Source organism: Gossypium hirsutum, chromosome A03, assembly GCF_007990345.1.
Source record: "Gossypium hirsutum isolate 1008001.06 chromosome A03, Gossypium_hirsutum_v2.1, whole genome shotgun sequence".
Classification (NCBI taxonomy): domain Eukaryota; kingdom Viridiplantae; phylum Streptophyta; class Magnoliopsida; order Malvales; family Malvaceae; genus Gossypium; species Gossypium hirsutum.
This window is the reverse complement of record NC_053426.1, coordinates 25,097,768-25,169,856: the sequence shown is the minus strand read 5'-3', so window position 1 is coordinate 25,169,856 and position 72,089 is coordinate 25,097,768. Positions and strand designations below refer to the sequence as shown.

The following is a 72,089-nucleotide window of genomic DNA, read 5'->3' as shown; positions in this document are numbered from 1 at the left end:
CATTGTAGGTGTGTTCGTTTTGTTTTACGATTCTTTTCCCTTTATGCCAAATTCTGTCATAGGTGTTGAATTGTTTTCCTTTCATCGGGTTGTTCTTTTGGTATTACCTTTCTTGGAGCCGATTGTAGCATAGAGCCTTCGGGGTTTGACAAGTTTCTTTCCTCGATTTCTTTTCTTGACCGAACTTCTCCACCCTCTCCCTCTCTCTTTTGTTTTGCTTAACCAAATACCCTTTTTGGTCTCTTCTCATCTTTTTTTCCTTCTCTCAACTGCGTTTTCCCTCATTGTGCTTTGGCCGAATATCACTTGCCTTCTCTCTCTACTCATTCGGTTTTCATTGCTAGTTGATTGCACTTTTTCTTTTTTGGAGCCGAATCTCTCTACACTTGTGTAAGGTAACTGATTTTGTTGTTTAGGTTGTTGAATCCATGGCTTAGTTAGGGTTCACGACTATTCTTTCCCCTCTTTCTCTCTTTGTCGAAATAAGCTCCCTCCCTAACACTATCTTTTATCCACCGTTTCTGATAGAGGTGTGACTGTTCTTCGTGGGACTCAATCCTAGAGTGTGCCTTTGTAGGCCAGATACCTATAAGTGGTGGTAAGTTTTCGTTCATTTGGTTCTAATCATTTTCATTAACGGTTTTATATAACAAGGTGGTAATGCTATACAGATTTTGTCAAGTTTTGGAAGGTAGCTTCGATCAGCGGTTTAAGAGAAAAACCGTTTGCTATTCATGGTAGGCAGCCATTACCATTTTGAGAATTAGGTGCTATGTGAGGATGTTAACTTTATCGATTAAAGGACTAACGTGGGGTTATGATTGAATCTAGGTTTGGCGTCATAGAGATCTGCTAACTTTTTCACAAACAAGTGTGTAATCACGCTGCAAAGTTGTTAATAGGCAAAAGCTAGAAAGCATGTTCATATACGCTACACGAGTGTGCGCTCGCTCGTATGGTGATTCAAATGCATAAACACGTGGCTCATGGGTTTAGGCTGTTTTGGGCCAAAATGGGCCGTTTGGGCCCACGAGCTCGGGAAACCACACTGTTGTGTGAAGATAATTGGGCTAGCTGTGTAGTTTACATGGCCAACGCCATTATTTGGGCTTATTGGGCCACACGAGCGTATGGGCCCACATGGGTCGTATTATGAACTTTGGGCCCATTTCATTATTTGACTGTTAAGGTCGCATGGGTCGCCTAAGACGACTGTGGGCCTACTAATGGGTCGGTAGGTACACTTAGATCCCTATTCTAATGAAATGACTGATATACCTCTAGAGGTAAAATGACTGATATACTCCTATGCTATATTTGACTGTATTCGAGCATGAGATTTTGCATACACGTATATATTATGACATGACATGTTGTATGGGGGTGGGTTGATATATTTGGAAGAAGTGTACTATACTGGCAGCTTCCTTGCATATACTATTTAGTGCCACAACCGGTGCTATATTCTAGAGTGTAGGGATGGGTGGGTCTATTTTATCCCCACATGGAGTGTATGGTTGGACAGAGTGGAGTGTAGAGGATGGATGGGTAGGATTTCTATTTGCATTTCTGATACTGTATTGAATTGGGCTAAGGCCTACATTGATACTGTTACCGTAATGGGCTAAGGCCCACACTGATATTGCTACTGATAAGGGCTTAGGCCCAAAATGTTTACACTGCATGATTTACTATTTGATAAATAGGGATTACACACTAAGTTTTCATAAACTCACTCTTCTACTTATCTGTGCAAGTAATCCTTAGGCGAGTCGGTGCTGCGTGGGACTCGGATATGGGCACACCACTGTTTATGGTTTTTTTTTTTTTGTTTTTGATTTCTAGCAAAGGTAGTTTTATTTGGGTAAATTTTATGTAATAAGGCCATTTTAAGTTTTTATTTTTATTTAGGGATTTATTTAAATTGACTTAAATCTGTTAGCAGTAGGACTCGGGCTTTCAAACGGTAAATGATTTTCAACTACCATACAACGTAACTTGTTTTAAATGCTTCTACAACGAACAATGATTTTAAGTGTAATACTGATTTTGTGTGAAACATGTTTTGCTAGACAAACTTGTAACTTAACAAATGAATAAATTAAGTTAGCATCTCATAAAGATCACAAATGAGGTTTTACACACAAATGGGCTTTCCTAATAGAACTACGCTTTTTGAAAATCACTCCAATGTGACATTACAAATTTAGCCATAACGTCTAGACCAGGTTTGGGGTGTTACATTTAGTGGTATCAGAGCCAGGTTACAAAACTTGGTTGTGGATTTGGGTTTTTCTAAAGACGTAAATTTTCAAAGGAACTGTTTCAAATAGTAGAAAAGAATTTTTGAAGTGATTCTCCTGAATATGTGGTCTACCGAGTCTCCGGCGCCGATCTTGTAAGTTCTCTAAAACTATTATTTAATTGAAATACTTAGATTACCATAGAGAATAGACTGTACTGAAACTTTTATTAGGGTAACTTAAAACTATAGTAAGACTGCAAACTGCGAAAACAAAAACTTTGAATTTATGATACTATTTCTCATAAAATATTCGTTAATAAACACTGGAACTGTAAAACTGATGCATAAAACTATTAATACAGATAATTCACAAATCGATAATGAGCACCAGAGGTACTCGTGGAAGGGGTACAAGAGGCTGCGACGGAGGCCGTGGAGGTGCTCGGGCTGGGTCTTCGGATCGAGCCATATGCCTAACATTGAGGCAAGAGAGACACCGGTTTCACCTATGACTGAGACCGGGTCACACGATCTGGTGGTTGGGGACGACGTATTATCCCAAGCTAGGCTACAAATTCTAAAAAGGGTCGCTAGACCCAATACCGGTACTGTGGGCCGTTCGTCGGTAACGAAACGGCTCAGGTGTAATGGGGTTGAGATCTTTAGGGGTATCGTTGGAGTTGCCCCTAATGTGGCTGAATATTAGATGACCTCGACTGCACCCTAGAGCATAAACTAAAAGGTGCAGTGTCGTTGTTGAGAGATAAAGCCTATCAGTGGTGGCTTACTGTGAAAGAGGGTACTCAGCCCGATCGATTGACTTAGGAGATTTTCAAGAATGCATTCCAAGGGAAATATGTGGACATTAGCTATGTGGATACCCACAGGAGGGAGTTTCTAAATCTGAGCTAGGGGGATAAGTCTATGGCTGAATATGAGGCAAAATTTTTGCGATTAAGCTGCTATGCTCGAGCCATGGTGGTAACTGAGTATGAGCGCTTCGTGCATCTTGAGGACATCCTCGGAGATGATTTACGAGTTCTGATGGCTCCACAGAGGGAGTGAGATTTTGCTGTGTTAGTAGAAAAGGCGAAGATCGCAGAGGATGTGAAACGCGTTGAACGCCAGAATCACGAATCAGATAGGGGAAGCAACAAAAGGGTTTGAGAGCCCTCAAGTTGAACTTTGAGGCCTAAGAAAAATGCAGATTTGATGGGCTAGTCAGAGTTGGGCCCCCTGTTGCTACTTTTGGGTTACAGCCATGTACTATTTGTGGGAAATGCTATCAGGGCGAATGTTGGTGATAAATCGTAATTTATACATATTTCTATCCCATGCTTAGCACACTTTATGGATGATTTTTCCTTAAAATTAGTGAATTCAATGCTCCTAATGCCTTAATTTCATGTTTTATACTTAGGTGAGCATAGGAGAGTGAAAGGAACGAGAAACGGGCCAAAAATAGAGAAAATGGGCCAACGTACGAAATCAACACGGCCTGGACTTCCTCACACGGGCAGACCACACGACTGTGTCTCTTTGGCAAGGTCAAAGCACGATTTAAACAGGTAGATCACACACCCGTGCCCATTTAATAGCCTTGACCACGGCCTTAAGCAATCGCAAACGGGCGTGTCCCTGCTGAGTCCAAATTTAGTCCAATTCGGAAAAGGCCAATTTTGAGGGCTCTTAGGCATTCCAAAGCCTATTTAAACACCTGAGGAGGAACTTAGATGGGGAGATGCACTGGAGGAAGCAAGGAATTGCTCAAGGAAAGCCGATCGATCTATCTCAAAAGTTGGATTCACCATCAAGACTGAAGATCTCCCTTCAAATTCCCTTAGGAGTTTTGGGTTTTCTTATGTTTTGTTATTTTTATTCTTTTGAGATGTTTTCTTTCATTAGTATGAACTAAAACCCCTAAATACCTAAGGGGAATGAAACCTAAGAAGGATCTTGGTATTATTATATGAATTGTCTGATAAATATTTGACTTGTTCTTAATTATGTGTTCTTAATTCTTGTTTTTATATTCTAGGATATTGATTCAAGTTAAGCTCTTATTTAGAGGAGGAATAGACCCTGTCTAACAGTAAATTTGTCATAATTAAGCGGAGTTGGTTGTCCGCCTAGAGATAGGGTGACAAGATTTTTTTGGATTAGGGTGAAACCTACTAAGGGGATCCATAGATCGAGTTAATGCAACCCTAGGGCGTTAATTTGAAAGAGATTTCAATTATTTAATCTACGGTTAGACGTTATTAGTCGAGAGAGAGATAATAATATAACTTAGGGATCTTTACGGAATAAGTTGAATGAATAAATCGTCTGAGTTAGAGTCAAATAACAAGTGAAGTCTAGGTGGATTTTTCTTAGGTATTGTCTTAATCAATCGAATTTTCTAAAAAGTATTTTCCCCAAATTTCTTTTCTGTGATTTCTTAGTTTAATTAATTAGTTAGATAAACAAAACCCTTTTATTTTTTAGGCTAGATAATGGAAAGAAAGTTGATACTAGTACTTTTAGTTCCTTTGGGTTCGATAATATGGTCTTGCTAAAGCTATACTACTATTCGATAAGTACACTTGCCTTCATCGTGATAATAGTTAGTTTCAAGAATGATTCATTATAAATATTTAAAACCTGTCACGAATATCACGTACCAAGTTTTTGGCACCGTTGTCGGGGAACTAAGATATTAGGAACACTCGATTTTTATTACTGTAGCCATTTACTTTTACTTTATTTTTAATTTTTATTACTAATTCTTCTTTTTCCTTTTTTCTATCACGTTCTTGTAGTTTATGACTAGAAGAAACCCGTCAAGACCATTAGTTTTTGATAGTGATATCGATCGCACAGTTCACAGAAACCAAAGAGAAATAAGGCGAAGCTTAAGATACACAGGGAACGAGCAAGAGGACGATATTCAAACCACAACCAAGGAGATGGCTGAAAATCAGGAAAACCTAATACTTCCTGCGATTATTGTTAATCCAGTAAATCAGAATCCTGCTCAGGAACTGAATCGAGCATTGTTAAACTCTCTGTAGCTGCAAATACTTATGAACTGAAACCTAACACAATTCAAATGATACAACAATTTGTTCAGTTTGATGGTTTGCAGGACGAAGACCCCAACGTGCACTTAGCAAACATTTTAGAACTATGTGATACATTTAAAATTAATGGCGTTTCTGATGACGCCATTCTCCTTCGGTTATTCCCTTTTTCTTTGAGAAACAAAGCTAAACAGTGGTTGAATTTGTTACCACGGGGGTCAATCAGTACTTGGGAACAGATGATCGAAAAGTTTTTACTAAAATATTTTCTACCAGCTAAAACGGAGAAATTATGTAATGATATCTCTTCTTTTGTATAGATGGATTTAGAAACACTCTACGATGCATGGGAGGGATATAAAGACCTTTTGCGAAGATGCCCTCACCATGGGTTACCACTTTGGCTACAGGTTCAAACTTTTCATAATGGCCTGAATCGTTCGACTTGACAATAGTTGACGCAACTGCTGGCGGAACCATCAATAATAAAACACCTGAAGATGCCTATGAATTTATAAAGGAGATGTAACTGAATAACTATCAGTGGCAAGTCATGAGGACAAAGCCAACGAAAACAACCGGTGTTTATAACGTCGATTTGGTCAACATGCTCTCTAATCATGTAGAACTCTTGAATAAGAAAATTGATGGTTTTCTTAGTTCTTCACAGGTTCACCCAGTAATGCAGTGCGAAGCAAATGGAGGTGGATCGAGCAATTCAGAATACCCACCTTATGGCCACAACATGGAGAACGAGCAGTTAAATTACATGGGTAATAATCCTCGATCTCAAAAAAATCCTTATAGCAATACTTACAATGCAGGTTCGAGGAATCACCTAAATTTTTCATGGGGAGGCCAAGGAAATCAGAAACCACCACCCCCTCTAGGCTTTCAGCAACCACCATACGCACCTTGAAGAAATGCTAACCAAATTTATCTCAGTGTCTGAGACTCATTTTTAGAATAACCAGACGGCACTCAAAAATTAACAAGCATCAATCCAAGGGCTCGAAACTCAGATTGGATAGCTTGCCAAGTTGATTTCCGAATGACCACAAGGTAGCCTGCCAAGCAACACTGAATTTAACCCAAGGGAGCAACTCAACGCAATTTCCATTCAAGATGAGGAAGGGTTAGTTGCAAAACCAAGGCTAGAACCGGTGGTAACGAAGTAAGAATGAGGTAAGCCAAAATGAACAAAAAGTGGTAAGTATAGAATATAAACCTCGTGTGCCATGCCCTAATGCGACAAGGAAAGACCACTCAGATGAACAATTTGGTAAATTCCTTAAACTTTTAAAGAAACTACATATTAACCTACCGTTTATTGAAGCACTTTCACAGATGCCGAACGCAGTCAAAATTTTAAAGACGCTTCTAGAAAATAAACAAAGGTTAGATGAAAGGTCGCATGTGGAGCTGAACGCGGTTTGCTCAGCCATTCATCAGAATAAGCTACCCAACAAACTAAAAGATCCAGGGAGTTTTATGATTCCTTGTTTAATTGGTAGTTTAGATGTTAATAAAGCGTTGGCTGATCTAGGGGCTAGTATCAATATTATGCCTTACAAATTGTTTAAGAAACTAGGTTTAGAGAAACTCAAACAAACAAGGATGAGCATTCAATTAGTAGATAAAACTGTCAGATTTCCTAAGGGTATCATTGAAGACGTACTCGTTAAAATTGACAAATTTATATTCCCAGTTGATTTTGTTGTTTTAGACATAGAAGAGAACATTAATGTTCCTTTAATTTTGGGAAGACCCCTTTTAGTAACTACTAGAACAATTATTGATGTTGGCACAGGTGAACTCACACTTCGTGTAGGAGACGAAACAATCACCCTTAAAACTCGCAATCCGAACAACACATTGAAAATTGAAGGTGATTGTACAAATTGTTCTACTAAGACTGATCATGCAGTGCAACCTATTTTGTAGGAAATAAGTTCGAAGGACACACATCAGCAATGTTCAATCCACAACAAAGAATCTACACATGAAGAACGAATGTTACAAATCGAGGAGTTAGATGAATGGCTGACATTTAAACCTAGAAAACACGATAAACCAAAACATGCCAGAACGAGCTTAATGCCTCACCAAATCAACATAAGGTTGGAGATAAAGTTTCATTAGATGCCGCAGATCCTCACATTGACATTACCCAACCGAATGAAGAAATTCCTTTTATGGTACTTAGTATTTTCCCATTTGGTACAGTCGAGGTAAGTCATCCAAAATTTGACACCTTTAAAGTAAACAATACCCGCCTAAAACCTTATTTTGATGGGATTCATAGCAGGAATGAGCAGTATAAACTCCTTGAACCACTATGGCCATTCACCAGAGAGGTAAGTTGAGCTTAGACTATAAATAAGCGCTTATCGGGAGATAACCCGAGCACTAATAATAATTTCTTTAATTTTTAGTTTTAACATCTAACATACTAACTGACTCATGGAACGCAGGCTTTCTAAGCACACAAGGCCAGGCACACAGGCGTGCCTTAGGCCGTGTGAAAACAGGGCGAAATTTTCCCCAACACGGGATGCGATAAGTCACCACGGCCGTGCGTTAGGACCATGGGCAAATCTGCCAAAACAACATGGGCATGAGACACGCCCATGTCATAGAATCGTGGTTGAACCTGAGAAAATAGCACGGGCATTTGCCACGCCCGTGTCTAAAACCCGTGGTCGAACCTGTCAGATTAACACAGGCGTGGGCCTACATACACAGGCGTGGGAGAAGTGAATGAAGGCAGACACGGCCGTGCGACACAGCTGTGTGCACCCACACGCCCAAGGAACACGGGCGTGGGCCAAATGTCAGACGCGCCCAAATTCAAAATTCGCGAATCACACGGGCAAAAAATTGGGGAACACGGGCGTGCCTTACGACCGTGTGCCCCAATTTCTCTAAAAATACGTATTATTTATTTTGTTTTATTTTTATCTCTATATTTTGAAATTATTTTTTTATTTCCTTTTAATACTATTTTATCCTGAATTTTTGAAATTTTTATTCTTTGGCTATTTCACCACGAGTAATTATACTTCAGTATACCTCTTAAAGAGTTCCTGATTTGATCACAGTCAGAAAGAGTTCCAAAGCTCATCTTCGCATAGGAACTAAAAACTCCCTCGGGAAAGGTTCTCCACGACTGTTATGTCCTGATCGACCACGACCATAGCTACCACTAGATATAATATTCTTTTGGTGCAGGACTTATGGACTAATGAACCTCTACCACCACCGGAGTATCCTCCTCCACTCTCACGCCGATTATCCTCCAAAACTCCAGTTCAAGGAATTCATTCATCATTTAGAAAGTTTAACTTCCCTCCCTATCTTATTATTATAAATCTATCTTTTTCATTATATCTATCTTTGTACATTGAGGGCAATGTACATCTTATGTCTGGGGGGTCTTTTATATCATCATTAGAAATCCCTGAATTGTGTCTTATTCTCATGTAAATCATTTATATCACTATTAGAATGAATTTTTAATTAATTTATCATTTTTATTGATATGTCTTGAATTAAAACATAGGCATTTATGCATTGAGTGTTTAAACCTTAAGACATTAGGGAATCAAGCATAATAAGTTGATTTTTGAAGAATTAAAAACTTTTAGGTTGTTTTTCCCAAGTTTAGGTATTATCTTAAGTTGAAATTCATAGGTTTAAACATCAAAAAGCCATAATTTTTGTGAGATTTTGGGCCTTTAGAGCATCTATCATTTCTCTCATGCTCACTTTTATTGTTGCTTTGAGTGCGTCAGTATTGAATCGTTATTCTAGAACTTGCTTGATTATGCATGTCAAGACCACACCATTTGAGTGGATATGTCAAAATGATAAAGTCACTTAGGTTTAACCCACTCACTCCACAAAAGCCTACCTTCATAATTAACCCTTAGTGTACCCCTTTGAGCCTAACAAGCCATTAATTGATTTACCCTCAATATTAACCCATAAACCATTATTGTTGAAATCCCCTAATTTGATCCATATTTTTGTTGAGATTTGATTTGAACTAATTGCTTAGCTATGTTTTGTTCTTTTATGTAGCTGACTTGTTCCAAAAAAAAATTCATACTTACATATTAGTAGTAATTCGGTATTGTTGAGCTGCAGTATCTAAATTCCATCTTTTGAGAAGAAGCTCACTTGTACTCAAGTGATGTTTAATTACTTTTTCTAGTTAGGCAAATTTTCAATTCAATTATGACTTTCAAAGGTTGTGTAATAGTTTAGAATGATGGAATAAAATGTTAATTGAGAAAAATTAGCTTAATAGATGGGCTAATTGAGCAAGGACTGAATTGCATGACCTATGAAATTTAGAGGAAAAATGGTAATAAACATCTTGAACTAAAACAGTTTTGGACAGCAGTAGTAGGTTAACTTTGAAAAATCACCATAAATTGTAAAAATCAAATTAGAGGATGAAAAAAATATTGAATTAAAGCTTATTGAGTCTAGTTCCTCATAGAAGAAACGGTGTAAGCAATTGAAATGTAAATTATGAGATATAATGAATTTTCTGAGATAAGGTCAGAATGAAAATCACCAAAAATTGGAGAAAAGTTTTTTGAGGCTTAAATTTATATGCTTAGAATCCTTAATGAGTCTATTTTCAATAGAAATCAATGGGAACATTATTCGAGTTCTATACTTTGATATAATTAATTTTTAGTGAAGAGAGGTCAGAACTGTTGGATAGTGAAAGATGGGAAAATTAAATGAATAAACTATACTAATTGGCTAAACCAAAAATTCTGAAAATTTTATGGTGGAATGATATGTGAGTCTAGTTTCAGGTAAATTTTACGATTTTTAATTTGGAGCTCTGTAGCTCGAATTATAAATAATTGAGTGACTATGACTCGTGTGAACAGCTTGATGTGAGCATTAATAAGAAAATTGTGAAATACTATACATTAAGTATGTGTAATGGAGAGGAGGAGGAGGAAAATAAATGATATATGTTTATAAGAAAATAGTATGAGAATGATACATATCATGACATGTATATATATAACTAGTTTCAATATGATGCTTGTTGGGTATGAAGTTGGATTGAAATGTCTCAAGCAAGTATTTTATTCTGCGCATAAAAAATGTGGTATTTTATGAAGATATGATCTAGCTTTAACTATGAATGCTTGATGATTAAGCTTAAAATATTTGGTAAGATGATAATCATGGTATAAAAGTATAAGTGGTACCATAATAGACAAGGTAAAATGAGTATGAGAGATACATGTATGATGACATACAAATACTATGTTTGTAGTTTAATTAAGAATGTTTAATCATTAAATGAATACCATGTTATATGCTTTTTATTTTGTATGAGTGTGTAAGATATTAAGGTTGACCAAGGCTTGGAAAACAACTTAGGTATTGACCACACAGGCAGAGACACGGCCGTGTATCTCAGCCGTGTATGGAACACGACTTTAGGACACGGGCGTGCGATGTGGCCGTGTGCCCCTAAATTGATGATGATGTCATAAACAGAAAGCTCCACGGACAAGGGACACGGGCGTGTCCCAAGCCACAAGGGCTGTGGAATCCACACGGCCTCATCACACGGGCATGTGGGTACTGTTCACAAGTAAAATTTTTAAAAAAATTAAGCGAATAATTTTATGAGAAATCGGTTAAGTTCTGACTTGATTTTAATGTTCATGTTGGGCTTCGAGGGCCTAAATAAAGGTCATTATATGTATATATGATCTCAAAAAGTGAATAGTAATGTTTCGATTAATCTGTAAATGTTCTGTATGTACTGGTAACACTCTGTAACCCTATTTCGGCGACGGATACGGGTTAGGGGTGTTACATTGATTGAATAAATCGTCTGATTTGGAGCCAGAATAACAAGTAAAGTCTAGGTGGATTTTTCCTTAGGTATTGTCTTCATTCAATCGATTTTCCCAAAAGCAATTCCTCAATTCTTTTCTCTGTGAGTTCTTAGTTTAGATAATTAGTTAATTAAAATAAAACCTCTTTATTCTTAGGCTAGATAATAAAAAGACAGTCATTACTAGTACTTTTATTTCCTTTGGGTTTGACAATCAGGTCTTGCTAAAACTATACTACTGTTCGATAGGTACACTTGCCTACATCGCGATAATAGTTAGTTCAAGAATGAGTAATTGTAAATATTTAAAACCTATCATGAAACCTCGCGATCAAATGTCAATCACTTACTCACGAAATTAGTAACCTCGTGCTTAAGTCCTGGCCACCAGTACAGCTCACAAAGATATCAATATAACTTATTCCCGCTAGGATGCATAGCACACGGACTACTATGTGCTTCTTACAGTATAGGTTGCCTCAAATCAGAATCCCTCAGTACACAAACTCTCCCATGGAAACATAGTACTTCCTCACTATTTAGCCCAAAATCCGCAGTCTCTCCACTCTCAACTAATCAGAAACGAGGAACCAATGACTTATCCAACAACTGCTTCTCCTTAATTTGATTAGTCCAGGTCAGTCTCACTTGAAGCTCAGCCAACAAGTTACCATCATCAAACAGGCTGAGACTAGAAAACATTGCTTTCAAATCAGATACAACCTTACGGCTCAGTGCATCAGCTACTACGTTAGCCTTACCAGGGTGGTACTCAATTGAACAATCATAATCCTTAAGCAATTCTATCCACCTTCATTGCCTAAGGTTTAACTCCTTCAGAGTAAGGAGGTACTTGAGGCTATTATGATCTGTGTAAATAATAGACTTCTCACCATATAAGTAATGCCTCCAAATCTTTAGTGTGAAAACCACCACAGCTAACTCCAAGTCGTGAGTGGGGTAATTCGCCTCGTGAGGCTTAAGCTGACGAGATATGTAAGCAACCACCTTACCCTCTTGTATCAACACACAACCCAATCCAATGTGCGACGCATCACTGTAGATAGTGAATCCCTTCCCAGACTCTGGTTGTTTTAAAACAATGGCCTCAGTCAGAACTTTCTTCAATTTCTCAAAACTCTCTTGCTACTTATCAGTCCAATTAAACTGTACCCCTTTACGCAGTAACTTAGTCAGAGTTGCAGCAATCAGTGAAAACCCCTCAACAAAACGTCTGTAATACCCAGCTAGACCCAGAAAGCTTCAAATCTCAGATACCGTCTTTGTGGTTTCCAATCTAATACGGCTTCAATTTTTCGAGGATCAACCCTAATTCCCTCGACAGACACCACGTGACCCAGAAATGTCACTTCTCGAAGCCAGAACTCACACTTGCTAAACTTTGTGTAAAGCTGCTTTTCCCTCAGAATTTGTAAAATAATTCGAAGATGTGCATCATGATCCACCTCGGTTCTTGAATACACTAGGATGTCATCTATAAACACAACTACAAACTGATCCAGATAAGGTTGGAATACTCAGTTCATTAAATCCATAAAAGTAGCTGGTGCATTCGCCAACCCAAATGGCATCACTAGAAACTCGTAGTGACCATAACGAGTCCTAAATGTAGTCTTATACACATCAGCCTCCTTAACCTTTAGCTGATGGTACCCAGATCAAAGATCTATCGTGGAGAAAACCGAAGCTCTTCGTAGCTAGTCAAACAGATCATCTATGCTCGGTAAAGATACTTGTTCTTGATAGTCAATTTGTTCAGTTGATGATAATGGATGCACATGCGCATGGATCCATCCTTCTTCTTCACGAATAACACTGGTGCTCCCTATGGGGACACACTCAGTCGAATGAATCATCGGTCCAGTAGCTCTTGAATTTGAGCCTTTAACTCCACCAGCTCCTTTGGTGCTATTGTATAAAAGGCAATGGACACTGGAGCTGTTCCAAGTAGGAGCTCAATACCAAATTCGACCTCACGGTTTGGAGGTAACCCAGGAAGGCCTTCAGGAAATACATCTGAAAACTCCTTAACAATTCTGACATCTCCAACAAAAAGACCTTTAGAATCAGAAATGCTGACATAAGTTAAAAACATCTCGCAACCCTTGTGAACCAGTTTCACGGCCCTTAACGCTGAAATTACGTTAGACAGATAATCTCTTCGCTCCCCTATCATAGTCACCTCCTCATTCTCAGTAGGCTTTAACACCATACGCTTAGTAGCGCAATCCAATTTCGTACGGTGTTTCACTAGCCAATCCATGCCCAATATAATATCGAATTCCCCAAATGAAAGTTCCATCAAATCTGTCAGAAAGACAACCCCTTGGACCTCTAGGGGCACGTCTCTGAACAACTTATTCACTCTAACTGACTGTCACAGCGGACTCAACACAGTAATCTCACTAACAATATTTTTAAACTGAATACCCAGCGTCCCAGACACAGTGCATGCAACATACGAGTGTGTAGACGCAATATCAATTAATGCAGTGTATGGTACATTATAAATCAGGAACGTACCAGTTATGATGTCAGGGGCGTCAGCATTCTCTCAGCGATGAACAGCATAGACCAACGCTGGTTGTCTTACCTCAGTGTTACCAGCACTTCTACCCGGTACTCCACGACCTTGTCCCAAACCATTTCCATCCCTAGCCTGTCCATGGCCTCTCGGTGGCTGCTGACCAGCTCTCCCTGGCTGAACATTGCGCTGACCTGCAGCTTGCATCTGAACAGGCCTTTGAGTACAGTTTTTAAACTGATGATCCATGGACCCACACGGGATGCACACCTCAATTCGTTTCCAACACTCACCCTGGTGAGCTCTCCCACAGTCAGCGCAACGCTATGGTCTTACAGCAATAATAGGAACCGCTTGGACTGGCCCATCAAATCTGGCCCTCTTTATAGGCCTTCCAGAAGAACCTGAGGGTCTAAAATTCCTGTTATTTCTTCCCCTATCTTTCTCGTGGTTTTGGCGCTTAGAGCGCTTCACATCCTCAGCAATTTTTTCTTTCTCAACAAGGGCAGCAAAGTCTCGCTCCCTATGCGGAGCTATTAGCACACGTAACTCATCTTAGAGGCCATCCTCGAACCGCACACAGCGTTCGTACTCAGTTGCGACTATCCCGCAAGCATACCAACTCAATCATAGAAACTCTACCTCTTACTCTGCCATAGTCTTATTCCTCTAGGTCAAGTTCAAAAATTCTTTCCTTCGGGTGTCCACATAACTTACTCCCACATACTTCCCTGAAAAGACCGCTTTGAAGAAATCCCATGTCAAACGGTTGACCTGCGTACCCTCTCACAGTAAGCCTCCATTGGTAGGCCCTATCTCAAAGTAAAGACACTGCTCCTTTTAATTTTTGTTCTACAGTACGGTTAAGGTCATCCATTATTCACTCAGTAGCCTCCAACCAATACTCTGCTACATTTGGGGCTACACCAGAACAGCCCTGAAGATTTCCGCTATATTAGACCGGAGTCACTCAAAAATTGACCCTCAGCCTACTGATCCAGTACTCGCTCCAGCAACCTTTTCAAGAACATGTAGCATTGCTTAGGATAGAGCATCATCCCAACAGCTCGGTCATGAGACCTTGTATCAGCTACTGGTGAGGCTGGTGCCTCCCTAGCAGGCATGTGACCCGATGCTGAAGACCCAACTCTAGCACTTTCTCGGCCTCTACTGCGACCTCATGTACCCCTTCCGTGAGTACCTCTTGTGCTTATTTCGATAGCAAATTATCTGTTTAAAAGTCTTATGTTTCAGTTTATAATTTCAGTAATTATTAACAATGTGTTATGAATGACAGTAATTAGGGTTAATTTCAGCAAAACATAATCTTACTATAGTTTTCAGTCTTCTATAGTCTCAGTTTACTCTAACTAAAGAGTTTCACTGTAGTCCTACTACCTATAGTAGTCCTTCAGTAATACATTTTAGTCTATTACAATAAATAGTGTCAGAATACTTATACATTTGGTACCAGAGACTCGGTGTTCCACATTTCCAATCACAACGTTTAAAATTCAAAATTTTAAAAACCTATTCCACAGTCGAGTTTTTCAACCTGGCTCTGATATCATTAAATGTAACACCCCAAACCTGACCTAGATGTTATGGCCGAATTTGGTGTGTTACATCGAAGTGTTTTCTGGGAATTGATCTTTTCGGTAAAAAAATCCATTTCTAAATTTAAAACCTTTTATTATTATTTAACAAAAGTTCTCGTCAAAATGTTTACCTTATTAACCATCAATGTTATATTAAATTGATTTAAAAAGACGGAAGCTTTTTAAGTCGATGAAGCTTAAAACACGTGTTTTAAAAATCAGTAATTGTTTGAAAAACTCGTATCTACCTAGACTAACAGTTCAAAAATATGTAATCCAAAGCCCAATTAAAAATCAAAACCCACAAATAGCCTTATTACATAAGTAAAACCCAAATATAAAATCATTAAATAAATAAAGTCATAAGTAAATCATTCGCGATCGTGTGGCCACCTCCGAGTCCCTCGCAGCTCCAAATCGTCTATGGCTAGAGAATACCTATACAATTAAAAGAAACAGTGAGTTTGCAAAAACTCAGTGTGTAATCCCCCAAACAGTCAGAAAGTAAACGGTACATGCAGAATAGTCTAGGCCGTAGCCCTATTTAGTAACTGAACAGTCCGGGCTTTAGCCTTATATAGTAACAGTGTGGGTCTTAGCCCAATTCAGTCTCAGTACAGTGCAGTCATATAACCCACCTTAATCCAACCGACACACCTCCCGTACCAACCAACACACCATGTGGGGATTAAATCCACCTACCCATCCAACACACCAATATCGCAGTGAAGTTGCTAACAGTAACGCGGTGAAGTTGCTAATAACAGTAAACATGGCACAGCCACCAGAGCAGTAATTACGTGGCAAAGCCACTAATACAATACTTTCTCCAAATCCAAAACCTAACCACATGCAGTGTGTCGTGTCATAAATATTACGTGCATGTGGTATGTCATACTCAAACCAGTCATATAAATGTTATACACACATCAATTAACCTACCACTAGAGGTATAATGGTTGTTTCGTCGGTTAGGGATAAAATTGTAATTTTACACCTCAAGGGTATTTCGGTCCTTTAACTAATTTTAGGGTCTTGGTACAGATATCGACCCTTCAAAAGGTCTACAATCATCTCTAATGACTCAGAGAACCCATTTGGCCAAAACAGTGTAAATGGGCCCAAAGTCCATTACTTGGCCCAAGTGGGCCCACATGCTCGTGTGGCCCATTTCTCCCAAATTCAGTTGCGACTATGCGATCACCATAGCCCACTCCATTATTTTTCACTTACTGTAAATTTTATCCGTGTGGGGCCCATAAGCCCATTTGTCCCATCTCGGCCCAACGAGGCACATAACGGCCCAAGCCCACAAGAACGCTTATGGCGGCCTTTACAGTCTGTCGCCCATGATTTGTGGGCTTAGTTTACGACATGAGCATTCGAACGCTCGTGAGGTCTCAAATGTTGAAGTTTCGGCTTTTCAGCTTTTCGGCTTTTGCCGATTCACAGTAACATAGTGGTGTGAATACACACTTTTATCCAACGTTTTGATAGTAGCAAAATTGGGTGTACGGTTACACACCTTTTTGTAAAACCTAGCTAAGATCCACGCTCTCCGAACCTATAATGAACCAAGATACACATATCAGGTTTACAACCAATAGGGTTAATAATCAGTTTTACCCCCAAATCGACAACCCTTGCTCACCTTGGTTGAGAAAATACCGCTACTCCTCTACAATAATTGGCTAGAACCGATCACCCTTCCTTGTTGATTAACTGCGATAAATGAGTCATCTATTAGTCACGACTGCCTGACCCAAGGGTTGATGTAACACCCCAAACCCGACCTAGACGTTATGGCTGAATCTGGCGTGTCACATTGAAGTGTTTTTCGAAAACCTTGTTTTCATTGAAAACCCTTCTTTAAAATAAAAACCTTGAGTAAAATACCAGCTTGTACTTGGTGCTTTCAAAGTGAGGTGTATTTAAAAAAAAAACTTATTCCTTCTTATATGGTAATAATTACTTTGTAAAATCTCTATTCAGTTGCGGAAGCTTTATTTAAAATAGATGATCTATGAAAACTTGTTATTTAAAAATTAAGTTGCAGAAACGTAGTATTTAAAAATAGTTATGGTTTAGGAAAACCATGTTCTACTTCTAACAAATATAAAGCATAAAAATAATAATCCTAACTTGAAATAATAACCAGAGGGAAGGCCTTATTACACCCCAAATCAAAAATAATAGTTTAAAATCAAAATATTAAAAATTACGTAAAAGACTAAGTCTAAACTTTTTGCTAGTTGGCCACCTCCGAGTCCCTCCATCCGTCAAACTGCCTACTGAGGATCACCTAAAAAATTTAAAAGGAGGGGGTGAGTTTCGAAAACTCAGTGTGTACAACCCTTAATGAGTATAAAGCAATCATTAGTCATTTTGGGCTTGAGCCCAATTCAATAACGGTGGTCTTTGGGCCTTAGCCTATATTAGCCTCAGTTGGGCCGAAGCCCACATCGCAATAATATCACAATAATATCATACATGTAATGCTGTGCAACCCACCCCAATATTCCAACTGCTACACACCAACTCCGTCCCCCGGTACACATCATGTTGGGATATAAATATCGACCCACCCATTCAATACACATCAATGGTAGCCCGATTGCCATACTACGTTCATTACAGCAAGCTGCTAATCACATATTGGGCTTGATAGCCATCGGTGCATCCACGGTTGTCAAACAACCATGTGATCCTCATATACTTCCTCCGTTCCATAATTCCCAATGCAACCTAAACAGAATATCGTATGTATGTAGTAAATATACATGTAACATCCATAAGTCTTACATTCAACACTTAGGGGTATTTTAGTCATTCTCACCCTTAGGGGCATTTTGGTAATTTTACAAGTCGAGGGTATTTCAATAATTGTACAGGTCGAGGGTATTTCAGTAATTGTATAGGTCCAGGGTATTTCGGTAATTTCACAAATTAGGGGTATTTTGGTAATTTTACAAGTCGAGGGTATTCAGTAATTTTGTAAACCAATGGTGTTTTAGTAATTTTGTAAATCAGGGGTATTTTTGTAATTTTTCTTTATTACAGGTTTTAACTTACCTTGGCCCGTTAACAAATCCCTGTTGGCTAAGATGAACGGATACTATGCACCAGGTAGTATTCCAGAGAAGAGGAGGTGAGTCATTGAGACCGCTTAAGTACCAAGCTCTCCCTAGATCCTATCCTAGACATGCATATACTCATTGCCACACATTAACCTTATGACTTGTCCATGGTCACACTTAATTAATTAATTAAGTTTTATGATTGTTTAAGCAGTTATCATATACTAGGCCCAAAACCCCTTACAAAGCCCAAACAAGTCTAAATATATGCATATGGCCCATTCGGCCCAAATCACATTCATATGGCCCATGTAGCCTAAATCAATTCCAAGCCATGTAACCAATATGACTTGTTCATCACTTATTATCAAATCAACAAATTCGCTTATCTTGGGCCATGGCCTGTCGGGCCCATTTAGCCCATTCTGGCCCAGATGGCCTAAGTATGACCCAGATCCATGAGATCGCTTATGGGGCCTCTTCCAACGTATCGATTTCCCCCTTATGAGTGTTCGCGTACTCACAAGACTATCGTAGCAAGACTTCTGACTTTTCGACATTTCAGCTTTTCGGCATTTCAGGATTTGTTGATCTAGCGTGTATGTAGTGTATGTACACACTTTTGGCTTTATATCAAGCTAACATAGGGTAGAAGTACACACCTTATCACCTGGAGTACTACACACCTTATCACCTGGAGTACTAAGTATTCATAATCGCCCGAACCTATATTCAACATTATACTCCATTAGTCACATCCCATTAAATAAAAATAAATCCACTACTTACCGAAGAACAACCTATACTTAACTTGACTAGATTGATCAGATGTGATCTTCCTACGTAACTCAAAATCTGATGTAGTCCCCCTTCTGCATCCAGGCGAAAAGTCCCTAACGACTGACACCTTGCGTCACTTAAACTTGGGAGCCTCTATCCCAACCTCTCTGTTAGAACCCCCTTTTTCCATCAACTATAACTCAGCCAGCGATCACACTCTTGAATGAGAGGGAGAAAGAGAAATAAATGGAGAAATAATAGGTTAACAAAAGTAATGGTATTGGAAAGGATAAAGAAAAATTAGCTTTTAAGAGTGTAGGAACGAAAGAACTTAGAAATATTTAACAAAAGCTGAAGAAGATCTAATTCACTTACCGATCACGAGGTCGCTTGCCGACAAGAAATCAACCCCCAAAGTGTATGAATCGACTTTTAAATGAAAAAGAATCAATTGGCTAAGGGAAGAGGTTGATTCGATTAAAATAGGGAAGAAAAGATCAAGAGTTTGGCTTAAAGAAAAGTAGAGGTGAAGGGTTTGAGATTACTCAGGTATTTGCAAAAAAAAAAACAAAACAAAAGAGTCAAGAGGTTGAAAGAAATTTCCCTCAAGAATATGCGACTGAAGCACAGAAAACAACAAATGCCCTTACTTTCCCATACGGCACACATATATATACTAAAAAATAAATAAAATACAAACCTACACTCCCTAATCGACTTAAACTCGTCAAGCTAAATTCCCTTTAATTTCTCCAATTTTATCACCATCATATCCACACTTAATCCTCATCCTTCTTTCCACCGTAACCTTGATTTTAGCCAACAATTCCAATTTGAATTGCATTCAAATTGTTTCCACCGAATGGTAATCCTCCCTTGCGTTGAGCAGCAAAATTGAATTTCCTTTTGCGCATGAAACCACTCGAACTCCAGCCCTCCAACTTCCCCAACATGCTGCTGGCCACTGCACAGCCACCTATCTTGTGCTACCATTCGGTCAGTTAACTATAAGGCTTATATGCCTAAGCCTCAGTTTCCTTAAAGAATAAATTTTAAAACTTTTCCAGGCCCGAGATTCGAACATGCCACCTCTCAGATCTATAGCATGCTTCTCGCCACTGCCCCCCAGGCGCTCTTGCGCCATATTCCATCCCTAACTATTTTTAAGATCCTAAAAATATTTGCTACCATTTAGATTCGAACCCCCAATCTCTTGGTTGCGCTATACGTCCCTTGTCACCACAACACCTACCTTATTTGTGTTATTTCTCCTCCCCAATTAATTATAAAGTCTTTTTGCCTGCTCCAGGTTGTTTTAAAAAAAAACCCACCACAACTTTCGTAATAACCCAAATTAGGGCCTAATCGGAATAGTGGTTTCGTGACCACAAATTCGAGATAGAAATAATTATTTTATAATTATTTTGAGGTTTATGATATGATTGCATGATTGTGTGAAAATTTCGTGATGAAATTCTATGCATAAACTGCTTAAGTTGAGATTAGGGACTAAATCGAATAATTTGCAAAACTTGCATTCTAGAAGTTTTTTTGTATGGAATTGCTTTGGAATATTAATGAGGAGGTCTTAAATAGAAATTTGACCAATTTCTAAGTCTATGGCCAAAAATTGGACATGGATGGAATTTTTGGAAAGTTTAGTAGTAAGGGCATTTTGGTCATTTAGTTATTAAAATGAATTAAAAACAAAATTAAAAGCCAATTTTTGTCCATCATCTTCATTAGGCCGAAATCTCAAGGGTTCTCCCTAGCTAGGGTTTTTCAAGCTTTCAAGCTCCATAGTAAGTGATTCTGATCCCCGTTTTTAATGTTCTTTACGTTTTTGGAATCCCGGTAGCTCGATTTAGCTTATGTTAGCAATAATTCGACCTAGGGTTCATATTTGGAAAAATACCCATAGGTGAAATTTGTGTATTTTGGTGTTTTATGCTAGAATATGAGGTTTTAAATTATGTTGACAACTTGTGCTACTCGGTTTTAAGTGAAAACGAGTAAAAGGGCTTAATCGATAAAAATACCTAATAGTCATAAGTGCATGTTAGAGTGTGAAATTGATGCTGTCATAGAAGGATAAAATGATCAGCATGTCATAAAACATAAGAATAAGGGCTGAAATTAAATTCCCAAGCTTAGGGGCAAAATCGTAATTTTGTAAAAGTTAGGGGCAAAACCATAATTTTTCCATAATGTGATTTTTGGATTGAAATAAATAGTATGAGTGTTAAATGAACTAAATGTGTTTTTATAGATCAAGAAAAACATGGAATCGATCATGATCGGGGAAAAGAAAAGCTTTCGGACTAAATTATAACATTTCTAAAGTTTGCACCGAGGTAAGTTCGTGCATGAATAATTTATCAATTTTTTTATGTTATTTTATGTTGTTATCATATGAATTGGTGGCTGTACATAGAACGATTAAATGATGGAGATTTGCAAATTTAATTAGATTGTGAATAAGTGTTAACAGTGAAAAAGGAAAGATTTTCCCTGTTGAACCTTCGAAACAGGAACAATACGAATGACCCATTGTGAGTACACGTGTGTAGTACTAAGTGCAGGCTACTACATGTACCATACTGTTAAGTCGCATGTGTAGTACTGAGTGCAGGCTACTATGCGTATTCAATGACTTCGATCACATGTGTATTACTAAGTGCAGGCTACTACGTGTATCAGATGGTGAGGTAACGTGTGTAGTACTAAGTGCAAGCTACTATGTGTACCGGATTGTTGGTCGTATGTATAACTAATTGCAGCTACTATGCGTATCAGATAGCTTCAGCTATAAGTGTGGAAGGTGGAAATATGTGTAAACAATGGTATATTTGTTATTTTTCCGTTGAGTTCAATGGGAAAATCGATAAAGTGGTAATATATGAAAAGTTAGGAGCTATATGCTCGATAATTGAGTGAATTCTAGTATAACAAAAAGGACTAGGTGGAATTATGCAAGAGTGAATGTTAGAAATAAAACAGTGTTGGACAGCAGCAGTTACATGATTTTAAAAATTTACCAAAAATCGTGAAAGTTGAATAAAAATGGAAATGATATATGAAAATAAAGCTTAATGAGTCTATTTCCACATAAAAGAAGCAGGGGAAGCAAAAGAATTCTATATTGTGTGATATTTGAATTCTTGTGAAATAGGGTCTGAATGAATTTGAGATCCCCTATTCTAAATTTATAAATTCACCATAAATTTTAAAAAAATTATTAAGAGTCATACTTTATATGCATGGATTCATTATTGAGTATATTTTTAAGAGAAACAAACGGAATGGTGGTTGGAATTCTGTACAGGGAGAAATTTGGTTCGTAGTGAACAGGGGTCAGATTAGTCATACCTTGAAACAGGGGAGACTTTAACTGATAAACTGTACTAATTGGCTTGACCAAAAATTCTAGAAACAAATTAGTAAGTATATATATGAGTCTAGTTTCAGGTAAAATTTGCAGAATTTAATTTCGAGCCTTGTAGCTCAAGATATGATTTTTTTAATACCAGGACTCCAGAAAACAACCTGTCCTGAATATGTGATTATATACTAGTATGATTGTTTTACTTTGATAAATTGTATATATCAATTTCGTACTTACTTACTAAGCTATATGCTTATCTTCTTTTCTTTTTCTTATCTTATAGACTTACTAAGCCAGGTCTGGATTTGGAGATCGTCGGAGACCCATCCACACTATCAATACTTTTTGGTACTTTGTAAACACTATTTTGGAATTATGGCATGTATAGAGGGCTGAATCATTTTGTTATATGTTATAATTAATTTGGTTTAAAATATTACTTTTCAAATTTTGATAATTTACTTGTATTTATGTATATCTGTTAATGTTATCTATTTTTGTTCAAGCTAGAAGAATTAATTATGTAAGGTCAGGTAAATGTGTGAATTCATGTTTTCGTGATTTGTAATATTCAGTACCTTGTTCCGGCTTAGAACATGGGTATGAGGTGTTACATTTTTGGTATCAGAGCCAAGGTTTAGACGGTTCTCGAATTTACGTACTGTGTGTGGAAGTCTATCTATACATGCTATAATTATATTATGATAGTGTGATGACTCCTGACAATTTAAATCGTGTTTTTATATAGTAAATGGATCCCGGCCGAGCTGTAGCTGATGATGTAGAAAGTAATGTGTCGGCTCCTACACAAGGGACTGCGCCAGTTGAGAGTAGGCATGAGACACATAATCAGGGAGATGGGGCCCGGGAAGCCTTTCTCCGTATGATGAGTAATTGGTATACATAATTTGTTCGGGCAAATCTGAACGTTCAGCCTCCTGCACCCCTTCCTATTCCTCAACCAATTCCCGTAGTTCCTCAAGGTGCCGAAATGACAAGATTGAGCAAACCCCCAGTTGATAAAATTTGAAAACAATGGGCTGAAGAATTTAGTGCTAATATAGATGATGATTCCGAGAAAGTAGAGTTTTGGCTTGAAAATTCTATCAGTGTATTCGATGAGCTTTCTTGCACTCCCGAAGAATGTTTGAAATGTGCTATATCTTTACTAAGGGATTTGACATATCATTGGTGAAAGACACTGGTATCTGTGGTTCCGAAATGAAGGGTTACATGGGATTTCTTCCAAGAGGAGTTTAGAAAGAAGTATATAAGCCATCGGTTCATTGATCAAAAACGGAAAGAGTTCCTTGAGCTGAAACAAGGTAAATTGTCTGTGGCAGAATATGAACGTGAATTTGTCAGACTCAGCAATAATGCCCAGGAGTGTGTGTCCACCGAAGCTATTATGTGTAAGAGGTTCGAGGATGGGCTAAATGAATACATCAAGCTACTAGTTGGGATTTTAGATTTGAAAGAGTTTGTGGTATTGGTCAAGCTTGAAAAGCTAAAGAACTGAGTAACGAGAAGAGAAAAGCTGCGAATGAAGCTAGAGACGCAAGAAAGAGGCCAATGAGTAAGTCATTTCAATCTCAGTCAAAGAAGTCTAAAGAAATGAATCCTCGGTTGACTGTTTCAACTGGACATTCGTATCGGGATCGTGGGAGATCATATTCAGGTTCTAAAGCTCAAGCTACTTTAATGGCGAGTGTAGGTAATGTGAGATCTAATAGACCTGAGTGTCAGCACTGTGGTAAACAACATTTCAGGGAGTGTTGGACAATTATCCGGGCTTGTTTCAAATGTGGTTCCCGAGAACATTATATTAAGGATTGTCCAAAAAGGGTTGAAGAAGACAAATTTCAAAATGCCAGACAGACTAGTGCTGCTAATAGAGGTAGACCTCCGAGAAATACTGGAAGTGGAGCTAGCAGTCGAAGTGTGACAATGGAATCAACTGGGAGACCAGAAGCTAGAGTACCTGCTAGAGCTTATGCCATACGTGCTCGGGAAGAGGCGTCATCTCCTGGTGTGATTACTGGTACATTTTCTCTTTATGATACTATTGTTATTGCATTGATTGATCCCGGATCTACTCATTCTTATGTTTGTGTGAATTTGGTATCTAGTAAGAGCTTGCCTGTAGAATCTACTGAATTTGTGATTAAAGTGTCAAACCTTTTAGGCAAATATGTGTTAGTAGATAAGGTTTGCAAAAATTTCCCTTTGATGATTCAAGGTTACTGTTTTCTGGCTAATCTAATGTTACTACCATTTGACGAGTTTGATGTCATTTTGGGTATGGATTGGTTGATATTACATGATGCCAGAATAAATTGCAAACAGAAAACTCTTGAGTTGAAATGTGAAAATGGTGAAATTCTTCGGGTAGAAACAAATGAATCAAATAAATTGCCTATGGTGATTTCGTACATGTCTGCTCAACGATATATGCGAAAAGGGTGTGAAACTTATCTTGCTTATGTATTAAATACTAAAATGTCTGAGTCGAAGCTTGAATCAGTACCGGTAGTCTACAAATTCCTGGATGTATTTCCAGAAGAATTGCCGGGGTTGCCTCCGATCAGAGAGCTAGAGTTTGCTATTGATTTATTACCTGGAACTGCACAAATTTCGATCGCTCATATAGAATGGCTCCGACTGAATTGAAAGAATTAAAAGCTCAGTTGCAAGAGTTAACAGATAAGGGGTTTGTGAGACCGAGTTTCTCTCCCTGGGGTGCCCCCGTGTTGTTTGTAAAGAAAAAAGATGGATCTATGAGACTTTGTATTGACTATTGACAACTCAACAAGGTGACGATAAAGAACAGGTATCTGTTACCGAGAATCAATGATTTATTTGACCAGTTAAAAGGGGCGACAGTGTTTTCAAAGATTGATTTGAGATCCTGTTACTATCAACTGAGAGTTAAAAAGTCGGATATGCCAAAAACCGCTTTCAGAACGAGGTATGGACTACAAATTTCTTGTGATGCCCTTCTGTTTAACCAATGCTCCGGCTATCTTTATGAATTTGATGAATCAAATCTTTCGGCCATAGTTGGATAGGTTTGTGGTTGTGTTCATAGATGATATCCTGATTTATTCTCGAAACGAGTCCGAGCATGCTAAACATTTAAAAATGGTATTACAGATTCTAAGAGAAAAGAAATTGTTTGCTAAATTCAGTAAAAGTTAATTTTGGCTTCATGAAGTCAGATTTTTGGGACATGTAGTTTCGGGTGATGGTATTCGGGTCGATCAGAGCAAATTTTTGGCAATTGTTAATTGGAAACCGCTAAAAGATGTATCTGAGGTTAGAAGCTTTTTGGGCTTAGCTAGATATTATCGATGCTTTGTCAAGGGATTTTCAATGATTGCCTCTCCTATGACTAAGCTGTTGCAAAAGAATGTTAAATTTGATTGGACAGAAGAGTGGCAACAAAGTTTTGAGAAGTTGAAAGAGCGGTTGACCAAAGCACCAGTGTTAGTGCAACCCGAGTCGGGGAAAGAATTTGTGATCTATAGTGACGCATCATCAATTGGTCTTGGTTGTGTTTTAATGCAAGAAGGTGAAGTAGTAGCTTATGCCTCAAGACAGTTGAAACCGCATGAGAAAAATTACCCGACGCATGATTTAGAGTTGGCCGCCATTGTCTTTGCTTTGAAGATTTGGCGTCATTATTTATACGGTGAGAAATGCTGAATCTTTACTGATCACAAAAGCTTGAAATATTTGATGAATCAAAAAGATTTGAATTTACGACAACGGAGATGGCTTGAATTATTAAAGGATTATGAATTAATAATTGATTATCATCCCGAGAAAGCGAATGTAGTCGCAGATGCCTTAAGTAGAAAATCTTTGTTTGCTTTGAGAGCCAAGGGTACAGATTTGGCTATGTCTGATGATGGATTGATTTTGGCCGAGTTAAGAGTTAGGCCGCTATTTCTTCAGCAAATTTGTGAAGCTCAGAAGAATGATAGGGAATTGCGAGCCAAGCGAGCTTAGTGTGAATTGGATTGTAACTCAGACTTTCGAATCGGACCAGAGGGTTGCTTAATGTTCCGTGATCAAGTATGTGTACCGAAAGATGCTGAGTTGATTCAGAAGATTTTACATGAGGCACACAATGGTTGTTTACAAGTTCATCCTGGTATTACGAGAATGTACAACGACTTGAAGAAAATATATTGGTGGAACGGTATGAAGAGAGATATCTTTGAGTTTGTATCAAAATGCTTGATTTGACAACAAGTGAAAGCTGAACACCAGGTACCTTCAGGTTTACTTCAACCAGTGATGATTCCTGAGTGGAAATGGGACAGAATTACGACGAATTTTGTGACAGGGTTGCCTCTGACTCCAAAAAAGAAAAATGCAGTCTGGGTTGTGGTTGATAGATTAACAAAATCGACTCACTTTATACCAGTACGTACCGACGACTCCCTTGATAAGTTGGCTGAATTATATATTTTTGAAATTGTGAAATTACACGGTGTACCTCTGTCTATTATTTCGAATAGAGATCCGAGATTTACTTCGAGGTTTTAGAAAAAGTTGCAAGCTTTGGGTACAAAATTGAATTTTAGTACCGCATTTCATCCACAAACTGACGGTCAATCCAAAAGAGTAATTGAGGTACTCGAGGATATGCTCCGATATTGTGTTTTAGAATTTCAGGGCAGTTGGGAGAAATATTTACCTTTGGTCGAATTTGCCTACAACAACAGTTTTCAATCAAGCATACAGATGGCACCGTACGAAGCATTGTATGGTCGCAAGTGTCGGACTCCTTTGTATTGGATCGAGCTCAGTGAGAAACAGATTCACGGAGTTGACTTGATTAGAGAATCTGAAGAAAAAGTAAAAGTGATTCGTGATTGTCTGAAAGCTGCTTCAGATCGACAAAAGTCATATGCAGATTTGAAGAGAAAAGAGATCGAGTTCCAAGTGGGCGATAAAGTTTTTCTAAAGGTATCTCCGTGGAATAAAATTTTAAGGTTTGGCCGAAAAGGCAAGTTGAGTCCGCATTTCATTGGGCCTTATAAGGTTATTGAAAGAGTTGGACCAGTGGCTTATCGGCTAGCCTTGCCAACCGAGTTGGAAAAGATTCATAATGTGTTTCATGTGTTGATGCCGCGACGTTACCGTTCTGATCCTTCACATGTGATTCCTCTGACAGAAATTAAAATTCGACTGGATATGACCTATGAGGAGGAACCAATAAAGATTTTGGCTCGGGAAATTAAACAGTTGAGAAATAAAAGTATAGCCTTAGTGAAAGTATTGTGGCACAGACATGGAATAGAAGAGGCTACGTGGGGACCTGAGGAAATTATGAGAAACCAATACCCAAATCTATTTACCGGTAAGATATTCGAGGAAGAAAATCCTTAAAGGGGAGGAGTTGTAATATCCCGAATTAGGGCCTAATCAAAATAGTGGTTTCGTGACCACAAATCCGGCATAGAAATAATTATTTTTTAATTATTTTGAGGTTTATGATATGATTGCATGATTGTGTGAAAATTTTGTGATGAAATTCTATGCATAAAGTGCTTAAGTTGAGATTAGGGACTAAATCGAATAATTTGCAAAACTTGCATTGTAGAAGTTTTTAGTATGAAATTGCTTTGGAATATTAATGAGGAGGTATTGAATAGCAATTTGACCAATTTCAAAGTCTATGGACAAAAATTGGACATGGATGGAATTTTTAGAAAGTTTAGTAGTAAGGGCATTTTGGTCATTTAGTTATTAAAATGAATTAAAAACAAAATTAAAAGCCAATTTTTGTCCATCATCTTCATTAGGCCGAAATTTCAAGGGTTCTCCATAGCTAGGTTTTGTTTCAAGCTTTCAAGCTCCATAGTAAGTGATTCCAAGCCCCGTTTTTAATGTTCTTTATGTTTTTGGAATCCCGGTAGCTTGATTTAGCTTATGTTAGCAATAATTCGACCTAGGGTTCATATTTGGAAAAATACCCATAGGTGAAATTTGTGTATTTTGGTGTTTTATGCTAGAATATGAGGTTTTAAATTATGTTAGACAACTTGTGCTACTCGGTTTTAAGTGAAAACGAGTAAAATGGCTTAATCGGTAAAAATACCTAATAGTCATAAGTGCATGTTAGAGTCTGAATTTGATGCTGTCATAGAAGGGAAAAATGATCAGCATGTCATAAAACATAAGAATAAGGGCTGAAATTAAATTCCTGAGCCTAGGGGAAAAATCATAATTTTGTAAAAGTTAGGGGAAAAAACATAATTTTTCCATAATGTGATTTTTGGATTGAAATAAATAGTATGAGTGTTAAATGAACGAAATGTGTTTTCATAGATCAAGAAAGACGTGGAATCGATCGTGATCGGGGAAAAGAAAAGCTTTCGGACTAAATTATAACATTTCTAAAGTTTGCATCGAGGTAAGTTCGTACATGAATAATTTATCGATTTTTTTCATGTTATTTTATGTTGTTGTCATATGAATTGGTGGCTGTCCATAGAATGATTAAATGATGGAGATTTGCAAATTTAATTAGATTGTGAATAAGTGTTAATAGTGAAAAAGGAAAGATTTTCCCGGTTGAACCTTCGGAACAGGAACAATACGAATGACCCATTGTGAGTACACGTGTGTAGTACTAAGTGTAGGCTACTACATGTACCATACTGTTAAGTCGCATGTGTAGTACTAAGTGCAGGCTACTATACATATTCAATGACTTCGATCACGTGTGTAGTACTAAGTGCAGGCTACTACGTGTATCAGATGGTCAGGTCACGTGTGTAGTACTAAGTGCAGGCTACTACGTGTACCGGATTGTTGGTCGCATGTGTAGTACTAAGTGCAGGCTACTATGCGTATCAGATAGCTTCGGCTATAAGTGTGGAAGGGGAAATATGTGTAAACAATGGTATATTTGTTATTTTCCGTTGAGTTCAATGGGAAAAATTGATAAAGTGGTAATATATGAAAAGTTAGGAGCTATGTGCTCGATAATTGAGTGAATTATAGTATAACAAAAAGGACTAGGTGGAATTATGCAAGAGTGAATGCTAGAAATAAAACAATGTTGGACAGCAGCAGTTACATAATTTTAAAAATTTACCAAAAATCGTGGAAGTTGAATAAAAATCCAAATGATATATGAAAATAAATCTTAATGAGTCTATTTCCACATAAAAGAAGCAGGGGAAGCAAAAGAATTCTATATTGTGTGATATTTGAATTCTTGTGAAATAGGGTCTGAATGAATTTGAGATCCCCTGTTCTGACTTTATAAATTCACCATAAATTGTAAAACAATTATTAAGAGTCATACTTTATATGCATGGATTCATTATTGAGTATGTTTTTAATAGAAACAAACGGAATGGTTGTTGGAATTCTGTACAGGGAGAAATTTGGTTCGTGGTACACAGGGGTCAGAGTAGTCATACCCTGAAATATGGGAGATTTTAACTAATAAAATGTACTAATTGGCCCGACCAAAAATTCTAGAAACAAATTAGTAAGTATACATATGAGTCTAGTTTCAGGAAAAATTTACGAAATTGAATTTCGAGTCTTGTAGCTCCAGATATGATTTTTTTAAAACTGGGACTCCAGAAAACAGCCTGTCCTGAATATGTGATTATATACTAGTATGATTGTTTTACTTTGATAAATTGTATATATCAATTTCGTACTTACTTACTAAGCTATATGCTTATCTTTTTTTCTTTTTCTTATCTTATAGAGTTACTAAGCCAGCTCGGGATTTGGAGATCGTCGGAGACCCATCCACACTATCAATACTTTTTGGTACTTTGTAAACCCTATTTTGGAATTATGGCATGTATAGAGGGCTGAATCATTTTGTTATATGTTATAATTATTTTGTTTAAAATATTACTTTTCAAAATTTGATAATTTACTTGTATTTATGTATATCTGTTAATGTTATCTATTTTTGTTCAAGCTAGAAGGATTAATTATGTAAGGTCAGGTAAATGTGTGAATTCATATTTTCGTGATTTGTAATATTCCGTACCTTGTTCCAGCTTAGAACGTGGGTTTGAGGTGTTACAACTTTTGCTCGTGCCGCGACTTGAACCTAGCACCTCTCTTTACTCCTAATGCCATCATACCACTGGGCCAGGAGCATTCGTTGTGTCGAATTTCCACCAAACATATTTATAAGGCCTAAGCGCTAGCTTCCCTACTAATTATATGCGCAATAAAAATCTTCACCAAGGCCAGGACTTGAACCTTACTTCCTGCTTGCTACCAATGCCTTTTTGCCACTAGGCCAAGCATTTCCTTGTGTCAGATTTTACCAGGCCTTATTAATAATCCCTCCACCTAATGCTCAGGGTCCTTTAAAAAAATGCAAAATTTTGCTAAAGCCCTGAATCGAACCCAGGACTTTTTCCACACTACCAACCCTTCCTAAATCACTTAACAATTAAACTAAACATGCAATTTAAACACATTCAAGTTATTTAAGCCAGCTTCTAACCGAACCCAAACTCAAGGCCCATTACTTCTAGGCCCAAAACTTAGGGTGTTACAGTTGAAATGCACGAATCCAAAAGGCACAACCCCTAGATTAGGGAGCAAGTATTCGGCCACAATATAACATAACCACATCTATCCCAGTTGAACCAGATAATTGAGAATAGGATTACCTTAGATCGAAATCAACACAGAGGTTCCGGAAGCTTTAGTAATTCTAATAAGCCCCTCGGGACACCTAGGACCAAACAAATCTCATATCATGTAGAGGGTCAAAGATTGCAATCCGAAACGAATAATTAGAACCACCACCACCAAAACTTGAACAAAGAGAGAGAGAAAGAAAGAAAAGTATAGTCGACTTGAATATGAGGAAAGATGGACAAAGGTTCAGCCAAATGAAGGATTAAGATTGAGAGGAGGAAAAAGTAAGGTTCGGCTTAAAGAAAGAATGTAAAGAAATCGCAAGAGAAGAGAAAATAGGAAAATTCAGCACTTAGGAAAAACCGAGACTAGGTGTCACAACACCAAAACTCAAAATTGGCACAAAGAAAAGTACCCCAAAACACTCTCAAAATGTCAAAATACACACAAAAGAGACCCCTATCCGAATTTGCACACACAAGCTTCCCCAATCGACTACAACTCACCAAGTTTTGAATTCCTTGATTTCCTCCTCCTAATTCTCCTCCATATCACCCAACTACCAACCACTTCCCCTGATTCTTTCCTCATTAACCAATACAAACCTCATCCAATAGAGTTTCAGTCAAAACTCCACATCTCTCACCACAAAGAAGTAAAATAAATATCCCTTTGCATTCCATGGGATTTGAACCCAAGCTCTCGCAATAACCATGTCATGGCACCACCACTAGACCACAAGCTCACTTGTGACATAAATTTGCCACATTTATTTTTAAAGCCCATGTGCCAATATCCAGATTCTTTTATGAGCAAAATCAAAAATTCTGCAAAACCTGGAGCTTAAACCCAGGACTTCCCAAACACACCCAAATCACCTAGCCATTAAAGTAAACGTGGAATTTATGCAAAATCATGCAAAATTACAGACCCTATATTTTTGGGGCATTATACTTTGTGAGTGTGCAAGAGACCATTAGAAGTTGTTTTAACCTAATACTAGTCGCTAGGTTGCAATATGGAGCATGTGATGCTGCAACACACAAAGCAACATAGAAGAATTCCAAGACTGCCTTCAATGTCACGACACAGCCTGAGGATGTCGTGACATACCCCTAAAGACACCTTGAAGCTGGGCATACTGCCCTCGATGTCATGACACAGGACCTGATGTGTCGCAACATCATTTCTGCATGGGAAATAATTATGAGCCAGGGGCATATTGGTCTGTACAATTAAACATTAAATATAAGGACTACAGCTGACCTAGGGTTGAGGATGACAACCACCCTAAAGTCTATAAATAGGGTCATTTAGCACATGTTACATATATTTTACACTTGGTATAATTTTCTCTTTAGATTTTCTTTTGCTTAGGTTTTATATTTTTGTTCTTGTTATTTACTATTGTAAAGAAGTTAGATTTTGGAATTACTATCAAACTCTATGAGGATTCTGCGCTTAATACAAATCAGGCTTCTTCTAAAATCTATTCTTGAATTTTTCTTCATGTTCATTCTTTCATTCAAGTTTATATCGTTTAGTAGATCCATGAGGAACTAATCCTCTTGTGGGGGATTAGCGGGTTCAGGTTTTTATATAGAGAACCTACCAAATAGTGAATACAAATGTAGCATTTTCCAGCAAGCTTTAAACATCCTAAAAATAAAGAATTTAAATGTTGAAATTCCAGCATTAAATTACCCAATAGACAACATCAAAATGTCATTTTAGGACTGTATAATTGACACAAACTGGACAACATGTTAAGGTCATTTTGGAATAGCATAAATAGCACAAAATGGACAACATTTTAATATCATTTGGGACAGTATAGTTATAAAACGTTAACCACATTTAAGAAACACAATTACACACTTTAATATCATAATTCAACAACCCAATTAACACATTAAACTCATTTAAGAAATATAACTTATCAATTGTGTTTGAACGCATTATAGCATAATTGAGCAGACATAACTGGAAATCATTAAGTCAAATAGCAATAACTTTATTCAACACCAATAAATAGTTCAAAATCAAAATTACCAATTAAATGTGAACTTGAATGAAGGTGCTCTATAATTGAGAGTTGCGTGCTAATTAGACAGGGATTTAGGTAGGAAATTGGAGTTAAAACCTCAAAACTTACAATTTAGATGATTTTAATGCAACATTTACAAGCTGATACCACAAGCATCTGATTGAAGTTTTCATCAACCAAATTAAGCATTTGATTACCAATTCTTCTTCTTCTTCTTCACTTCTCACAATAGTTGTTAAAAAAGAATAACATATTCTTAAACCACAAAAACTTGGTTTAATAACATGTATAACGGAACCTTACCAGCATACAGAAATCATAATTATTTAAACCATGAGAACTAAATAGTTACCACTTGAAAGACTTATCAAAATTTACCCTCAAACCCATCCTAAACTCATGAAATTTCTTCTCTTTCTTGCTGCCACTTCCCTATCATTAACAGTATACCAAAGTGCTATTTACACAAAAGTCCTTAACTTTCTTTAAAGACTAAGCCAGGTTCAGCATATTATGCATATAAGGCTGACTCTCACTTAATTGCCATCGGATCAGCTAAACCAAAAGCTATGATACTAATTCATTTATAACACCCTCTACCTAACCTGAACCATCAGATCTGGATATCGGATGCTACAACACACACAATGTAACAACCTATTTTTCGATGGTGTTAAAAATAGTGGTTTCGGGGCCACAAATCTAACAAGTGAGCCCATAAATAGTATTATTTAATATTTATGAGTCAATTATAGTATTAAAATAAATTTTGAATTGGAAAATATGTTATTTGAATGAATAATTAAGTTCAAGTGGTAAGACCCTAAGGTCAAGTGGTTTTAGAAAATGAGTTATCGGGACCTCATTTCTATAAACTGAGCCATAAATATTTTAATAAATATTTACAGAGTATTATTAAGGTTGTATAAAAGTTTCGTTAAGAAATTTTAATGTTTAGATAGCTAATTAATTAAAAATGACTAAATTGTAAAGGATGTAAAATTTGATTACTATTAGATTTGAATGATTAAATGGCCTAATTAGTAATTTGGAAGGACCAATAAGGAAATTAGTCCTTATTTTAGATAGTGGATGGTAATGGAGCTAATTTTAAAGGAAAAAATTGAAAGAAATTTGTGACAGCCCTAAATTGACCCTAGTCGGAAAGTGGTTTCGGGACCGCTAAACCGAGTCACCGAAGTATTTGAATATGATATTTATTGTCTAAAATATGTGAATATGAATGTGTGAAAGTTTTAAGCTTCGATTTAGTCGATTGCATGTGAATTTAATTAATAGGACTTATGTGTGGCACTTTTAAAAGGTGATAGGTTAATCTATAAGGACCTATTAATGCATGTTATATAAATGAGGGGTTTGCATGTCAAATTTCCATTTATAATAGTTAGTGGCCGGCCATGGTATGGGTCATGAATGATAATATGTATTTTCTATTAGCATTATTAGTTTACAAAATAAAATAAGGAATTAAGAATAATAAAACATGTGGTAATGGGAGGAGAAACCAAAGTTATCATCTTTGCTCCTCATTGCCATGACTAGAAGAGAAAAAGCTTGGAAAAATTCAGCTATGGTGGTTAGCTAAATCAAGGTAAGTTCAAGGATGATTCTTGGATTTCTATCATTTTTTTTGAGTTAATCATTAAGCTCTTTGCTTAACCCATGACCAAACTTGAAATGGTAGGGTGTCTTGAGCATTCGGTCATGGTAGGAAGTAGAAGAGAAATATGGTTGTTGTTCATGTTATTTGGATGAAAAAATTGGTAGTTAGATGGAGAGGATATGATTTTGGATATTATTGGGCAATGTATGTGCTTTGAATTGAAGGAATGAAGAGGATGCTTTAATTGTGTTATGAACAATTATATGTTAAATTAAGGTTTGCTAAGCTAGTTATTAAGGTGATTTTGGAAAATTGCCATAAATTGTAGGAGTTGAGTTAGAGGCTGAATGAATTATTTCATTAAATCTTGAAGAGTCTAGTTTCTTAGAAAAAAAACCATCAAAACAAAAGAGTTACCGATCTTGAGATATTTGAAGTATTGTGGGGCTGAGTCAAAATGACTACTAGATTCCCTGTTCTGTTTTTATAAAATCAGTATAAATTGTACAAAAATGGCCCTAAGATAAAATTTATATGCTTAGACTCCTTAATGAGTCTAGTTTCAAATGAAATAAACGAAAACATATTTTGAATTCTGTACAATGAGAAATTTGATTCGAAGTGAAGAGTAGTCAGTTTAGTCAAACAGTGAAATAAGGTGAGGTTTAAGAAAAATCTGGTATTGTTGGGCTAAACTAAAAATTTTGAAAATTTTATGGATAATAGATAAATGAGTCTTCTGTCAAGAAAAATTTACGGCAATTGATTTGGAGTTTCGTAGCTCTAGTTATAAAAACTTTAGTGACTGTTGTTCAGGAAGTCAGCTTATAAGGAAATTGTAATTATATTGTAAACATTAATGAAAATTTGCTAATGAATTAATTATTGATTTTTATAAAGCTTACTATAAACTATATGTGTGAAAGTCGAATCCATATGTATTATATTCTGAAAGTAATGCTTGAATAGTCGATTAATGACTAGTTAAAATTTGTTGAACTTAAGCTCAAGAGCTTGGAGGATCAAAGTTGGATAAGGGAAAGGAAAAAGTGATCGAATAGCCGTTGAAATCATTCAACAACATCCGAGGTAAGTTGTCGAGTAATGAAACTTAGTTTATGATTTGATTAAGTCATGACATACAAGCATAACAAATAAACGGTGATATAATGATTCTACTTGAATTATATATTGAGGTGATTAGTTTATGCCTATGACGGGTAGCCAAATGTGTATAGAGATCATGTTATAAAGCCAATCAAAATCATGCTCTTTGTATGTGGCTATTGAGCCGAAATCGGTAAGTGTGATAAGTGTCTTGTGTTTGAGCTTTAGTAATGAAAATGAAATATGGATGTGTCATGATTTATTGATATATGTGCATGGTTATTCGAATGATATCCGGGCTAAGTCCCGAAGGCTTTTGTGCTAGTGACTATATCCGGACTAAGATCCGAAGGCATTTGTGCGAGTTGCTATATCCGGGCTAAGTCCCGAAGGCATTTGTGCTAGCGACTATATCCGGGCTAAGTCCCGAAGGCATTTATGCTAGTGACTCTATCCAGGCTAAGACTCGAAGGCATTTGTGCGAGTTGTTATATCCGGCTAAATCCCGAAGATACTTGGGTTTGGAAGTGAGCGATCTTGCTGTAATAATTTCAATTAATACGCTCATAAAATCCAAACGATAAGGTATGTTTCATATATGCATCGGAAAAATCGATTCGTTTTAAATAGTATTGTTCAATTGATTAATGAACTTCCGGCCTTTAGTTAGGTTTGATACCCTGTGCATGAAAATATTGGTTGAAGCGTGAAGTAAGTATGATTATGAGAATGTGCATATATGAAGTTATTCATTTAGCCATATGAATGTTATACTTTAGTCGAAACTAATTTCATTACTCAAAACTTACTAAGCATTAAATGCTTATTCCGTTTCTTTGATTCTCTGTTTTACAGATTTTGGTTCGTCAGCTATCGGACTCGGGAGTGTCAAAGTCGAAGTCGTCCACACTATCAAAGCCCTTTTGGTACTCTTTTAGTTGAACTCTGATAATGGCATGTATAGGATTGCCCTTTGTTGTTAGTCAAGTACTTTGGTAATGTATATATTTGGATGGCCATGCGAAAATGGCTTATATATATTTTGAGCACAGCATTATAATCATTTTGTATGTTGTTCATTGAGTGGTATGGAAATGTTTGGTAACAATTAGCCATTGGGATGGTTAATCACGATCATTTTGGAGCTATGTATGACAAATTCTAGTGGATCCATGGAAAACCATGAAACAGGTAAAGTTTACCTTAAAAAATAGATGCTGACAGCAGCAGTGATGTGGATTTGAAAAATCACTAAAAATACTAGGAATGGGATTAAATAGTGAATAAATTATGAAATTTAACCTTGATGAATATATTTTCATATGAAAGTAACGAAACGATCATATGAGCCGTATTTTATGAGATGTTTAAATTTTTGTGAAACAGGGCCAGAGCAATTTCTGGATCCCCTGTTCTGACTTTGGAAATTCACTATAAATTAACCAGAGATAATTAGAAGTTATTCCCTATATGTACAGATTCCTTTTCGAGTCTAGTTTCTTTAGAAACAAACGGCATAAGTATTGAAGCCCTGTACAGGGAGATATCTAAGTCGTAATGCATGAAGGTCAGAGTAGTCGAACCCTGAAAAAGGGGGGACTTTAACTAATAAACTGTACTAATTGGCCCGGCTAAAAATTCTAGAAAACAATTTAAATATAGATGTATGAGTCTAGTTTCAGGAAAAATTTACGGAATCGGTTTTCGAGCTTCGGAACTCGAGATATGATTTTTAAAGTGACCGTGATGCAGTTAGCCAGCTTGTCTGGAAATTAAAAAAAAAGGAACTGTGTAAGTAAATGAATTAAGTCCGTTAACACCTCGTGTTAGACTCCGGCAACGGTCTCGGGTACGGGGCGTTACAAAATTAGTATTAATGGAAAATTTGTAAATAAAAAGAAATTAATTAATCAAATTAGGTGAAACAAGTCTTCTTCTTCATTTTCTTTTCTTCGTAACCAAAACCACCATGGAAACATAGCTTGGGAGGTTTCGCCAATATTTTCTCTTGCATGTAAGTTCATTTCAAGTCCGTTTCTTGTCATTTTTATGTTTTTGATATTGTTGCAACTAGGTCAAGCTAGCTCGTACCTTCGTTTTTGAATCTGTTAAAAATTTTAGAAGTTTCCATTGATGACTGTTAAGTTTTTTTGATGAATGCCACGTATTTGAAGCTTTGATTGTGTTGTTTGATGATTTTGTAAAGTGATTTTTGTTAAATTTGATTTTAGGAATAAATTGAGAAAAATGTCTACATTTTAGGGCTTGATAGTAAATTTAAAGTTCATTAGGGACTATATAAGGGCCTAGTATATTTGGCTAAACATTTGATTTTGATGATTTTTTAGTTAAGGGACTAAATTACAAAAAATGTAAAACTTTGGGGTAATTGTATAAATTTGAAAAATAAAAAGGTATTAATTTTAAAATGGATTGGAATGTAAAACGTAAGCTGATAATTGAGAAATTTTATATTTTAGATCAAGATCCTGTAGATATTCGTGGAAAAGGAAAAATTTTCGAATAGTCCTTAAACTTCTGCAACTACTACAATTTAGTCCATGTAAGTTCGAACGGTTTAAAATTTTAAATTTTATATGAATTGTTGAATAGTATAATATGGTATAATAGATATATTTGATTATTTGTGATGAAAGGTTTTTTTTGAAATGTTATTGAATTTGATGTTTGGATCGGTTTGAATACGGGATAGAGTACAGTCAAGATATGGTGTGTTTTGGGGGATTGGAGTGAAGATGGCTATAAGCTTATGTATATATGTTTCCTGATTAAATCGAGGTTTAGCATTTGTTGCAAACTCTCGTGTGATACTCTTTTTTTTTGGTGTGTTACGAAGGGATTAGCTTTTATGAGCATTGGTGTGTTTCAGAAGGATTAGCTCTTATGAGCATTGGTGTGTTCAGATGGATTGGCTCTTATGAGCATCTGGTGTGTTTTGGTTGGATTGCAAATGTACTCTTATCTGTAAAATGTTCATCGAATAAAAAATCTCAATAAGGTGTCTTGTTTCATGATTTTGATGGATTTATTAATATTTGAGTTTTGAATTGAATGTTACAATTCACAGGTTGAGATTGTGGATGACAAAACACATATGGTTGATTTTTATGTTTATACTTTGTACTATTGTAACGCGTAGGTTTGTGCAAGTGTACACAGTCATTATCAAGGAATAAGTAAGTATCGAGTTATCATCTCCACAGGGATTGTATTTGTGTTAAATCACTTAATTGTAAAATTATACTATACACTTCGTAAATAAAAACACAATATAGTTGAGAAGTGATGATTAAAATATATTAAAATAAATGCAATGATCCCTAATGCAAATTATCCTAAGTATGCAAACTATATGAATGAGATAGATTTTAGCGAAATTAAACACAATTTGCAACAATTATAACATAAATAAACTAGGACAGTTACTTTAATTAAACTCAATTTACTATCAACATGCTTAATAACATTCGGAAAAACATTCCATGACAATTCGATCTTTCATGAGTTTGGAAACCACATTAGGTCCTTCCGAAATCCTTTACTTAGTAAATACGCATTTTACTGATCCTTATTTACTAAGGGTTTCTTAGTATTCGTGTGAGGTAATAGGGACGTGTTAGGTTTGAAATAGTTTAATCACACAAATCTAAAAACTATGCAGATAACAGAGCTTGGTTAGAGTTGTTAAGCAACATGCAATTTAATCGGGTTAAGATCTAAATTGAGCACGCACATTTCAATTATGCGTCTACTAGCCGTCATCTGGTTAGGATCGCTCAGCTAATTTAGGAGTATTTCAATCACATATGAACAAAATACAGACTTGATTTTAATTGAAAGCATGATCAATTTAGGCACAAACATTATAAGCATGAATCAAAGAAATAGTATTTAATCAAAGAAATCATCCTAGCTTAAATAAAATTAAGCTAACATTGTTGTAAATAAGAACAAAGAACACATAGCAAACATTTTTGGATTAAATTAAAGAAAGGAAAGATTAAACCCAAATCAAAGTGGTTGTCGCCCAAGACTCTGACTGACTAGGCTTCATCTTTTTTTGCTTTGCTCCTTTGCTAATGGCTCTCCAAGGTGGCCGACCAAGGCCTCTTTAAGAGGCTTACTTGCTAAAATCTCTATGAAGAGATAATGCTAGGCGTGAGGGATGGAAAAGGCTAAGAGAATTTGGAGAGAAGAGAGAATGATGAATAACGAGGGATGATTTATGAAGGAATGAGGGGGTCTTATTTATAGGTGAAAAGAGGGGGATAGTTTGCTAAAAATAGGAGGTTCCATCTCTTCAAGCATCTTCAAGGGGTGACCAGCCATGAATTGAGGAAATTTAGCTGATTTTTTCTTTATTTTTACTTCATTTAAGTGTCATAACAACCCAAGACTGAGACTCGGTCAAGTGTAAATCTTTAGGCAAATCTCTAATTTCTTCAACATTGCAATGACCTTGTGCAATTTAACCAAAAAGAGGTTTATGTGGACAGCCAAGTGTAGCCAAAAATTGGGTTGAATTGGTCTCCCAATTTGGATGGTTTTGTAATCCAACAAAGCTACTAGACCTGTCCAAAATAAATTAATAAGTTAAAGGACCAAAGAATACAATTTGACCAATTTAAATAATTAATTAAAACCCAAATTATTAATAAAATATTTTAAAATAAATTATTAAATATAATTTCATATTTTATTATTTAATTTAATCATGCATGGCTCATTTTATGTCTTAAAAATATAATATGCTCAAATCAATATAAAATAAGCCATTTTATGCATGAAAACTATATAATAAAGCATAAAATCACATTTTAATAATTTCTATATTCTAATTTCATATTTTTCACATATTTCATTAATTTATTAAACAAATACTTAGTTTTAACAACGAATTTAAGTAAAAAGGTGATAATTTACATAGGAAAAATACTATATATTTTTCAGTTTACAACTATGCAAATAAAATGAGTAAGAAAAGGAATGGAATGGTAAGTGACTTAATGGAAAGGTTTATAATTATAAGAAAAGGTTGATGCTTATGTAATGTATTCTATGAAATCTAATTATGTTATAATTGAGCTATATGATTGTCAATGAATCTTCTAACACGTGAGTTTGATAATGCTTGAATAGGTTTATATTAAACTTATGGTATTGGAAACGATAAGTAAGCAAATGGAGTGAAACATGATCACATGGTAATAATGATGAATTAAATGTTATGTTTATGTTTATGTGATTGATTTCATATGTATCATGAACAAGTATGCTAACTTGAGAGTTTGATAGTGTTATAGAGGCTTTATTAATCTTATAACATTGGTAAAGGTTTATGTAAATTTGTAAAGCTCATTATTGAAATGGAATATTATGTGTAAAGTTTATACGAGCTTACTAAGCATTCATTGCTTATGAAATTATTTTCCTTTACTTTATAGACTATTAGAAGCTCAATCGGTTTGAAGTTTATTAAAGATCGATCACACTATCCATTGGACAATTTAGTAGTTGTTGAGTATTTCAGATAAAGTTTATAATGGCATGTATAGGATGATTTGTAATGGTACTATAGTGCGTGTGTTAATGATGTTTTGGTATGTGTAAGCTTTGGAAAGCCATACTGGTTTGGTACACCTTGATACATTACCAGGTTATGTGATGTTGATTACTTTAATGTGCTTGTTGATATGACTCACTTGGCGTGTTGATGATAGTTTGAAAATGGTTACTTCTGACATGTTTTAGTTCATATTTGAACTAGGCTAATAAATTTGAAAATGGTTTGAAAGTGATTTGGTATGTATACGCTATGTAAGTTAACTATGTTGGTACTTTTGATGTTTTGCTAGTTTGTGTCATTGTGACTATATCGTGTTGTATATTTTGAATAGTTCAAATGGCATGTTCTGTGATAGAAGTGTTAATGGTCATAATTGTAGCATGTTTGATTAGAAGTTGAATTATGTTTGATGATGAAAATGTGAATAAATATGAATGTGTAAGTAAGCTTTGATGTTGCTTGTGAGGTACCTTGAAATGGCATATTGGTTGTTTGTTTTTAGGCTATTGAATTGGTCATTATATGCATGTTTAGGTAAGGTTTTTATGTCTTGATTATGTGCACAAAATGCCTTTAGTTCTATACATGGTTTGGTGTTGGAATGGCTTGATTTTGGGAAAATTCATATCCATATGGCCTGAGACACGGGAGTGTGACTTAGCCGTGTGTGACATACAGCCTGGCGTCTAACGCCCTATATTCCCAAATCCCTGATAAAATTATTTTTGTGTGTTTGTGACGTGAAATTATGTTTGGCTTAGTGAATGTGTGCTCTGGGAGTGTCTGGGAAGTCATGGGTTCAAGCCTTGGCTTTGACAAAAAATTTTCTTTTAAGGATTAAACCCCTATCTTAGGTCAGTGGGGTTATAAGTAAGAGTTGTTAAAAACCTAACAGAATGGACCTACTAGTCTGGTGGATAGTGGCATATGGAGTGTAATGCCCCAAAATATTAGGTATTTATGTTTGTATGTTGTGTGCATAAATGTATGCTTGTTTCAGTGGTTGAGTGTTCTGAGGAGTGTTGGAGAAGCTCAAGCTGTGGCTAGTACAAAATTTTGGTTTTTCTTGAATAAACCCCAGCCTCTGGGCAATAGGGTTCTTAAATAAATATTGGTAAGCATGTCAATAAAAAGCCTACTAATCTAGGGGATAGAGGCGTGTGCAGTGTTTTAGGGGGTTTGGGGTTCGAGGCTTTGTAACGCAATAGGAGCATTTTATTTTGCTGTTAATGTTGGGGAAATCTTGTTGTTTGACTGAAATTGAATGCTTGAGGAGTGGGGGAAGTTGAGGCCGGATTCTAGGTGCTTGTTGGAGAGAATTTTAGCTAGTTGGGATTTGGATAAATTGGTTGAGGTTGAGAAATCTGAGGACTGATATGGGGAGAGAAGTTAGGAGGGTTTGAAGGGAGTGAGGAGAGTGTACAGAAGTGGGACTCTTACTCTTGGCAAAATTCAGCTTTGGCAGTCATTGTAGGTGTGTTCATTTTGTTTTACGATTCTTTTCCCTTTATGCCAAATTCTATCATAGGTGTTGAATTGTTTTCCTTTCATCGGGTTGTTCTTTTGGTATTACTTTTCTTGGAGCCGATTGTAGGATAGAGCCTTCGGGGTTTGACAAGTTTCTTTCCTCGATTTCTTTTCTTGACCGAACTTCTCCACCCTCTCCCTCTCTCTTTTGTTTTGCTTAACCAAATACCCTTTTTGGTCTCTTCTCATCTTTTCTTCCTTCTCTCAACTGCGTTTTCCCTCTTTGTGCTTTGCCCGAATATCACTTGCCTTCTCTCTCTCTACTCATTCGGTTTTCATTGCTAGTTGATTGCACTTTTTCTTTTTTGGAGCTGAATCTCACTACACTTGTGTAAGGTAACTGATTTTGTTGTTTAGGTTGTTGAATCCATGGCTTAGTTAGGGTTCACGACTATTCTTTCCCCTCTTTCTCTCTTTGTCGATATAAGCTCCCTCCCTAACACTATCTTTTATTCACCGTTTCTGATAGAGGTGTGATTGTTCTTCGTGGGACTCAATCCTAGAGTGTACCTTTGCAGGCCGGATACCTCTAAGTGGTGGTAAGTTTTCATTCATTTGGTTCTAATCATTTTCATTAAAGATCTTAGATAACAAGGTGGTAATGCTATACAGATTTTGTCAAGTTTTGGAAGGCAGCTTCGATCAGTGGTTTAAGAGAGAAACCGTTTTCTGTTCATGGTAGGCAACTATTACCATTTTGAGAATTAGGTGCTATGTGAGGATGTTAACTTTATCGATTAAAGGACTAACGTGGGGTTATGATTGAATCTAGGTTTGGCGTCATGGAGATCTGCTAACATTTTCACAAACAGGTGTGTAATCACGCTGCAAAGTTGTTAATAGGCAAAAGCTAGAAAGCATGTTCATATACGCTACACGAGCGTGCTCTCGCTCGTATGGTGAATCAAATGCATAAACACGTGGCTCATGGGCTTAGGCTGTTTTGGGCCGAAATAGGCCGTTTGGGCCTACGAGCTCGGGAAACCACACTGTTGTGTGAAGATAATTGGGCTAGCTATGTAGTTTACACGGCCAAGGCCATTATTTGGGCTTATTGGGCCACACGAGCGTATAGGCCCACATGGGTCGTATTATGAACTTTGGGCCCATTTTCACTTTTTGACTGTTAAGGTCGCATAGGTCGCCTAAGACGATTGTGGGCCTACTGATGGGTCGGTAAGTACACTTAGACCCCCATTCTAATGAAATGACTGTTATACCTCTAGAGGTAAAATGACTGATATACTCCTATGCTATATTTGACTGTATTCGAGCATGAGATTTTGCATACACGTATATATTATGACATGACATGTTGTATGAGGGTGGGTTGATATATTCGGAAGAAGTGTACTATACTGGCAGCTTCATTGCATACACTATTTAGTGCCGCAACCAGTGCTATATTCTGGAGTGTAGGGATGGGTGGGTCGATTTTATCCCCACATGGAGTGTAGGGTTGGACAGAGTGGAGTGTAGAGGATGGATGGGTAGGATTTCTGTTTGCATCTCTGATACTATACTGAATTGGGCTAAGGCCTACATTGATACTGTTACCGTAATGGGCTAAGGCCCACACTGATATTGCTACTGATAAGGGCTTAGGCCCAAACTGTTTACATTGCATGATTTACTGTTTGATAAAAAGGGATTACACACTGAGTTTTCATAAACTCACTTTTCTGCTTATCTGTGCAGGTAATCTTTAATCGGGTCAGTGCTACGTGGGACTCAGAGTGGGCACACCACTGTTTATGTTTTTTTTTGTTTTTGATTTCTAGGAAAGGTAGTTTTATTTGGGTAAATTTTATATAATAAGGCCATTTTAAGTTTTTATTTTTATTTAGGGATTTATTTAAATTGACTTAAATCTGTTAGCAGTAGGACTCGGGTTTTCAAACGGTAAATGATTTTCAACTACCATACTACGTAACTTGTTTTAAATGCTTCTGCAACAAACAATGATTTTAAGTGTAATACTGATTTAGTATGAAACATGTTTTGCTAGACAAACCTGTAACTTAACAAATGAATAAATTAAGTTAGCATCTTATAAAGATCACAAATGAGGTTTCACTCACAAATGGACTTTTCTAATAGAACTACGCTTTTTGAAAATCACTCCAATGTGACATCACAGATTTAGCCACAACGTCTAGGCCAGTTTGGGGTATTACATTTAGTGGTATCAGAGCCAGGTTACAAAACTCGACTGTGGATTTGGGTTTTTCTAAAGACGTAAATTTTCAAAGGAACTGTTTCAAATAGTAGAAAAGAATTTTTGAAGTGATTCTCCTGAATATATGGTCTACTGAGTCTCCGGCACCGATCTTGTAAGTTCTCTAAAACTATTGTTTAATTGAAATACTTAGATTACCATAGAAAATGGACTGTACTGAAACTTTTATTAGGATAACTTAAAACTATAGTAAGGCTGCAAACTGCGAAAACAAAAACTTTGAATTTATGATACTATTTCTCATAAAATATTCGTTAATAAACACTGGAACTGTAAAACTGATGCATAAAACTATTAATACAGATAATTCACAAATCGATAATGAGCACCAGAGGTACTCGTGAAAGGGGTACAAGAGGCTACGACGAAGGCCGTAGAGGTGCTCGGGCTGGGTCTTCGGATTGAGCCATATGCCTAACGTTGAGGCAAGAGAGACACCAGTTTCACCTATGACTGAGTCTGGGTCACACGATCGGGTGGCTGGGGACGACGTATTATCCCAAGCTAGGCTGCAAATTCTAAAAAGGGTCACTGGGCCCAATACTGGTACTGTGGGCCGTGGGTCGGTAACGGAACGGCTCAGGTGTAATGGGGTTGAGATCTTTAGGGGTATCGCTGGAGTTGCCCCTAATGTGGCTGAATATTAGATGACCTCGACTGCATCGTAGAGCAGAAACTAAAAGGTGCAGTGTCGTTGTTGAGAGATGAAGCTTATCAGTTGTGGCTTACTGTGAAAGAGGGTACTCAGCCCGATCGATTGACTTAGGAGATTTTCAAGAATGCATTCCAAGGGAAATATGTGGGCGCTAGCTATGTGGATACCGTAGAAGGGAGTTTTTGAATCTGACCCAGGGGGATAAGTCAATGGCTGAATAAGAGGCGAAATTTTTGCGATTAAGCTGCTATGCTCGAGTCATGGTGGTAACTGAGTATGAGCGCTTCGTGCATCTTGAGGATATCCTCAGAGATGATTTACGAGTTCTGATGGCTCCACAGAGGGAGTGAGATTTTGCTATGTTAGTAGAAAAGGCGAAGATCACCGAGGATGTGAAACGCGTTGAGCGCCAGAATCGCGAATCAGATAGGGGAAGCAACAAGAGGGTTTGGGAGCCCTCAAGTTGAACTTTGAGGCCTAAGAAAAAGGCAGAGTTGATGAGCTAGTCAGAGTTGGGCCCCTTGTTGCTACTTTTGGGTCACAGCCATTTACTATTTGTGGGAAACACTATCAGGGCGAGTGCTGGTGATAAATCGTAATTTATACATATTTCTTTCCCATGCTTAGCACATTTTATGGATGATTTTTCCTTAAAATTGGTGAATTCAATACTCCTAATGCCTTAATTTCATGTTTTATACTTAGGTGAGCATAGGAGAGTGAAAGGAACTAGAAACGGGCTAAAAATAGAGAAAATGGGCCAACGTACGAAATCAACACGGCTTAGACTTCCTCACACAGGCAGACCACACGACTGTGTCACTTTGGCAAGGTCAAAGCACGCTTTAAACGGGTAGATCACACACCCATGCCCATTTAACAGCCTTGACCACGGCCTTAAGCAATCACAAACGGGCGTGTCCCTACTGAGCCCAAGTTTAGTCTAATTCAGAAAAGGCCAATTTTGAGGGCTCTTAGGCATTCCAAAGCCTATTTAAACACCTGATGAGGAACTTAGACGGGGAGATGCACTGGAGGAAGCAAGGAATTGCTCAAGGAAAGCCGATCGATCCATCTCAAAAGTTGGATTCACCATCAAGACTGAAGATCCCATTTCAAATTCCCTCAGGAGTTTTGGGTTTTCTTATGTTTTGTTATTTTTATTCTTTTGAGATGTTTTCTTTCATTAGTATGAACTAAAACCCCTAAATACCTAAGGGGAATGAAACCTAAGAAGGATCTTGTTATTATTATCTGAATTGTATGATAAATATTTGACTTGTTCTTAATTATGTGTTCTTAATTCTTGTTTTGATATTCTAGGATATTGATTCAAGTTAAGCTCTTATTTAGAGGAGGAATAGACCCTGTCTAACAGTAAATTTGTCATAATGAAGCGGAGTTGCTTGTCCGCCTAGAGATAGGGTGACAAGATTTTTTTGGATTAGGGTGAAACCTACTAAGGGGATCCATAGATCGAGTTAATGCAACCCTAGGGTATTAATTAGAAAGAGATTTCAATTATTTAATCTAGGGTTAGACGTTATTAGTCTCGAGAGAGATAATAATATAACTTAGGGATCTCTACGGAACAAGTTCAATGAATAAATCGTCCGATTTAGAGTCAAATAACAAGTGAAGTCTAGGTGGATTTTTCCTTAGGTATTGTCTTAATCAATCGAATTTTCTAAAAAGTATTTTCCCCCAATTTCTTTTCTGTGATTTCTTAGTTTAATTAATTAGTTAGATAAATAAAACCCTTTTATTTTTTAGGCTAGATAATGAAAAGAAAGTTGATACTAGTACTTTTAGTTCCTTTGGGTTCGATAATCTGGTCTTGCTAAAGCTATACTACTATTTGATAGGTACACTTGCCTTCATCGTGATAATAGTTAGTTTCAAGGACAATTCATTATAAATATTTAAAACCTATCATGAATATCACGTACCAAGTTTTTGGCACCGTTGCTAGGGAACTAAGATATTAGGAACACTCGATTTTTATTATTGTAGCCATTTACTTTTACTTTATTTCTAATTTTTGTTACTAATTCTTCTTTTTCCCTTTTTTCTGGTAGGTTCTTGTAGTTTATGGCTAGAAGAAACCCGTCAGGACCATTACTTTTTGATAGTGAGATCGATCGTACAGTTCACAGAAACCAAAGAGAAATAAGGTGAAGCTTAAGATACACAGAGAACGAGCAAGAGGACGATATTCAAACCACAACCAAGGAGATGGCTGAAAATCAGGAAAACCTGATACTTCCTGCGATTGCTGTTAATCTAGTAAATCAGAATCTTGCTCCGTGCACTATGTGTGATTATGCTAAACCTTCTTTAACAGGAACTGAATCGAGCATAGTTAAATCCACTGTAGCTGCAAATACTTTTGAACTGAAACCTAACACAATTCAAATGATACAGCAATTTGTTCAGTTTGATGGTTTGCAGGACGAAGATCCCAACGTGTACTTAGCAAACATTTTAGAACTAGGTGATACATTTAAAATTAATGGCATTTCTGATGACGCCATTCTCCTTCGGTTATTCCCTTTTTCTTTGAGAAACAAAGCTAAACAGTGGTTGAATTTGTTACCAGGGGGTCAATCACTACTTGGGAACAAATGACCGAAAAGTTTTTACTAAAATATTTTCTGCCAGCTAAAACGGTGAAATTACGTAATGATATCTCTTCTTTTGTACAGATGGATTTAGAAACACTCTACGATGCATGAGAGAGATATAAGGACCTTTTGCGAAGATGCCCTCACCATGGGTTACCACTTTGGCTACAGGTTCAAACTTTTCGTAATGGCCTGAATCGTTCGACTTGACAATAGTTGACGCAGCTGCTGATGGAACCATCAATAATAAAACACCTGAAGATGCCTATGAATTTATAAAGGAGATTTCACTGAATAACTATCAGTGGCAAGTCATGAGGACAAAGCCAACGAAAACATCCAGTGTTTATAACGTTGATTTGGTCAACATGCTCTCTAATCATGTAGAACTCCTGAATAAGAAAATTGATGGGTTCCTTAGTTCTTCACAGGTTTAGCCAGTAATGCAGTGCGAAGCAAATGGAGGTGGATCGAGCAATTCAGAATACCCACCTTATGGCCACAACATGGAGAATGAGCAGTTAAATTACATGGGTAATAATCCTCGATCTCAAAAAAATCCTTATAGCAATACTTACAATGCAGATACGAGGAATCACCCAAATTTTTCATGGGGAGGCCAAGGAAATCAAAAACCACCAGCCTCTCTAGGCTTTCAGCAACCACCATACTAGTAGGAGAAAAAGCCGCACCTTGAGGAAATGCTAACCAAATTCATCTCAGTGTTTGAGACTCATTTTTAGAATACCGAGACGACACTCAAAAATCAACAAGCATCAATCCAAGGGCTCGAAACTCAGATTGGATAGCTTGCCAAGTTGATTTCTGAATGACCACAAGGTAGCCTGCCAAGCAATACTGAATTTAACCCAAGGGAGCAACTCAACGCAATTTCCATTCAAGATGAGGAAGGGTTAGTTGCAAAACCAAGGCCAGAACTAGTGGTAAGCGAAGTAAGAATGAGGTAAGCCAAAACGAACAAAAAACGGTAAGTATAGAATATAAACCTCGTGTGCCATGCCCTAATGCGACAAGGAAAGACCGCTCGATGAAAAATTTGGTAAATTCCTTAAACTTTTAAAGAAACTACATATTAACCTACCATTTATTGAAGCACTTTCATAAATGCCGAACGCAGTCAAATTTTTAAAGAATCTTCTAGAAAATAAACAAAAGTTAGATCAAAGGTCGCATGTGGAGCTGAACGCGGTTTGCTCAGCCATTCTTCAGAATAAGCTACCCAACAAACTAAAAGATCCAGGGAGTTTTATGATTCCTTGTTTAATTGGTAGTTTAGATGTTAATAATGCGTTGGCTGATCTAGGGGCTAGTATCAATGTTATGCCTTACAAATTGTTTAAGCAACTAGGTCTAGAGATACTCAAACAAACGAGGATGAGCATTCAATTAGCAGATAAAACTGTCAGATTTCCTAAGGGTATCATTGAAAACGTACTCGTTAAAATTAACAAATTTATATTCCCAGTTGATTTTGTTGTTTTAGACATAGAAGAGGACAGTAATGTTCCTTTAATTTTGGGAAGACCCCTTTTAGCAACTACTAGAACAATTATTGACGTTGGCACAGGTGAACTTACACTTCGTGTAGGAGACGAAACAATCACCTTTAAAACTTGCAATCCGAACAACACATCAAAAATTGAAGGTGATTGTACAAATTGTTCTACTAAGACTGACCATATAGTGCAACCTATTATGTAGGAAATAAGTTCGAAGGACACACATCAGCCATGTTCAATCCACAACAAAGAATCTACACATGAAGAACAAATGTTACAAATCGAGGAGTTAGATGAATGGCTGACATTTAAACCTAGAAAACACGATAAACCAAAACATGCCAGAACGAGCTTAATGCCTCACCAAATCCACTTAAGGTTGGAGATAAAGTTTCATTAGATGCCGCAGATCCTCACATTGACATTGCCAAACCGAATGAAGAAATTCCTTTTATGGTACTTAGCATTTTCCCATTTGGTACAGTCGAGGTAAGTCATCCAAAATTGGACACCTTTAAAGTAAACAATACCCGCCTAAAACCTTATTTTGATGGGATTCATAGAAGGAATGAGGACTATAAACTCCTCGAACCACCATGGCCATTCACCAGAGAGGTAAGTCGAGCTTAGACTATAAATAAGCGCTTCTCGGGAGGTAACCCGAGCACTAATAATATTAATTTCTTTAAATTTTAGTTTTAACATCTAGCATACTAACTGACTCATGGAACACAGGCTTTCTAAGCACACAAGGCCAGGCACACCGCCATGCCTTAGGCCGTGTGAAAACAGGGTCCCCAACACGAGATGCAATAAGTCGCCACGGCCGTGTGTTAGGACCGTGGGCAAATCTGCTAAAACAACATGGGCATGCGACACGCCCATGTCATAGAACCGTGGTTGAACCTGAGAAAATAGCACGAGCATTTGCCACGCCTGTGTCTATAACCCGTGGTCGAACCTGTCAGATTAACATAGGGGTGGGCCTACATACACAGGTGTGGGAGAAGTGAACGAAGGCAGACACGGCCGTGCGACACAGCCGTGTGCACACACATGCCCAAGGAACACGGGCGTGGGCCAAATGTCAGACGCGCCCAAATTCAAAATTCGCGAATCACACGGGCAAAAAATTGGGGAACACGGGCGTGCCTCACGGCCTTGTGCCCCAATTTCTCTATAAACACCTATTATTTATTTTATTTTATTTTTATCTCTATATTTTGAAATTGTTTTTTTATTTCCTTTTAATACTATTTTATCCTAAATTTTTGCAATTTTTATTCTTTGGCTATTTCACTACGGGTAATTATACTTCAGTATACCTCTTAAAGAGTTCCTGATTTTATCACAGTCAGAAAGAGCTCTAAAGCTCATCTTCGCATAGGAACTAAAAACTCCCTCGGGAAAGGTTGTCCACGACTGCTATGTCCTGATCGACCACGACCATAGCTACCACCAGATATAATATTCTTTTGGTGCAGGACTTATGGACTAATGAACCTCTACCACCACCGGAGTATCCTTTTCCACTCTCACGCCGATTATCCTCCAAAACTCCAGTTCAAGGAATTCATTCATCATTCAGGAAGTTTAACTTCTCTCCCTATCTTATGATTATAAATCTATCTTTTTCATTATATCTATCTTTGTACATTGAGGGCAATGTACATCTTAAGTCTAGGGGGTCTTTTATATCATCATTAGAAATCCCTGAATTGTGTCTTATTCTCATGTAAATCATTTATATCACTATTAGAATGAATTTTTAATTAATTTATGATTTTTATTGATATGTCTTGAATTAAAACATAGGCATTTATGCATTGAGTGTTTAAACTTTAAGACATTAGGGAATCAAGCATAATAAGTTGATTTTTGAAGAATTAAAAACTTTTAGGTTGTTTTTCCCAAGTTTAGGTATTATCTTGAGTTGAAATTCACAGGTTTAAACATCAAAAAGCCATAATTTTTGTGATATTTTGGGCCTTTAGAGCATCTATCATTTCTTTCATGCTCACTTTTATTGTTGCTTTGAGTGCGTCAGTATTGAATCATTATTCTAGAACTTGCTTGATTATGCATGTCAAGACCACACCATTTGAGTAGATATGTCAAAATGATAAAGGCACTTAGGTTTAACCCACTCACTCTACAAAAGCCTACCTTTATAATTAACCCTTAGTGTACCCCTTTGAGCCTAACAAGCCATTAATTGATTTACCCTCAATATTAACCCATAAACCATTATTGTTGAAATCCCCTAATTTGATCCCTATTTTTGTCGAGATTTGATTTGAACTAATTGCTTAGCTATGTTTTGCTCTTTTATGTAGCTAACTTGTTCCTAGAAAAAAAATTCATACTTACATATTAGTAGTAATTCGATATTGTTGAGCTGTAGTATCTAAATTCCATCTTTTGAAAAGAAGCTCACTTGTACTCAATTGATGTTTAATTACTTTTTCTAGTTAGGCAATTTTTCAATTCAATCTCAATTCTAACCCTTTCTTTCAGCTTGTGACCATACCCTCTAACCAAAGCCACGTTACAACCCTCTAAAGACCTTTTGATTGATTTTTCATCTCAATTTATAGTGGTGGAGATTTGATTTTCGAGCAAGCCTATGGTAATGACTTTTCATTATTGACTATTGAGTGCTTCGTTTATTGTACTTTAACACCTCGAGTGATTTGAGTGAATCTTTAGCGAGGATGTGAAACTCTGTGATATTTTGAATCAAAGGTAATTACTTAGATGAGGGGAGACACCTATGTTTTCATAATAAAATGCTCAACTTGGAATGTTTGAAACTTTGATGTTCTTTCAGTTGAATTTTAAATGTCTGATTACCTATGGATTATTTTGAGATATTATCGATAGAAATTATAAGTTGAGAAGAATTTATTTTGATAAACCGTAATGTATGCATATTTCTATCCCATGCTTAGCACACTTTATGGATGATTTTTCCTTAAAATTGGTGAATTCGATGCTCCTAATGCCTTAATTTCACAATTTATACTTAGGTGAGCATAGGAGAGTGAAAGGAAAAATAAACGGGCCAAAATGGAGAAAATGGGCCAACGTATGAAATCAACACGGCTTGGACTTCCTTACACGCACAGACCACACGGTCGTGTCCCTTTGGCAAGGTTAAAGCATGATTTACATGGGTGGATCACATGTCCGTGCCCATTTAACATCCTTGGCCACGGCCTTCAGCAATCGCACATGGGCGTGTCACACGGGCGTGTCCCTGCGGAGCCTAAGTTTAGTCCAATTCAGAATAGGCCAATTTTGAGGGCTCTTAGGCATTCCAAAGCCTATTTAAACACTTGAGAAGGCACTTAGACAAGGAGACGCACAGGAGGAAACAAGGAATTGCTCACAAAAAGCCGATTGATCCATCTTAAAAGCCGGATTAACCATCAAGACTGAAGATCCCCCTTCAAATTCCCTCAGGAGTTTTGGGTTTTCTTATGTTTTGTTACTTTTATTCTTTTGAGATGTTTTCTTTCATTAGTATGAACTAAAACCCCTACTTACCTAAGGGGAATGAAACCTAAGACAGATCTTATTATTATTATATGAATTGTATGATAAATATTTGACTTGTTCTTAATTATGTGTTCTTAATTCTTGGTTTGATATTCTAGGATATTAATTCAAGTTAAGCTCTTATTTAGAGGAGGAATAGACCCTGTCTAACAGTAAATTTGTCATAATTAAGTGGAGATGGTTACACCCTTAGAGATAGGGTAACAAGATTTTGCCGAATTAGGGTGAAACCTAATAAGGGGATGCATAAATCGAGTTAATGCAACCCTAGGGAGTTAATTAGAAAGATATTTCAATTATTTAATCTAGGGTTAGACATTGTTAATCTCGAGAGAGATAATAATATAACTTAGGGACCTCTACGGAACAAGTTGAATGAATAAATCGTCTAATTCAGAGTCAAATAACAAGTGAAGTCTAGGAGGATTTTTCCTTAGGTATTGTCTTAATCAATCGAATTTTCCAAAAAGTATTTTCCCCAAATTTCTTTTCTGTGATTTCTTAGTTTAATTAGTTAGTTAGATAAACGAAACCCTTTTATTTTTAGGCTAGATAATACAAAGAAAGTTGATACTAGTACTTTTAGTTCCTTTGTGTTTGATAATCTAGTCTTACTAAAGCTATACTACTGTTCGATAGGTACACTTTCCTTCATCGTGATAATAGTTAGTTTCAAGAACGATTCATTATAAATATTTAAAACCTGTCACGAATATCACGTACCATCTGGATACAGATAAAGGGATGTTTGAGGTACGGATCTATAGAGCACCGTATCAGGGATTGTCTACAGAGGCCCCCGATCAGATGCAAGCTATTGGTATGGGTACTGTTCACCCGCAGAGAGGTTTTCAGCAGCCATCGAGAGGTCTTGGTCAGGCCAGAGGTGGAAATGGTACGGGCAGTGGTCATGGAGCACCGAGCAAAGGTGCTAGTCATACTGAGACGAGGCAGCCAACATTGGTTTATGTTGCTCGTCATCGAGAGGATGGAGACACCCCAGATGTTATTACGGGCATGTTATTTATTCATAATGTACCTTATATTACGTTGATTGATATTGGATCTACGTACTCTTATATAGCATGCACTGTGTCTGAGACTTTCAGTATAATGGTTGAAAACAGTACGAGTGAGGTTACCGTGTTGAGTCCATTAGAACAGTCAGTGAGAGTGAATAATTTTTTTAAGGATGTACCTTTGGAGGTTCAAGGAATGATCTTTTTAGCGGACTTAATGAAACTTCCTTTTGGGGAATTCAACATAATATTGGGCATGGACCGTCTGGTTAAGCATCAGGAAAATTTGGACTGTGCTGCAAAGCGGATGATACTGAGAACTGAAAAGTTCGTAGTGGTGTTTATAGATGACATTCTAGTGTATTTGAGGACTGACGAGGATCATGATGCACATCTCTGAGTTGTTCTGCAAATTCTGTGAGAGAAATAGTTATACGCTAAATTCAATAAGTGTGAATTCTGGCTACGAGAGCTAACTTTTCTAGGTCATGTGGTGTCTTTTGAGGGGATTAGGGTTGATCCTTGGAAAATTGGAGTGGTTCTGGATTGGAAGCAACCTAAGTCGGTGTCTGATATTCGAAGTTTTCTGAGTCTTGCAAGGTATTATAGATGGTTTGTTGAGGGGTTTTCGTTGATTGTTGAACCTCTTACTAAGTTACTACGTAAAGGGGTACTAATTGACTAGACTAATAAGTAGCAAGAAAGTTTTGAGAGGCTTAGAAAAGTCCTGACTGACGCCCCTGTCTTAAGACGCATGAAGTGAATTACCCGACTCATGACTTTGAGTTGGCTGCAGTACTTTTCACACTGAAAATTTGGAGGCATTATTTGTATGGTGAGAAGTGTGTCATTTACACAAATCACAAGAGCCTCAAGTATCTTCTCACTCAGAAGGAGCTAAACCTTAGGCAGCGTATATGGATTGAGCTTCTTAAATATTATGAATGTTCGATTGAATATCACCCTGGTAAGGCTAATGTGGTAGTTGACGCATAGAGCCGTAGGGCTGTTACTGATCTGAGGCAGTCTATACTGCAAGAAGTGCATAGTAGCCCTTACGCTATGCATCCTAGAAGGAATAAGATGTACCGAGACCTTCGGGAATTATATTGGTGGCCAAGTCTTAAGCAGGAAGTTACCGATTTTATAAGTAAATGCCTGACTTACCTGAAGGTTAAGGCAGAGCCTCAGTTGCCTTCAGGGTTGCCTCAGCTAGTTAAGATTCCGCTTTGGAAGTGGGAGAGAGTAACTATAGACTTTGTTAGTGGGCTGCACTTAACGCCTACTAAGATGGATTTAGTTTGGGTCATTGTGAATCGACTGGCTAAATCTACCCATTTCATACATGTTCGTACTGACTACTCGTTGCAGAAGTTGGCTAAGCTGTTAGTGTCTGAAATTATGAGACTGCATGGGGTATCGATTTCCATGATATTCGATAAAGATCCTCGCTTCATGTCTCGATTTTGGAAGAAGTTACACGAAGTATTGGGTACAAGGTTGGACTTCTGTACTGCGTTCCATCCTCAGATAGACGATCAATTAGAGAGGATGATTCAAATACAGGAGGATATGTTAAGGAGTTGTGTGATTGACTTCCAGGGTAGTTGGGAGGATTATTTGTCATTGGCAGAGTTTGTGTACAATAATAGCTACTGGTCCAGCATACAAATGGCACCTTACGAGGCATTATATGGTCTTAAGTGTCGTACACCAACGTGTTGGACTGGGTTGAGCGAGCGGCGTGTTCTAGGTCCTGAATTGATTTCTGATACAGAAGATAAAGTTAGATTGATTCGGGATCGACTGAAGGCGGCATCTGACAGGTAGAAATCGTACGTGAATCTAAAGTGTAAAGAGATTGAGTATTCTATGGGGGACTTGGTGTTTCTTAAGGTCTCGCCATGGAAGAATGTACTAAGGTTTGGTCGGAAGGGCAAGTTAAGCCCTAGGTTCATTGGGCCTTACCGTATATTGAAGCGCATGGGACCGATTGCCTATCAACTTGATTTACCTCCAGAGTTGGACCGAAATCATGATATGTTCCACGTATCAATGTTAAGGCGATATCGCTCTGATTCTTCGCATATCGTCTCGACTGAGGAGATTGAGGTTAGGCCTGATCTAACTTTTGAGGATGAGCCGGTTCAGATTTTAGATCACGATGTGAAAGTTCTGAGGAGGAAGTCGGTTCCACTAGTTAAGGTGCTATGGCATAATCACAGTTCTGAGGCAGCCACATAGGAACCTGAGGCAACGATGTGACAATAATACCCCCATCTATTTTGACCAGGTAAATTTTGAGGCCAAAATTTTCTTTTAGGGGTAGAATTGTAACGCCCTAAAAATTTAGGGATTTATTCTTGTATGTTGTGTGCATAAATGTATGCTTGTTTCAGTGGTTAAGTGTCCTAAGGAGTGTTGGAGAAGCCCGGAGTTCAAGCTGTGGCTTGTACAAAATTTTGGTTTTTCTTGAATAAACCCTGGCGTCTTGGCAAAAGGGTTTTTAAATAAATGTTGGTAAGCATGTCAATTTTAACACCCCTATAACCCGTATCCATCGCCGGAGTGGGTTATGAAGTGTTACCAATTTAAAACACTACAGTTGCACATTCACATTTACATAAGTTCATTAGCAATTACATGCATAGCCAAACGCAATCAAAGATCGAAATTCAGACTTATACTGACATTCAAAAGTTGCCATATTCACATGGCTTATATACAACAACATCTCAAAAAATCATTCACTTAAGTCTATTCTATACATTCCATACTAGCTCCAAAACATAATAGTACCAAAATGATAGATAGTGTGACGAGTAGCTGACGATCCCCTCTCGAGCAGGTGACTGGAGTCAACAATCTATAAAACAGAGAAACATAACAAATGGAGTAAGCTTTCATAAGCTTAGTAAGTTTTAAGCAATGCAAACAAATAAACTCAATCATACTTTGATCATTCAATTTCTCAAGAGGCCATTTTCTAGGTATATTGCCATTTGGCCGAATATACACTGCACATCATGCACATTTAGCATTCTTATTTCACTTAATCTAAATTCATATAACATAAATAAATCAAATACTTTCACATACTTTCACACCTTGACCGAATGTATCATGATCATAGATATAGTTATAACATTTATTCATATATGTATCACATTATACACTTATAATTCAATTCAAATCAAACTCACAAATAAATACATAATACGTACCTGGCCAGCTTAACGTATTGAATGTATTCATTTGTCGTTCTAACACGAGGTATCTTAGTCTTAGACTCTTATCAAATCACCGGCATTTAGCCTACTAGGTCTTAAACACGAATTCATCCACCGGCATTTCGCCTGCTAGGCTCGAAGCCCAATATTATTTCACTGGCATTATAGCCTACTAGGCTCGAAGGCCCGAATAGTATTTCACCGGTATTATAGCCTGCTAGGCTCAAAGGCCAGATATCATTTCACCGGCATTATAGCCTATTAGGCTCAAAGGCCCGATTAGTACCGTACGGTATTCAAATCAACAAGCTTCATATAACACAATCACACCAAATTAGGTACTAGCATCATTCAAATATATCATCCTACATTTTATTCACTTTTATTTCATTTCATCATTCATACTTATCATTTGATAGTTTACACATAACTTCTCACTCATATTCATCTAACACTTATCATTTGATCATAAAAGTATATCACATTTTACTTCCATATTATATTTTCCATTTGGCCATATACATACATTACAAGTAATACTTAATTCTCATAATATGTCATGTCATTATTGAATATTATTTATGTTTAACTACTTAAAACTTACCTCTAATATTTTCGAACAGTCTCGGATCGGCTATTCAACTACTTTCTCTTTTCCCCTGTCCAACCTTGGTTCTCTATGCTCTTGAGCTAATTCAAACAAATTTAACTTATTAAAGTCCCATCCTGCTAGCTTATGGCCGAATATGACAAAAAATTTAATAGGTCATATAGTTACTTTTAGCTCAAATACAAAATGGTCATACACATTTCTAATCACATTAAGCAATTTAATACAATTAATTTAATATTTCCTCATGTACACCTTTATGACCGAATACACATATCAAATAAGTAACTTACCTTAACACATAACCCACATAGCCAAAGTACATATAACCCTAATGACTGAATATGTATATCACCAAAATTCTTATGACTTAAACTTTAACCTTCATAGTCGAATATTCATTGTATACCTAGTTCACATACACAAACACAAAACTCATATGGCTTATCATATTTTCATATACATATCTCAACCATATAGCCGAATATATAGTTTATCAAATAGATATTTATTCTTGTTCCCATATCACATATTGATTAACTAGACCATGCATTAGCCTTTGGCACATTCGGTCATTAAAGTAATAACCTATTTAACATTCAAGCATTTTATACTAAAATTCCTCCCAAGGCCAAATTCATATATAACCTTTAATGCTCATACAAAGTTTATATTTAAATAATTTATACACACACCATTAACCTAATATCAATTAACTAAGCACTTAGACAAATTTTCTTTAACTAAACACACATTCGGCAATGACAAAGACAATTTAACAAACCTTAAATTCAACTTATAACAATATATACTCAATATTCAAAGCATTTAACATCACTTCATCAAAATTTACATCATAGCCGAATGCTCCTTTTAAACCATTTATCCTCACAAAGCATAAATTTCACCATTAAACTTACAAACCAAGTTATCTAAATAGACCATCTATGCATAAGTACCAAGCCTCAAACTTAATTTATAACTATCTAAACATTTAAAACATCCAACACCAAATTTTCTTTGCATTTCACACTATAGCCGAAAGCCCATTCCAAACAATTTAGCCACACATAATTCAAATTTCAAAATTTAAACTTATAAACTTACAATCACATGGATTTTAACATTATAGTCCATCAAAATTTTATTCATCAATTTCTATCGTCAAATACATAATTTTTTGCAATTTCCTATCATGATCGAATGCACAATTGACCAACATTTAACAAATTAACTCATGGGTTTAAAGTAGAACCAAGAGAGTAACTGAAAAACATGAAATTTCAACCAAACTACCATGAACTTACTTTGAATTTATCTCCCCCAAATGATTGAATATTCAAGAGCTTATCTTCTTCTTTTTGCTTTCTTTAGTTTCGGTCAAGTGATGAAAAAAAAATAAAGCTTAACTTTGTTTTTATCACCTTATTTTATGTTATAAAATAACATATATTATTTTATAGCATAATTTAAGTTTATAATTTATTATTATTATTAAGCACATGATGCATTAAACCAACCCCACTACCGTACACTTAAATAAAGTGGTAAAATAGACATGCAAATACTTTACTTTAGTAATTTACAAAATTAATCACTTGGACATTCACCTATCACATATTCAAAGTTTCTCAAACAAGTCATTTTTAGCTAATTCCACATTTAAATGACAAAATTAAGACACGGTACTTTCGCACAGGCACTTCCACATATAATAAACACAGAATATAACATTTAATTATTTTCCTGACTCAGTTTTGTGGTCTCGAAACCACTTCTCGACTAGGGTCAAATTAGGGTTGTCACATCAATAAAAAGCCTACTCATCTAAGGGATAGAGGCGTGTGGAGTGTTTTAGGGGGTCTGGGTTTCGAGGCTCGGTAATGCAAAAGGAGCATTTTATTTTGCTGTTAATGCTGGGGAAGTGTTGTTGTTTGACTGAAATTGAATGCTTGAGGAGTGGGGGAAGTTGAGGCCAAATTCTAGGTGCTTGTTGGAAAATATTTTAGCTAGTTGGGATTTGGATAGATGGGTTGAGGTTGAGAAATCTGAGGAGCGATATGGGGAGAGAAGTTAGAAGGGTTTGAAGGGAGCGAGGAGAATGTGTCGAAGTGGGACTCTTACTCTTGGCAAAATTCAGCTTTGGTAGTCATTGTAGGTGTGTTCATTTTCTTTTTTAATTTTTTTCCCTTGATGCCGAATTCTATCATAGGTGTTGAATTGTTTTCCTTTCATCGGGTTTTTCTTTTGGTATTACTTTTCTTGGGGCTGATTGTAGCATAGAACCTTTAGGGTTTGACAAGTTTCTTTCCTCGATTTCTTTTCTTAACCGAACTTCTCCACCCTCTCCCTCTCTCTTTTGTTTTGCTTAACCGAATACCCTTTTTGGTCTCTTCTCCTCTTTTCTTCATTCTCTCAACTGCATTTTCCCTATTTGTGTTTTGGCCAAATATCACTTGCCTTCTCTCTCTCTACTCATTCGGTTTTTCATTGCTAGCCGATTGCTCTTTTTCTTTTTTGGAGCAGAATCTCTCTACACTTGTGTAAGGTAATTTTTTTTTTGGGTTGTTGAATCCGTGGCTTAGTCAAAGTTCACGACTATTGGTTTGCCTCTTTCTCTATTTTTCGACATAAGCTCCCTCTCTAACACTATCTTTTATCCACCGTTTCTAACAGGGGTGTGACTGTTCTTCGTGTGACGCAATTGTGACAGTCCTAATTCGACCCTAGTCGGAATATGGTTTCGGGGCCACAAGACCGAGTCCCAAAATTTATTTAAAATTTGGTTGCATATCCTCTATGTATATTAGTGCATGTGTGAAAATTTGATGTTTTAATTTAGACTTATGAATGTGAATTTCATGTGATTGACTTAGTTGAGAACTTAAGAAAATATGATAGGGGAATATGTAAGGATCAAATAATAACAAAGTGAGGAAACTTGGGTTTGCATGTCAAATTACCCAAACCTCAAGTAGTGGCCGGCCAAGCAAGGATGGTTCTTCCATTAAGTTGAATTTTTAATGATGCTTTTATTAGTAAATGATTCAAATAGATCAAAAAAAAAAGAAAAGAAAGGGGAATAAAATAAGAAAGCAAGAGAAAGTCTTCATCTTCTTCCTTTTCTTGAAGTGCCGTGAGCTAGGGAAGGAGGGGAGAAATGTTCTAAGACATTCGGCCATCATAAGGGAGGATTAAGGTAGGATTCTTGTTAGTTTTGTTAAATTTTTGTGAAAATCTAGCTAGTAGCCAATGTCTTATCATGTCTCATATGTTAATTTTCTACCTAAATAAGTAATTAAATGGCATACGGTTAGGGAGAGGTAAATGCTAAGAGTATGGTGCTTTTGATGTTGTGAAGGGAAATAGTAGGAAGGTGAAAGAAGATTTAGGTAGAAATGTAGTTATATGTGGATTTATATGATGTTACAAATAGATGTGAAGCTATGCTAGATTAGAAGAAAAAAATTCGGCCAAGTGTTCATGGGAGGAAACTATGTGTTTGAAAGAATAAAAATGATACTATAATTGATAGTATAAGTATTCGGCCATTTAATCAAGTGTATAGGTGATGTTAGGTCTAATTTTAGCACATTCGGCTATATAAGTATGCCCATTTGTGATATTACCTTTGATTGTATAAAATCGACTAAAATGGGTAGTTAGTAAGGGTGGTTACCTAATATACAAATATGTATATGTGTATGTGTAATTGGATTATTGATAGTAATGATATTATATGGTTATTAGCCGAATGGCCCAAAAGCATAAGGTAGAAAGGTAAAAATTTACCATGTGTTTCTTATGATATGAAATCATTAATATTTGGATATAAATATTTAGCAAGACGGTTAAACTAGTTTAACTTATTTGATTAAGCTCAAGAAGTTAAAGGAGGGGAATCAAGCAAGGGCAAAGCAAAGAACATCGAGTAGCCGAGTTGGAACCGTTTTACCCAACACAAGGTAAGTCCTTGAGCATTTTTGTAAGGTTGATTAGTTGGTATGTAAAAAGAAAGTACTAGTGAATCATAAAAGAATTCCTTTTGATGAGTATTCTTTTGGAGTGAATTTTCTAATTATTAATGTGACCATATGTGCTATTTGAATTAAGTAAATTGCCTTATCAAAATGAGTTAACATATGGCACTATGTGTGCGGAATTAAGTAGCACTATGTGTGCCGATTTGGATGTTGAAGTATGAGAGAAAATCCAATGCACTGAGTGTGCGGTGTACTATGGCACTATGTGTGCGAGTGTGACGAGCACTATATGTGCAAATTCGATTGATAATATAAAATGTGCGTGAAAGAACGAAGTGGTAGAACTAGTAACTAAAGTATCGAACTTGAGGCATGTACTGAGTAGGTACAAATTTATCTAGTGCATCATAATTCCATGCTTTGAGGAATCGGGTCTAAATCAATTGGGTTGTTTTGGTGTTTGATTTGATTGTAGGACTTGGCATGAGATTGAACCGAAATTCTAAGAAATGATAGCATAGTTCGGTATAGTTGGAGTAACAGATTTTGCATTATTTGCCTTCTCTTATGATCTCTTATAATTGTACGGTATGTAATGCTTATGACTTACTGAGTTATATACTCATTTGGTGTGTTTATTTGTCACTTATTTAGGTTCCTTTGATCCATTTTTGTGTGCTCGGGACCATCGTCGAAGTCATCACACCAGCTTGCAACTTTTTGGTATCTTCTTCTTAGTTGGCCTAAGAGAACATTTCGGCATGTATAGGCTATTATGTTTTGTTTGAACTTTGGTATCTATACTTTTAGCCATGCGAAAATGGCATAAATGTTAAGTTGGATTTGGTCTTATGATACTTAGTTATAAGTAATAGTTAAAGTCTATTTGATTATTATGCCGTTTGTCATGGCTAATCATTTCCGGTGTTACACTCATGATATGGTTATTGAGTAGTAAGGAAATGCTTGGTAATGATTAGCCTTTGGTATGGCTAGTCATGATCATACTTGGTGATATGTATGTTAAATTACTCTAATAGGTAAAATTTACTCTAATAATAGATGCAGGCAGCAGTAGTGATGTGAAATTGAAAAATCACTAAAAATAATAGAAATGGAATTAAATAATGAATAAGTTATGGAATCGAAGCTTGATGAGTCTATTTTCACATGGAAGAAGTAAAACAAGTATATGAGCTATATTGTATGAGATATTTAAAATCTTGTGAAACAGGGCCAGAACGATTTCTGGATCCCCTGTTCCAACTTTGGAAATTCACCATAAATTTGACAAAGATAATTAGAAGTCATAATTTATATGTACAGATTCATTATTGAGTCTAGTTTTATTAGGGACAAACGGAATAGTCATTGAATCTCTGTACAGGGAGATATCTGGTTCGTAATACACAGAGGTCAGAGTAGTCGAACCCTGAAATAGGAGAGAATTTAACTAATAAACTGTACTAATTGGACCGACCAAAAATTGTGGAAAAATTTCAGTAGATAGATATATGAGTCTAGTTTCAGGAAAAAATTTCAGAATTAGATTTAGAGTTTCAGAACTCAAGATACGAATTTTTAAGTGACTCTAACGCAGATTGACAGCTTGTCTGGGAGTTTTAAAATAAATTGTTTGAGCTGTATAAGTGATGAATTAAGCCAGATAACACCTCGTGTTCGACCCCAGTGACGGCCACGGTTTCGGGGTGTTACAGCAATCCTAGAGTGTACCTTTGCAGGCTGAATACCTCTAAATGGTGATAAGTTGTTGTTCATTTGGTTCCAATCATTTTCATTCATGGTCTTAGTTAACAAGGTGGTAATGCTATACAAATTTTGTCAAGTTTTGGAAGGAAGCTTTGATAAATGGTTTAAAAGAGAAACCGTTTGCTATTCAAGGTAGGCAACCATTACCATTTTGGGAATTAGGTTCTATGTAAGGATGTTAAGGTTTTCACAAACAGGTGTGTAATCACACTGCAAAGTTGTGAATTGGCAAAAGCCAGAAAGCATAAAATTACATTTTAATAATTTCTATGTCCTAATTTCATATTTTTCACATATTTCATTAATTTATTAAACAAATACTTGGTTTTAACAACGAATTTAAGTAAAAAGGTAATAATTTACATAGGAAAAATCCTATATATATTTCAGTTTACAACTATGCAAATAAAATGAGTAAGAAAAGGAATGGAATGGTAAGTGACTTAATGGAAATGTTCATAATTATAAGAAAAGGTTGATGCTTATGTATGTATTCTATGAAATCTATTTATGTTATAATTGAGCTATATGATTCCCAATGAATCTACTAGCATATGATTTTGATGATGCTTGAATAGGTTTATATTAAACTCATGGTATTGGAAACGGTAAGTAAACAAATGGAGTGAAACATGATCGTATGGTAACAATGATTAATTAAATGTTATGTTTATATATATGTGATTGGTTTCATATGTATCAGGAACAAGTATGCTAACTTGAGAGTTTGATGGTGTTATATAGGCTTTGTTAATCTTATAACATTGGTAAAGGTTTCTGGAAATTTGTAAAGCTCATTATTGAAATGGAATATTATGTTTAAAGTTTATATGAGCTTACTAAGCATTCATTACTTACGTAATTATTTTCCTTTACTTTATAGACTATCAGAAGCTCAATCGATTTGAAGTTCATCGAAAATCTATCACACTATCCATTGGACAATTCAGTAGTTGTTGAGTATTTTGGATAAAGTTTATAATGGCATGGATAAGATGATTTGTAATGGTACTATAGTGCACGTGTTAATGATGTTTTGGTATGTGTAAGCTTTGGAAAGCCATACTGGTTTGGTACACCTTGAAACATTACCAGATTATGTGATTTTGATTACTTCAATCTGCTTGTTGGTATAACTCACTTGGCATGTTGATGATAATTTGAAAATGGTTACTTGTGACATGTTTTAGTTCATATTTGAACTAGGCTATTAAATTTGAAAATGGTTTGAAAGTGATTTGGTATGTATACATTATGTAAGTTAACTATGTTGGTGCTTTTTATGTTTTGCTAGTTTGTGCCATTGTGACTATATCATGTTGAATATTTTGAATAGTTCAAATGGGATGTTCTGTGATAGAAGTGTTAATGGTCATAATTGTAGCATGTTTGATTAGAAGTTGAATTATGTTTTATGATGAAAATGTGAATAAATATGCATGCGTAAGTAAGCTTTGATGTTGCTTGTGAGGTGCCTTGAAATGGCATATTGGTTGTTTGTTTTGAGGCTATTGAATTGGTCATTATATGCATGTTTAGGTAAGGTTTTATGTCTTGATTATGTGCACAAAATGCCTTTAGTTGTATGCATGGTTTGGTGTTGGAATGGCTTGATTTTGGGAAAATTCATGTCCATATGGCCTGAGACACGGGAGTGTGACTTAGCTGTATGTGACACACGGCCTAGCGTGTAACGCCCCAAATTCCCAAATCCCTGATAAAATTATTTTTGTGTGTTTGTGACGTTAAATTATGTCTGGCTTAGTGAATGTGTGCTCCGAGAGTGTCTGGGAAGTCATGGGCTCAAGCCTTGGCGTCCACGAAAATTTTGCTTTTAAGGAGTAAAGCACTGTCTTAGGTCAGTAGGGTTATAAGGAAAAGTTGTTAAAAACATTATAGAATGGACCTGCTGGTCTAGTACATAGTGGCATGTGGACTGTAGCGGCCTAAAAATTTAGGTATTTATTTTTGTATGTTGTGTGCATAAATGTATGCTTATTTCAGTGGTTGAGTGTCTTGAGGAGCGTTGGAGAAGCCCGGAGTTCAAGCTGTGGCTTGTACAAAATTTTGGTTTTTCTTGACTAAACCCTGGCCTCTTGGAAATAGGGTTCCGAAATAAATGTTGGTAAGCATGTCAATAAAAAGCCTATTGATCAAGGGGATAGAGGCTTGTGGAGTGTTTTAGGGGGTCTGGGGTTCGAGGCTTGGTAACACAAGAGGAGCATTTTATTTTGCTATTAATGCTAGGGAAATGTTGTTGTTTGACTGTTATTAAATGCTTAAGGAGTGGGGGAAGTTGAGGTCGAATTTGAGGTGCTTATTGGAGAGAATTTCAGCTAGTTGGGATTTGGATAAATAGGTTGAGGTTGAGAAATCTAAGGAGCGATATGGGGAGAGAAGTTAGGAGGGTTTTAAGGGAGTGAGGAGAGTGTGCCGAAGTGGGACTCCTACTCTTGGCAAAATTCGGCTTTGCCAGTCAATGTAGGTGTGTTCATTTTGTTTTTCAATTCCTTTCTCTTGATGCCGAATTTTGTCATAGGTGTTGAATTGTTTTCCTTTCATTGAGTTTTTCTTTTGGTATTACTTTTCTTGGGGCCAATTGTAGCATAGAGCTTTCGGAGTTTGACAAGTTTCTTTCTCAGTATCTTTTCTTTACCGAACTTCTCCACCCTCTCCCTCTCTCTTTTATTTTGCTTAACCGAATACCGTTTTTGGTCTGTTCTCCTCTTTTCTTCCTTCTCTCAACTGCGTCTTCCTTCTTTGTGCCGAATATCACTTGCCTTCTCTCTCTACTTATTCGATTTTTCATTGCTAGCCGATTGCTATTTTTTTTTTGGAGCTGAATCTCTCCACACTTGTGTAAGGTAACTGATTTTGTTGTTTGGGTTGTTGAATCCGTGGCTTAGTTAGGGTTCATGACTATTCTTTTCCCTCTTTCTCTCTTTGTCGACATAAGCTCCCTCCCTAACTTATCTTTTATCCACTGTTTCTGACAGGGGTGTGACTGTTCTTCGTAGGACTCAATCCTAGAGTGTACCTTTTCAGGCCAAATACCTCTAAGTGGTGGTAAGTTGTTGTTCATTTGGATCTATTAATTTTCATTAACGGTCTTAGTTAACAAGGTGGTAATGCTATACAGATTTTGTCAAGTTTTGAAAGGCAGCTCCGATCAGTGGTTTAAAAGAGCAACCGTTTGCTATTCAAGGTAGGCAACCATTACCACTTTGAGAATTAGGTGCTATGTGAGGATGTTAACATTATCGATTAAAGGACTAACGTGGGGTCATGATTGAATCTAGGTTTGCCGTTGTGGAGATCTGCTCATGTTTTCACAAACAAGTGTGTAATCACACTACAAAGTTGTTAATCGGCAAAAGTCAGAAAGCATGTTCATATATGCTACACGAGCGTGCGCTCGCTCGTATGGTGAACCGAATGCATAAACACATGCGTTTGACAGTAGAGGCCACCATGAGCAATCTCATGGGCTTAGGCCATTTTGGACTTAAATGGGCTGTGTGGGCCCACAGGCTCGTGGGCCCCGCACGAAAAACCACACTGTTGTGTGGAGATAATTGGGCTAGCTGTGTAGTTTACACGACCAAGGCCATTCTTTGGGCTTATTGGGCCACACGAGCGTGTGGGCCTACATGGGCCATGTTATGGGCTTTGGGTCCATTTCCACTATTTGACTGTAAGGTCGCATGGTCGCCTAAGTTGACTGTGGGCCTACTGATGGGTTAGTAAGTACACGTAGGCCCCATTCTGATGAAATGACTGTTATACCCCTAGAGGTAAAATGAATAATATACCCCTATGCTATATTTGACTGTATTCGAGCATGAAATTTTGCATACACGTATATATTATGGCATGACATGTTGCATTGGGATAGGTTGATATATTTGGAGGAATTGTACTGTACTTGCAGCTCTACTCGATCGATTGACTTAGGATTTTTTCAAGATTGCATTCTAAGGGAAATATATGGGTGCTAGCTTTGTGGATGCTCATAGGAGGGATTTTCTGAATCTGATAAGGGGATAAGTCCGTGGCTAAATATAAGGCAAAATTTTTGTGATTAAGCTGCTATGCTCGAGGAATGGTGGTAACTGAGTATGAGCATTGCGTGCATTTTGAGGACGGCCTTAGAGATGATTTACGAGTTCTGATAGCTCTACAGGGGGAGTGAGATTTTACTGTGTTAGTAGAAAAGGCGAAGATCGCCGAGGATGTGAAACATGCTGAACGCCAGAATCGTGAATCAGACAGGGGAAGGAATAAGAGGTTTGAGAGCCCTCAAGTTCAGCTTTGAGGCCTAAGAAAAATGGCCGCAACCATGTACTATTTGTGGGAAACGCCATCAGGGCGAGTGCTGGGTACAGATAGAGGCGAGTTACTGGTATGGGTACTGTTCAGCTGCAGAGAGCTTTTCAGTACCCATCGAGAGGCCATGGTCAGACCAGAGGTGGAAATTGTACGGGCCGTGGTCATGGAGCACCAAGCAGAGGTGCTGGTCATGCTGAGGTGAGGCAACCAGCATTGGTTTATGCTGCACAACGTTGAGAGAATTTAGACACCCTAGATGTTATTAATGGGTACGTTCTTCATTCATAATGTACTTTATACTGCATTGATTGATATTGGATCTACGCACTCTTATATAGCATGCACTATGTTTGAGACTTTCGGTGTAATGGTTGAGAACACTACGAGTGAGGTTACCGTGTTGAGTCTATTATGGCGGTAAGTGAGAGTGAATAAATTGTTTAATGATGTACCTTTGGAGGTTCAAGGAATGATCTTTTTTGCGAACTTAATGGAACTTGCTTTTGGGGAATTCGACATAATATTGGGCATGGACTGGCTGGTTAAGCTTTAGGCAAATTTGGACTGTGCTGCAAAGCGGATGATAGTGAGAACTGAAAAGGGTGATGAGGTCATTGTGGTTGGGGAGCATCAGAATTATCTGTCAAATGTGATTTCTGCACTTAGGGCTGAGAAGTTAGTTCGTACGGGTTGTGAAGCGTATTTAGCCTACGTTAGTGCTTCGAGTTCTGAGGTTTTGTTTGTGAAAGATATCAAAATAGTTAAGGACTTTCTGGACATCTTTCTTGATGAGCTACCTGGATTAGCTCCAAGCTGAGAAGTTGAATTTGGCATTGAGCTCCTACTTAGTACAGCTCCAGTGTCCATTACCCTTTATAGAATGGCACCAAAGGAGCTTGAAGAGCTTAAAGCGCAGGTTCAAGAGTTAGTGGATCGAGGGTTCATTCGTTTTAGTGTGTCTCCGTGGAGAGCACAAGTGTTATTTTTAAAAAAGAAGGAAGGAACTATGAGTATTTGCATTGACTATTGGCAACTGAATAAATTAACTATTAAGAATAAATACCCTCTATCGAGGATTGATGATCTATTCGACCAGTTTCATGGAGCGTCGATTTTCTCAAAAATTGATCTTCGATTTGGGTACCATCAACTGAGGGTCAAGGAGACTGATGTTTACAAGAATCCTTTAGGACTCGTTACGATCATTACGAATTTCTAGTGATGCTGTTTGGACTGATGAATGCACTAGCAGTTTTTATGGATTTGATGAACCGAGTGTTCCCGCCCTATCTAGATCTGTTCGTAGTGGTGTTTATAGAGGACATTCTGGTGTATTTGAGAACTGAAGAGGATCATGATGCACATTTTCAAGTTGTTTTGTAGATTTTGAGGGAGAAATAGTTATACACTAAATTTAGTAAGTGTGAATTCTAGTTACGAGAGATAACTTTTATGGGTCATGTGGTGTCTGCTAATGGGATTAGGGTTGATCCTCGAAAAATTGAAGCGGTTCTGGATTGGAAGCAACCTAAGTCGGTATCTGAGATTTGAAGTTTTTTGGGTCTTGCAGGGTATTATAAACTGTTTGTTGAGGGGTTTTCATTGATTGTTGCACCTCTCACTAAGTTAATGCGTAAAGGGGTACCGTTTGACTGGACTGATAAGCAGCAGGAAAGTTTTGAGAGACTTAAGAAAGTCCTGACTGAGGCCCTTATCTTAATACAGCCAGAATATGGGAAGGAGTTCACTATCTACCGTGAAGCATCACATGTTGGCTTGGGACGTGTGTTGAAGCAAAGGGGTAAGGTAGTGGCATATGCATCTCATTAGCTTAAGACGCATGAAGCAAATTACCTGACTCAGGACTTGGAGTTAGCTACAGTAGTTTTTGAACTGAAAATTTGGAGGCATTATTTGTATGGTGAGAACTGTATCATTTACACGGATCACAAGTGCCTCAAGTATCTCCTCACTCAGAAGGAGCGAAACCTTAGGCAGCGTAGATGGATTGAGCTACTTAAAGATTATGACTGTTCGGTTGAATATCACCCTGCTAAGGCTAATGTGGTAGCTGACGGACTGAGCAACAGGGCTGTTACTGATCTGAGGCAGTCTATACTACAAGAAGCGCATAGTAGCCTTTACGCTATGCATCCTGGCAGGAATAAGATGTACTGATATCTTCGAGAATTATATTGCTGGCCAGGTCTTAGACAGGAAGTTATCGATTTTGTAAGTAAATGCCTAACTTGCTAGTAGGTTAAGGCGGAGCATCAGTTGCCTTCAAGGTTGCTTCAGCCAGTTAAGATTCCGCGCCAAAAATTTAGGTACTTATTTTTGTATGTTGTGTGCATAAATGTATGCTTATTTCAGTGGTTGAGTGTCCTGAGGAGTGTTGGAGAAGCTCGGAGTTCAAGTTGTGGCTTGTAAAAAAATTTTGTTTTTCTTCAATAAACCCGGCCTCTTGGTAATAGGGTTCTTAAATAAATGTTGGTAAGCATGTCAGTAAAAAGCCTACTGATCTAGGGGATAGTGGCGTTTGGAGTGTTTTAAGGGGTCTGGGGTTCGAGGCTTGGTAATGCAAGAGGAGCATTTTATTTTTCTATTAATACTTTGGAAGTGTTGTTGTTTGAGTGAAATTGAATGCTTGAGGAGTGGGGGAAGTTGAGGCCGAATTCTAGGTGCTTGTTGGAGAGAATTTCGGGTAGTTGGGATTGGACAGGTGGGTTGAGGTTGATAAATCTGAGGAGCGATATGGGGAGAGAAGTTAGAAGGGTTTGAAGACAGTGAGGAGAGTGTGCCGAAGTGGGACTCTTACTCTTGGCAAAATTCAGCTTTGGCAGTCATTGTAGGTGTGTTCATTTTTTTTTTCAATTCTTTTCCCTTGATGTCAAATTCTATCATAGGTGTTGAATTATTTTCCTTTCATCAGGTTTTTCTTTTGGTATTACTTTTCTTGGGGCCAATTGTAGCATAGAGCCTTCGGTGTTTGACAAGTTTCTTTCCTCGATTTCTTCTCTTGATCGAACTTCGCCATCCTCTCTCTCTTTTTTTTTGCTTAACCGAATACCGTTTTTGGTCTCTTATCCTCTTTTCTTCCTTCTCTAAACTGCATTTTCTGTCTTTGTGTTTTGGCCAAATATCACTTGCCTTCTCTCTCTACTCATTTGGTTTTTCATTGCTACCCGATTTCTCTTTTTCTTTTTTGGAGTCGAAGCTCTCTACACTTGTGTAAGGTAACTGATTTTGTTGTTTGGGTTGTTGAATACGTGGCTTAGTTAGGGTTCACGGCTATTGTTTTCCTTCTTTCTCTCTTTGTCGACATAAGCTCCCTCTCTAACGTTGTCTTTAGTCCACCGTTTCTAACAGGGGTGTGACTGTTCTTCATGGGATTCAATCCTAGAGTGTACCTTTGAAGGCCGAATACCTCTAAGT

At 37.0% G+C, this 72,089-nt stretch overlaps 2 non-coding genes across 2 annotated transcripts; both read right to left on the bottom strand.

Annotated features, from left to right (window-relative positions):
* Positions 1–5,593: 5,593 nt before the first annotated feature.
* LOC121227771 (small nucleolar RNA R71) lies at positions 5,594–5,701 on the bottom strand. The gene has a single exon (XR_005925294.1). It is a non-coding gene; the product is annotated as a small nucleolar RNA R71 (small nucleolar RNA).
* Positions 5,702–48,680: 42,979 nt separating this feature from the next.
* Positions 48,681–48,787, bottom strand: LOC121226722 (small nucleolar RNA R71). The gene has a single exon (XR_005924426.1). It is a non-coding gene; the product is annotated as a small nucleolar RNA R71 (small nucleolar RNA).
* Positions 48,788–72,089: the final 23,302 nt, after the last annotated feature.